The 72,089-nt window shown below is 43.4% G+C and overlaps 3 protein-coding genes and 1 non-coding gene across 5 annotated transcripts; 3 read left to right on the plus strand and 1 right to left on the minus strand.

The window, feature by feature from the left end:
• Nucleotides 1–9,911: 9,911 nt before the first annotated feature.
• LOC127332562 (probable esterase D14L) lies at nt 9,912–12,846 on the plus strand. Its single transcript, XM_051358873.2, has 2 exons — nt 9,912–10,376; nt 12,197–12,846. Exons 1-2 carry the CDS (start codon nt 10,006–10,008, stop codon nt 12,639–12,641), a joined length of 816 nt encoding a protein of 271 aa, XP_051214833.1. The 5' UTR covers nt 9,912–10,005; the 3' UTR covers nt 12,642–12,846.
• Nucleotides 12,847–35,743: 22,897 nt separating this feature from the next.
• LOC127332561 (phosphatidylinositol N-acetylglucosaminyltransferase subunit A) lies at nt 35,744–40,589 on the plus strand. 2 transcript variants are annotated; one of them, XM_051358870.2, is made up of 9 exons: nt 35,744–36,040; nt 36,844–36,978; nt 37,273–37,845; nt 38,322–38,476; nt 39,172–39,262; nt 39,359–39,475; nt 39,612–39,715; nt 39,967–40,057; nt 40,136–40,589. In XM_051358870.2, exons 2-9 carry the CDS (start codon nt 36,856–36,858, stop codon nt 40,226–40,228), a joined length of 1,347 nt encoding a protein of 448 aa, XP_051214830.1. In that variant the 5' UTR covers nt 35,744–36,040; nt 36,844–36,855; the 3' UTR covers nt 40,229–40,589. The 2 variants fall into 2 exon arrangements, with proteins under 2 accessions (XP_051214830.1, XP_051214831.1); XM_051358871.2 differs by lacking the exon at nt 36,844–36,978 and having other exon boundaries at nt 35,745–36,040.
• Nucleotides 40,590–42,074: 1,485 nt separating this feature from the next.
• Nucleotides 42,075–44,758, minus strand: LOC127332560 (uncharacterized). Its single transcript, XM_051358868.2, has 4 exons — nt 44,592–44,758; nt 44,446–44,499; nt 44,293–44,344; nt 42,075–42,420 (listed from the first exon to the last, which is right to left on the minus strand). Exons 1-4 carry the CDS (start codon nt 44,693–44,695, stop codon nt 42,202–42,204), a joined length of 429 nt encoding a protein of 142 aa, XP_051214828.1. The 5' UTR covers nt 44,696–44,758; the 3' UTR covers nt 42,075–42,201.
• A 44-nt stretch (nt 44,759–44,802) lies between these two features.
• Nucleotides 44,803–44,884, plus strand: TRNAS-AGA (transfer RNA serine (anticodon AGA)). Its single transcript has one exon. It is a non-coding gene; the product is annotated as a tRNA-Ser (tRNA).
• The last annotated feature ends 27,205 nt before the right edge of the window (nt 44,885–72,089 follow it).

A 72,089-nucleotide genomic window follows, 5' to 3' on the forward strand; every position in this document is an offset into this window, starting at 1 on the left:
ATAATTTTTGAGACTTGGGCGAGAAAAGTTGGGTGTTACTCCCTCCTTGCCAAAAGGTGGTGCACGTGATTTTTTTTTAAAGTCAAACGTTTTAAAGTTGAAATAAGTATATAGGAAAAAAAATATCAACATTTAGAATACCAAATTAATACCATTAGATTCCTCACGATGTATATTTTTATATAGTATATACTTGGTTGGTAGATGTAGATAATTTTCTCAAAACATTTGGTCACCCTAACATTGTTTGACTTCATAAAAATCGTATATGCACTATATTTTTGCAAGGAGGGAGGTCATCATAACTCTTATATCCAGCCATATGATGCACCTCTGTTAATAAAAAAATGTCATTTATGTTCCGAAAGCGGTTCGTCAAATCGCTAGTAACCTAGAAAATGAAATAATCATATAACCTAGTCAACAACGTAGTCAACATGCTATAAGGAATTAAATGTTATATTTTCTTAGAGCAAGGAGAATAAGTTATAATCAGCTAGCTATAAGGATTAAAATAATATTTTTTTTACTAGTTGGAGGAGAGATAATATGGGAGAGAATGTAAGTGGGCATTAATGCAAGAGTTAGCTCTAGCACGTGCTTCTAAGCACTTTATGAGAGTAAAAGGTGAGACATATATTGATAAAATAGTACCCCTCCGTTTCTAGATGTAAGGTGTGTAGTTTTTTGACAAAAATCTTCAAAATATAAGGTATATTGTTGTGACCAACCCGTGTGGACATTTTAGGGATTTTCTTGGGTTTTCTTATCTTTTGAAAACTCCTCTTTTTTATCATGTCAATTGTCCAGGATCAATTCCGCCAAAACATTGTGTAGTTGTCTCTCCACGTGCGTTTCTTAATTTTCGTGCCATAAACTATACACCTTATATCTAGGAACAGAGGGAGTATATTTTTATAGCCAACTGTTGTACTTGTTGGCTAGGTTGGCTATATATGATATGGTAGCTTCTTATAGCCAGTAGTTGTCTATACTACTGAACTTGCTTTTAGTTGGAGGAAAGAGAAAAGAAAAGAGAAGGTAAGTGAGCTCTCATGCAAGAGCAAGCTATAGTAGTGCTGCTAGGAATTTTGTGAGAGCGAAAGGTATGTCATATATTGATAAACTAGTACTCCTTCCATTCCAATGAATAAGGTGTCCTTGTTTTTCGTGTTTTTCTTTAACAAAAAAATACTTCAATATATAAAGATTGTGGTATAAAATTACTTCAATATATATATATATATATTGGTATATTTATATGAAATATGTTGTAATATTATGTCTAGTGTAGACTTGTGGTGTATTTCAATAATATTTAAATTATGATATTTTTGTCATTTTACCACGTAGGTATTACAAAGTTGCTTATTTTTATGTGTAAAACATGTAAGATCACAAAATTACGAGAAGATAATTTATTTTTAGCTTCTTCATGGGGAACCAGATCCCCACCTTGAACCTAATGGGGATGGGGATGCAAAAAAATCTCCTCAATTATTTCATTTGGATGGGGATGAGAAGGTACTCCCCGGTGGAAGGCACATCCTTTGACATCCCTATTTTCGATATTGTTGCTAGCTTTTCAACAATCCCAAGTTCATTGAAAACAGAATTTCTATGCATCCTCTATTGTTTTTTCGAGTTGGAGGTTACCGGTTCTTCGTGTAGAGAGGTTTTACCTCTAAGTGGTAAAATATCCTTTGATGGTTCCTAATACTACCAATTTTTGTTGGGTTCTACATATCATTATCTTTTTAACAAAATTGGTTTCAACATAATCGGAGTTCCGGAGCATAGTTCAAAGGAGATAATGCATTTTGGGAAGCCTCGGCGAAACCGGTGTACAAACCAGCACCGTCGGGCTCACGGCCAGACCGTTCCTTGGCCCATGGGCGGACCCAGACCAAATGTTCAGTGGGGGCAATTCAGCCGAGTGGGGGCAGTTCTAGTGCAAATTCCACTTTTTTGCAACTTTTCCTTAAAATGCAAATAAATAACATTGAAATTTCAAAAATTGAGTGGGGGCCACTGCCCCCACTCAGCTACACATGGGTCCGCCCCTGCCTTGGCCTACACAGTTTTGTTTCGGTATATGAAGAAATGGTATATTGAGCGGCCTTTTGTAAGGGTACATTGCCTCTATGTATAGTTTTGATAATTAATGTCAATCTCTATGGACTAATGTTTCCATTGAGTTTATGTTAAGGAATATTCCATATGTAATTATTGTAGTCCATGTATAGTACTCAAGTGTGGATTTCATGAATATTAGGATATACCTTGGATATTGGCATCAAGGTCATCGATTTCATGAGAAGAATATTATATGATCAAGATCTTGAGAGTTTGATTGCAAGGATGAATTCAAGATATGGCTCTAAGCCGGTGTCATGATATATAGTCTCATGAGGTGAGCTATGGTTGACCAAAGTCTGGAGCATGCAATCAAATGAAGAGTTCTCTATGTACCTCAAGATATTATGATAGAGCAGGAGATAAAAGCTGGACCAAGATTAAGAGTGAAGATTAAATGCAAGTTGGTCAACACATGAATCATAAAGATTCTACCACATTGGATCAGGTGTTATTATGGTAGGGTAGGTTTTATCAATTATCTTTTGTGAACTAACCAATCATATATGTGTGTTTGTGTTTTCTATGTAGGTTAGGTATCTTGTCATGGGCATTCATCAAAATAAGATCTCATATTTCCCATGAGAAGATCTATGAAATCAAGTGGTGATCGCCATCAAGGTTGAGAAGGATAAGTTCAAGATGAGCATCTCGAGATAATCATATGCTTGAAACTTGTCGTCCATTTGATAATAATGGACATGTGAAGATGTTCCTTAATGAAGCTATCCAATAGTGGTGTATGGGGGAGAAAATTGTGAGTCGTCATGAAGCAGAAATGATAAAGTGAAGTATTCCATCTTGAATGAAGGATTGCGCTTCCAAGTTTGGAAGTTTTTACCGGTTCTTCATGTGGAGAGGTCTTACCTCTAAAATGTTGTAAAAATATACTTTGATATGGTTCATAATATTCCACTTTTTTTGAGGTTCTATTTGCCAGTATATTTCTAACATATTGGTTTATCTCAATTGGAGTTAGGGAACTATGTGGAGAGCTTAGTTCTTTCGAGAAAATTGCAGTTTCAGGGTTACTGCGAAACCGGCTGTGCTGGGCTCACTTCCGAAATCAATTGGCAGCCGTCGGAATTATTTTGTATATGTCGAATGGCTATACAAAGAACGATTATAACGTCCGCTGAATTGGTTCCGGCTCCAGTTCAAACCGGTCCAGTCTTGTGTACTGGCAGCCATTCCAGCGAGGATTCTGGCGTGCCGGTTCGTATGCCGGTCCAATCCGGCAGGAGGATCAGCATCGCCAATTTTACCGCCAATTTGGGCCGCATGAGTTTTCCCAAACGGCTAGTTTTCTCTCTTGGACTATAAATAGCCCTCCTTGCTCCTAGCGGAGTTAAGGTCAACCATTACACTTTCTCTCTATCTCATACTCCATTATTCAACCTCAAAAGCTTGCTTCATCTCTTTCCCTCCTATGACTCTTGCACTTATTGTCAGATTTAGATGGGACCTATGTGTGTGTGTTTCGGGAGAAATTGGCGACATAAGGGGCAGCCTGGGTAGTTGGAATCATTTGCTGATTTTTTCCTTTGTTCCTCCTCTTCACTTGCTCGATAGCATTTATTGCTTTGGTGGGATTTATGTGTGAAGGATTTAAACATCATTGGTGTTCGTGCTTTTTCATTCTTGCATAAGTGTTGATCTCTTCATTGCGATTAGTTCGAGTGAGAGACTATGAGCTTATTACTGTTGAAGAGCTCTCCTATTATTTAGGTTTTATGCTTTCAAAATAAACATTAATTTAATTCTGCATTCTTACAAGCTAAATCAATATATTTTTAAAACACCTATTCAACTCCCCTCTACTCTAGTCAGCATCATGTCCTTTCACCCAACACATGCATCAACTGATGCACACAACCTCTTTATTACAAAGTTGCATAATTTGGAATTCAAAGTTTACATCTCAAGGGTCACACAAGGTGTTCATAAAAATCAACATCGGAAAAAAATAAAAAGTTTGCATCATGTAATCTTGTAGAAATCCGCCATCCACCTCGATTATAGATATCTGAGCCACCCTCGTTGTAGATAACTAGCCCTTCTAAACTTAGGTTTCTTGTTATGCGGTCGATCGCGCCATGCGGTCACATTCGCACGTGTGCAGAGAATCCTTCCGGGGTCCCACCTCCTTATACCCTCCAACTACCCAGGCCGCCCCTTATCTCACCAATTTCTCCTGAAACACACACACAGGGAGAGAGAGAGATAGAGAGAGAGAGAGAGCAACACCCCACCGCTCAAATCCTCACCGAAGCCGACGAGGATTAGGGGAAACCTATGTCAAAGGCGTGATGACCCACAAGTATAGGGGTGTATCGTACTACTTTCGTGATGACCCACAAGGTTCAGGAAAAACATGATCAGCTGTACGAACTACAATATTTCTAGCAGGAACACAATTAACAATATCCTTATAAGGTGCATTATACTTGCTCCACTCCTTTTGGGGAACATCAATATAAGAGGAAAAAGGCTTAAAACAATTTGCAAGAATTTGAGAAAACCCAGAATAAAAGTAGTTTTCTCTTGATGTGAGAAAACCCAGAATAACCATCAAGAAAACAAAAATGAGTTGAGACAATCTTTCTAACATTTGATAAATAAAAGGTAAAGGATAATGATCTTTCTTAGTAACTTTATTAACTTTTCTATAATATATGCACATCCTATAACCAACTACTACTCTTTGAGGAATAAGTTTATTTTTCTCAATATGCACAACAGTAATTCCTCCTATCTTAGGGACACAATGCACATGACTAACCCACTATCAGCAATAGGATAAATAATACCAGCATCAAGAAGTTTCAATACCTCATTTCTTACCACATCCTTCATCTTCGGAATTAAACGGTGTTGATGTTCAAAAACTTGCTTTGCATCTGTTTCCATGTTACTAGCATGCTGACATATAGTAGGAGAAATCCCCTTCAAATCATCAAGAGTATATCCCATAGCTCCTCGGTGCTTCTTTAATATTCCCAATAATTTTTCCTCTTCCTGTCCTGAAATTTTAGAATTAATAATAATATGATATATTTTCTTATCATCAATATAAGCATATTTAAGATCATCGGGTAAAGGTTTAAATCAAACACAGGATCCTCCTTGGGTGGTAGCCTGGTCAAGTCTTCCACAGGTAAATCGTGCTTAAGCATCTCCGGTTGACGAAGAAAAATCTCATCAATTTCCTTTCTTTCCTCCATAAATACCTCACTTTCGTGTTCCTCCATATATTGCTGCAAGGTATTGTTAGGAGCAACAACAATAGAAACAAGTTGTTCAACTCTAAAATCTTCATTAGGCAATTCAGTTCTATAAGGAGCTTTAGCAAACTTAGAAAAATTAAATTTATAAGACTCTCCATCAAATTTAGTAAGAATTTTCTCCTTCTTGCAATCTATAATAGCACCACAAGTATTCAAGAAAGGTCTACCAAAAATTATAAGACAAGTCTTACTAGCAGCTGAACCAAGAACTAGAAAATCAGGAGGATATTTAATCTTACCACATAGAACTTCCACATCTCTAACAATACCAATTGGAGAGATGGTCTCTCTATTAGCAAGCTAAATAACCACATCAATTTCTTCAAGTTCACAAGAACCAATTTCATGCATAATTTCCCTGTAAATCTCATAAGGAATAGCACTAGAACTTGTACCAATATCACATGAACCATAATAGCAATGATCACCTACGGGAACACTAGTTTTCTTCGATTTACTAGGATGTGAAACAATATTAGAAGCATCTTCACAAAATATAATATGTACATCTTCTACATTTTCAGTAACCAAGTCCTTTACTATTGCTCTTTTTACTTTTATTAACCAGACTAGTTACAATAGAATGTTCCTTTACCTTGGCAGGGAAAGGTACTTTCTCAATATAAGGTTCAGGAAAAACACGATCAGTAGTACAAACTTCAATATTTCTAGCAGTAACACAATTAACAATATCCTTATATGGTGCACAATACCTTTTCCGCTCCTTTTTGGGAACATAAAGATAAGAGGCAAAAGCCTTAAAACAATTTGCAAGAATTTGAGAATCAAGACCATAAACAACACTAGTATTAGGAAAGTCGTCAGTTTGCATAAAAGATTCAATGCATTCATAATCATAATTAATACATGACATTCTTCCTTTATCATTCTTCCATCCTTCAGTATTTTCTTGAATACGGTCAAGAAGATCCCATTTAGCTTCTTCCTTCATACGTGTAAAGGATCCAGAACAAGAAGCATCCAATAAATCTTTATCATGAAGAGAAAGCCTTGCATAGAAGTTATTAATAACAGTATTATTGGGGAGCTCATGAATGGGGCATTTGAGCATTAGTGACTTCAATCTCCCCCACGCTTGGGCAATACTCTCTCCATCTTGAGGCCAAAAATTATATATTTGATTCCGATCTTTATGAATCTCACTTGGAGGATAGAATTTGGAATAAAAGAGAGCTATAATTTCCTCCCATCCAATAGATCGGCCATTCTTCAGCATCTTATACCCTTCCGCAGCTCTTCCTTTAAGTGATAAAGAGAATAATATCCTCTTAACTTGGTCCATTGAGATACATGCACACTTGAAAAACTCGCATAATTCATGTATAAAGAGAAAATGATCACCCGGATGGACAGTTCCATCTTCATAATAGCAGTTATTCATAACACGTTCAATAATTTTCATAGGTATTTTAAAAGGATCCAATTGAGCACGCGGTGGTTCATCTACTACCGCAACAGTGCTAGTAGTAATTCCAAAAAGAGAGTCAAACAGAGACGCCTCCATAATGAAATAAAGCAGTAGCAGACAGAAATAAAAATATAACTTACAGTAAAAGTTACCTTTACCAATTGCGCTCTTCAATAGCGCTTCACTCCCCGTCAACGGCGCCAGAAAATAGTCTTTATGAACCACAAGTATAGGGGTGTATCGTAGTACTTTCGATAAATAAGAGTGGTGAACCCAACGAGGAGCAGAAGATGTTGACGCGCAGTTTTGATCGAGGATTCACTGTAAACACTAGCAAACAGGTTTGCAGGGGTATTTGGTATTGCAGATAAATAAAGTACGAGTAAATAAAATGCAGTAGTAGTAATTGCAGCGAGTGGCTCAATCCTTTTTATAGCAAAGGACAAGCCAATTGTTGTACTTATGACGACCAAACGTTCCTGAGGACACACGGAAATTACGTCAAGTGGTTTCACTTCACATAGCTAAATAATATTCAATGGTTGGGTAAGTGTTCTGTGGATGAATCTATGCTAATGCACTACCCCATACTTGGACTAATACATACTTGTGATTATACCTCTTGCAAGCATCCGCAACTACAAGAAAGTAATTAAGATAAATGTAACCACAACCTTAAACTCTGAGATCCTACACTCCCTCGTGCACCGGTTTCCTAACGGGGGTTTGGGTTTCTGTCGCTCCCGCAACCCCACAATTAGTAGCCGAATACACGATGCATTCCCCTAGGCTCATAAAGGTGAAGTATCATGTAGTCGACGTTCACATGACACCACTAGGAGAATAGCACCAGAACTTAAATATCAGATCATTGCATATTATTCAACACAGTTCCACTACTAACAACATGAGTTCTCTCATATCCTCAAGAACTAAATGAACTACTCACGAGACATCCTATGGATCATAATCATAGGTGATATAATGATGAATAACAATCTGGACATAAACCTTAATTCAATGGTTTCACTCAATAGCATCAACTACAAGGAGTAATCAACACCGGGAAAGTTTTCCCTATGAACTAGACAAGTATCAAACCCAAGATGTTACAGCGGAACGGCTTGGAAACGACGGTGATGATGGTACTGGTAGTGGAGATGATGGTGATGATGATCCCGATGAAGTCCAGCTCGATGGCGGTGGCGATGGCGATGATCTACCCTCTATGGGAAGGAATTTCCCCGGCAGATTTCAGCCTGCCGGAGAGCTTTTCTCTCTCTGGTTCTTCGCCCCGTAGTGGCGGCAGAATATTTCTCTAGTCACACCCCCGATCGTAGGTTTCCCCGGGGGTTGAAATACGCGAGGGGGCATCGTCAGAAGTGGGCCAGGGCGGCCACACCATGCCTAGGCGCGGCCTGGGGTGGGCCCGCGCCTAGGGGTGGTTTGGAGCCCCCCTGGCCCATCTCGGCCTTCCCTCCTGGCTTTCTCCGTCATCTGGAAAAATATGATTTTACGTATCTTTGTTGGGAATTGTTGGTCTTCAGAAATATGGTGCCTTAACGGTCCTTTTTCCAGCAGACTCCTGGCTCCGGTGGTTAATTCTCCAATAATCATCAAACATGCAAAATAGATGGAATGACATAAGTATCACCTCTAAATATGAAATATATCAATGAATAACAGTAAATTATGATATAAAATAGTGATGCAAATTGGACGTATCAAGGCGCGGATGAAAAAAAAAATACTTGGTGGAGAGGGTGGGGGCGCGATGGCCGGCTCTGGAGAAGAAAGAGTGTGGAGGGAGGGGGTTTAGAGGGATTGCCGACTGGGGGGCGGTGGTCAAGTGATGAGATGCTCGACGCAAGGTGGGGCGGTGGGGGCAGGTGGTTAGGTCGTTGGTGGAAGGCGGTTCACAAGAATTGAGGAAGAATAAGGTGGCGGCAATTTTATCATTGTTGATGTCTGAATCTGACTGCCCAAAAGAAATGGGTGGTCGACCGCCTGCTAGGGATGCCTCTTTGCAACTATGATCTTTGATGGTTCAAATCAAGGTTTAAAATAGCGCGCTATTTCTTCTCTAATAGCATGATATAACATATTTGTAGGGTCCACACTAAATTTTAGTAATTTTGCTCGCTATGGCGCTATTTGTGAAATAGCATGGTATAACGCACTAAAACTTCATAGCGTTATCGCGCTAATTTTCAAGCTAAGTTGCTTTCACTTTTTCGTGGTGATGAACTGCAATCTGTTGGTTCCTCTTCTAGATTAGAACATAATATCGCTAATGTTGATGATTCTTAATAAATAATTTATACTATGTTGTTGCCTTGTGGAAAGCTGATGTTAGCCTTCTAAAAAATTGGAGATCTATTTGTTATGTGTGGTTATGTATGTATGATTCAGTCATTTTTTGGACTAAATATTCAACCTTTTTAGCGAACTCTTTTATTTTAGGCTATATTTGGTTATTTTTTAAACGCTATTTAAAATATAGCACGCAATTAGCACGATATAGCGGACGTAGTGTTTGAACCTCGGTTCAAATTAGCACGCTATTTCATTTAGCACGCTATTTTAAACCTTGGTTCAAATTACAACCCACTCCCCTCGTGTACATACATGAAATGTCCAGTCAGTTGACTTGTTTTGATCTCTTTGGCCCTGATTTTGTGCTAGACTCCAAATCAAGTTAGTTATTTCTTGTCTCCTCTCTACCATGTGAGTTGTTTCCTCTCTCCTCCATGTTCAAACCTAAGTACTAACATGTTTCTCTCGAACCGTATCTGAATTTTAGCTGATAGTTTAGTAGAGTGGCCAATGAATTATGCCCGATTCACTGGATTTTACTAAAAATATGTGCAAGTTGAATTAAAATTTGAGGTTGAAACTTAAATAACAGGCCTCCCTCGAACCGCAAGTCACGATCGAAGTTGAAGCCAGTTGTCGCTAGAAGTACAAAGCCTCTGTGGTCCCGTTCCGCGAGTGGCAGAATCAGGTCCACACCCCCTGAGCCGCCTGCCCTGCGCCGCCCGCCTTAAAACCCCCGCCACCCATCCTGTTCCCACTGCCGCCCTCGCTTTGCTTGCTCCCTCGCACCCCGTCAAAGCAGAGCAGAGCAGAAAAGAAACCAAATCAATCAAATCCATGGGGATCGTGGAGGAGGCTCACAACCTGCGGGTGGTCGGGGAGGGCAAGCGCGGGGTGATCGTCCTGGCGCACGGCTTCGGCACCGACCAGTCCGTCTGGAAGCACCTCGTGCCGCACCTCGTCGCCGACTACCGCGTCGTCCTCTTCGACACCATGGGCGCCGGCCCAACCAACCCGGACTACTTCGACTTCACACGATACGCCACGCTCGAGGGCTACGCGCTCGACCTCCTCGCCATCCTCGAGGAGCTCGGGGTCGCATCCTGCATCTACGTCGGACACTCCGTCTCTGCCGTCATCGGGGTGCTCGCCTCCATCTCCAGGCCCGACCTCTTCTCCAAGCTAGTGCTCCTTTCCGCCTCTCCCAGGTAATAGGCAAGATCCTTCTCTCCCACGTCCACAATTGCTTAATTCGTTTAACAATTTCCCCAACTTTGACCAATTACACACTTGCTTGATTTACAACCTATGCTTTCGTTTTGATCGATTTGGGATAATAGATTCTTCTGGTCGTCTACCACACGAGGGAAGTTTTTGATTTGGGGGACTTCCTGAAATTTGCTCGCTAGGGACATATATATACCATGGCTTAGGCGTCACTAATTCAACTAAGCGTCACTAATTCAACTAACTACATATTTTTATTACATGACCGTACCTGTATTGAGATGCCGACATCTTGAGGTCTTGGCTCAAAGGATTAGCTCTCCCAGTTGTACTCCAAAAACATTGATGGGCGATGGTGACCTGGATAGTATCAAAAAATCTGTTTACATGTCACAGCTTAATTTAGTACTTACATTTTAGTGGGGCGTTGGGTGTTGAACTGTTGGATCTTATATTAATAAATAGCTTAGTTGAGAAGAAATCAAGATAATGCTACCTGCTAACTGGCATACAAGGTTGCGCTTTGGATGTGGATAATTGTTATTATTCGGAGAATCTAAGTAGCCTGCTTGCTCACATTTGTCTCCCACGCAGAAGCTTCCCAGATGATATTCCCCCAAAACCGTTAACCCATTAGCAATCCGTTGAATTTGTCTCGATGAGGGCTTGAAAAAAAGATCGATGTTGTTATGTTTGGACAGAATTCTTTTTGTCTCCGCAATTTGGTAGGTTATATTATCATCGCCATTAGTTGCTAAATCTGAAAGTTCAAATGATTTATCTCTAAAACCGGCAATCCATTAGTGAACCGTTGAATTCGTCTTATGACTTGAAAATAAAATCCCACGTCGTTAGCAAGTTCAGATTTAGATCATAGTTAAGCATTTTGTTTGGTCAAACAAAAATACAATCAACTGTGTTTGTAAACCTTTAGTGGCATCCTATATAAGCTGAATTTACTTTTCTTTATGAGAACCATCATTCTTGTATCGAATATATTGATTACAAGGAACAAGAACACCTTTCAGAGTAGGCAATCCTCCTTAAAAAATGGAAGCCAATACATTTGGAAAAAAATGGAAGCAAATTTGTTGTCATCAACTGACCATGGTTGGCCATCATGCTAGGAAGAAATATGTGTTCAAACTCCCAATATTGGATTTTCCTTTGCTCTAGCCTCTGTATCAAAGTTAATTAGGGTATAGTGACTCTTAATGGCGGTTCAGAACTTTATCAGAACCTTCCATCATATAGACGAAATGTCTTCTTGGTATGTCTCAGTCTTTGGCAACAAGGAATACAAAAATGTTAGGAAGTGTTCTACCGTTGTACAAATTTATATACCACGCTTGGGTAAATGATATTATGAGATAATATTACTTACTAGATAGGCCTATGACATAATGTTTGAGGATGTGTGTGTGCTCTGTATGACTCAATCCAACAAAACCACTCAGATTATCGAATCACGATAATCAAATTGGCGAAACAAGCGATAAAGGAAGAACACCTCAGCGTAGGCTCCGAGTATGATCAGAACTACCTGAGATGTTGACCCCTAACAGAAGCCTCCCTATCAAATAAATCTCGTTGGTTGGTTGGTCTACTGCCAAACTAATATAGATTTAGATCATAGTTAATGGTTTTGTTTGGCCAAACAGAAATACAAACAATTCTGTTCATAGACCTTCAGTGACATCATATATAAACTGAATTTGCCTTTCTTTATGAGAATCATCATTCTTGCATCATGGAGCATATACTTTTTTGTCACATAACCTGTCCTGTCTTGACGAAATAGGTACCTCAATGATGCAGACTACTATGGGGGATTCGAGCAGGAAGAGCTTGATCAGCTGTTTGAAGCAATGGGGTCAAACTACAAGGCCTGGTGCTCAGGTTTTGCACCACTCTGTGTTGGAGGGGACATGGAGTCGGTGGCAGTTCAGGAGTTCAGCCGAACTCTCTTCAACATCCGTCCAGACATTGCCCTGAGCGTTGCCCAGACGATATTCCAGAGCGATGTGCGCAGCCTCCTCCCCCTCGTCACAGTCCCTTGCCATATTGTTCAGAGCACCAAGGACCTGGCAGTGCCAGTTGCGGTGTCAGAGTACCTGCACAAGAATCTCGGTGGTGACTCCATCGTTGAGGTGATGCCTTCCGAGGGCCATCTCCCCCAGCTTAGCTCGCCGGACATCGTCACCCCAGTCTTGCTCCGACATATCCAGCATGATATTGCATTCTAGGTCGTGCCACCATCCCTCCTAGAAGATATATTGATCGGAAGCCAGTATCTGTATTTCACTTTTATTCAGTGTAGGATCCCCCCACCTGTTGTTGCCATAATAAGTTTCATATTCACCACGCGTTGTAAATCGTTTCAAAATTGTAGTGTACATTGTAAACCATTGTCCGTTTCTAAATGTGTATAATAATCATGTTGGTATCCAAGGTATCCGATTCATCCTTTGTACAAGCTCTTGCATGAATGACGGGTCGGTCTCAACCAGGTTTTCGATTCAGACCGTTCGAGTCCATCCATAAATTCCAAGTGTCATTGTGAGGAAAAATCCTTCGCGTGAAGCTTCTTCCATTCCTAGAGAGAACACATGATGACTGTAACTAGTAAGCAAAAGTCACAATGGAAATGATGGAAATTGAGAGAACACGTGATGTTTGTAACTAGATAAAGTAATGCTCTGCTATTAAGCCATGTATGTGCTGTTTAGTTTGACAGAATTTTAGTGTTGGCCTGTTGCCTTGCTGAGTGTATGTGCAATGGGAGAAATGATGCTAACAGTTCACTTTTGCTTGTGTATGTCGTCCAGATTTCAGTTATTAAGATTTTGCACGGTCGGGTTTTCCTTTCTCAATTTCCTTTTGAACTAAAATCACGAAACTTATTATGGAGCGGAGGCAGTAGTAAGTATTGTGTTCAATTTTCAGCTACGAAGTTAACTGAATGTCCATGTTCAATTTTGTGCTACCGAAGGTCGGTGCAGTTGTGTACCTGAAGAAATCGGACTTGGAATTGTTGCTGGGGTCTTTGCTTCCAGCGGCAAGGATGCCCGCTGTTGTGAGGGGTCGGAGGAAGCCACCCCGTAGCTCACCCTGGAGGAGCAGCCGGCGCGGCTCCCCTCCCTTTCCGGCAGCTCGGTGACGCCCGTCTTGATGGTTTGGCTGCGACGGGAGGACGAAGCCAAGTCGTTTGGCATTGAAATAACGCTGACCGTAGGATGCGGATGGAGAGTGGATGGGGTAAGACAAACCGTGCCCTGCAAACGTGTCAGGATCCGAGCTCACTCACTAGAGTTTTGGGAAGGAGGAGGAAGAAGTTGGCGCTCCGGCGGCGCAGCCATGTGGAAGAAGATAACAGGGTTTATTCATAGCGTGCCTCCCATCCTCCCACTCCCGCCCTTTATAACATAGAGCAGGACCACCCTTAGTTTAAAGTACAGCCATTACAAAGCTTAAACAAGATTAACGCGGGAATTAACACAGTTTAAACTCGGACGCTCTCAACCGTTGGATCCTTCGCCTGGCGATCTGAACCGTTGGATAACTTAAGAAGTGGTCGTCTGTCACCTGGCGTCAGGAGGCGATCCTGACAATGTCCCCCTTGAGACAAGGCCTCAGGGCTTGAACTCTGGAAACGTCTTGGTGATGAATTCCGCGTCCTCCCAGGTTGCTTCGGCTTCTGTCATGCCTTCCCATTGGATTAACCATTGAGGTACAGCTACATCATAGTCTCCTGCACTTCTTGGGACCTGTCGACGCTGTAGGATGGATACCGGTGAATATTTGATCATACCTGATGGAGTTACCAGTGGTAGATTGGCTGACGGTATTGCCTCAGGACCGATGTGCTTCTTGAGATGACTCACATGAAATACATCATGGAACAGGGTGCCTTCTGGCAGCTGTAACTTGTAAGCACGCTTTCCCACTGTCTGCATTATTTTGAACGGTCCATACCATTTTGATGCTAGTTTCAATGGATTTCCCTATCCCAAAGCAGTTTCCCTCTGAGGTATAATCTTGAGATACACCATATCTCCCAGCTGGAATGATCTTGGAGTCCTGTTTTGGTCAGCATATTTCTTCATTGTTTTCTATGCTTTAGCTAGGTTGTGTTGCAGAGTGAGTATCTTCTTTTCCTTGTCATGCAGTGTTTCCTAGGCTACTGGCAACAATGTAGAGGTTGTTGGTAATTCAGTTAGGAGAGGAGGAGCATACTCATACAATGCCTCAAAGGGAGACATCTTGATGGCAGTGTGATAGCTGCAATTGTACCAGAATTCAGCAGCAGGCAAATACTCACTCCATTTCCTTGGTTGCTGGAATGCCATGCACATCAGATATTATTCCATACATTGGTTAACTCTCTCTGTCTGGCCATCAGATTCTAGGTGATAAGCTGTGGAGAAATACAGAGAAATTTTCAAGGCAGAGAAGATTTTCTTCCACAGTTTGCTGAGAAAAATATTGTCCTCCCTATATGTGGTGATGACTGTTGGTGGTCCATGTAGTTTGATAATATTGTTGATGAAAAAATCTGCCACAGTTTGTACAATGTATGGATGAGACAGTGGAAGGAAGTGGGCATATTTAGTGAGCCTGTCAACCACCACTAGAATCACATTTTTTTCCTTTAGAGGCAGGAAGCCCTTCAACAAAGTTCATACTAATTTGAGAGCATTTCTTCTTGGGAATATTGAGAGGATCCAGGGTCCTGGGTATTGGATTTTTTCAGTTTTTGATATCTGGCATATTGGACAAGCTGCAATTTGATCAGTAACATATTGTTTCATCTTGGGCCAGTAGAAAATGTGCTTGAGCTTGTGGTATGTAACTCTTGTACCAGAATGTCCCCCAAATACTGAAGAGTGGAAAGAATCAAACACTTTCTGTCTGAGATCAGTGGAGGCACCAATATATAGTCTTTCTTTGTATCTGAGAATACCAGATTGTACTGAATAATGTGCATGGCTGTTGGGGTCAATTGTTACCTCCTGGAGCAGTTTGGTGCTAGTCTCATCTCCCAGGTAAGAAGTGATGATGTCATTGGTCCATGATGGAATTGCCACAGCTAGGGCTTGACAGTTTTCCTGTTGCTCATCCATGTCCACTGGTTGGTATTTTCTGGATAAGGCATCAACAGCAGAATTTTTAGTTCCCCTCTTGTACTGGATAGAGTAGTCAAAAATTCCAAGAGTTTCAACATAAGCTTGTGTTGGATTCCTTCCAATAACCTTTGGCTTGCCACGTACTTGAGGCTGCATTGGTCAGTTTTAATTACTAGTTTATTGCCAAGGAAATAATGTCTCCATTTCTTCAAGGCTTCTAGTATAGCTAGAGCTTCCTTCTCATATACTGACATAGCTGCATTTTTTGGACCCAAGGCACGGCTGAAGTAAGCTAATGGCTTTGCCTCTTGCATTAACATAGCTCCTAGGCCAGTGTCACAAGCATCAGTTTCCAAAATGAATGGAAGTGTGAAATTGGGCAATGCCAGCAATGGGGGTTGGGACATGACTTTTTTCAGTCTGTCAAAAGCAGCTTGTGTAGGGATTCGTTGCATAGAAAACAAAAAAAATTCCTACCGCGAGAACGCAATCCAAGCCAAGATGCAATCTAGAAGACGGGAGCAACGAGGGGATGATCGAGACTCACCCTTGAAGATTTCCAAAGCCTATAAGAGTAGGCTCTTATTGGTGCGGTAGACGATCACTTGCCGCTTGCAAAAGCGCGTAGAAGATCTTGATCATGGTGCCACGATCGGGCAGCACCTCCGTACTCGGTCACACGCTCGGTGTTGATGAAGACGATGTCCTTCTCCCCGTTCCAGCGGGCAGCGGAAGTAGTAGCTCCTCCTTGAATCTGGCAGCACGACGGCGTGGTGGCGGTGGTGATGGAGAACTCCGGCGGAACTTCGCTAAGCGTTGCGGGAGAGGTGGAGGAGAGGGGGGCGGCTAGGGTTTGGGAGAGGGGGAGGTGGGCGGCCACTATGAGGGGTGCGGCCACAATGGCTTTGGTGTGGCCGGCCCCCTCCCCTTGCTCCTCATTATATAGGTGGAACCCCCAAGTGTTGGACTACAAGTCTTCGAATAAGACCCCAACCCAAAACCTTCCATGTGTAGGGAAACCTACCTAAGGTGGGACTCCCACCCAAGTGGGACTCCCACCCTTCCATGAGGGGGGGGGGTGTCCGGCCACCTAGGTGGAGTCCACCTTGGACTCCCCCCTCTAGGGTTGGCCGGCCATGGGAGGTGGAGTCCCTTCGGGACTCTGCCTTTCAATTTGATTTCTTCCGGACTTTTCTAGAACCTTCTAGAACCTTCCATAAAATCTTCCGGATCATTTTAAATCTTATAAAATGACTTCCTTTATATGAATCTTATTCTCCGGACCATTCCGGAACTCCTCGTGATGTCCGGGATCCCATCCGGGACTTCGAACAATACTTCGAACTCCATTCCATATTCAAGTTCTACCATTTCAACATCAAACCTTAAGTGTGTCACCCTACGGTTCGCGAACTATGTGGACATGGTTGAGTACTCTCTCCGACCAATAACCAATAGCGGGATCTGGAGATCCATAATGGCTCCCACATGTTCAACGATGACTTTAGTGATCGAGTGAACCATTCACATACGATACCAATTCCCTTTGTCACGCGATATTTTACTTGTCCGAGGTTTGATCATCGGTATCACTCTATACCTTGTTCAACCTCGTCAACTGACAAGTACTCTTTACTCGTACCGTGGTATGTGGTCTCTTATGAACTTATTCATATGCTTGCAAGACATTAGACGATATTCCACCGAGAGGGCCCAGAGTATATCTATCTGTCATCGGGGTGGACAAATCCCACTGTTGATCCATATGCCTCAACTCATACTTTCCGGATACTTAATCCCACCTTTATAACCACCCATTTACGCAGTGGCGTTTGATGTAATCAAAGTACCTTTCCGGTATAAGTGATTTACATGATCTCATGGTCATAAGGACTAGGTAACTATGTATCGAATGCTTATAGCAAATAACTTAATGACGTGATCTTATGCTACGCTTGATTTGGGTGTGTCCATTACATCATTCATACAATGATATAACCTTGTTATTAATAACATCCAATGTTCATGATTATGAAACTAATCATCCATTAATCAACAAGCTAGTTAAGAGGCATACTAGGGACTCTTTGTTGTTTACATATCACACATGTATCAATGTTTCGGTTAATACAATTATAGCATGGTATATAAACATTTATCATAAACATAAAGATATATAATAACCACTTTTATTATTGCCTCTTGGGCATATCTCCAACAGTCTCCCACTTGCACTAGAGTCAATAATCTAGATTACATTGTAATGTACCTAACACCCATGGCATTCTGGTGTTGGTCATGTTTTGCCCTAGGGAGAGCTTTAGTCAACGGATCTGCTACATTCAGATCAGTGTGTACTTTGCAAATCTTTACTTCTCCATCTTCGATGTACTCGCGAATCGAGTGATAACGCAGCTTGATATGCTTCAGCATCTTGTGTGACCTTGGTTCTTGTGCATTGGCGATGGCACCCATGTTGTCACAGTAGATGACTAGTGGGTCCAATGCACTAGGAACCACACCGAGCTCTACAATGAACCTTGATGCGTGTAGTTGACACGTCCGTTGGGAACCCAAGAGGGAGGTGTGATGCGCACAGCGGCAAGTTTCCCTCAGTAAGAAACCAAGGTTTAATCGAACCAGTAGGAGTCAAGAAGCACGTTGAAGGTTGATGGCGGCGGGATGTAGTGCGGCGCAACACCAGAGATTCCGGCGCCAACGTGGAACCTGCACAACACAACCAAAGTACTTTGCCCCAACGAAACAGTGAGGTTGTCAATCTCACCGGCTTGCTGTAACAAAGGATTAACCGTATTGTGTGGAAGATGATTGTTTGCAGAAAACAGTAGAACAGTATTGCAGTAGATTGTATTTTAGTATAGAAAATTGGACCGGGGTCCACAGTTCACTAGAGGTGTCTCTCCCATAAGATAAACATCATGTTGGGTGAACAAATTACAGTTGGGCAATTGACAAATAGAGAGGGCATGACCATGCACATACATATTATGATGAGTATAGTGAGATTTAATTGGGCATTATGACAAAGTACATAGACCGCTATCCAGCATGCATCTATGCCTAAAAAGTCCACCTTCAGGTTATCATCCGAACCCCCTCCAGTATTAAGTTGCTAACAACAGACAATTGCATTAAGTATTGCGCGTAATGTAATCAGTGACTACATCCTCGAACATAGCACCAATGTTTTATCCCTAGTGGCAACAGCACATCCATAATCTTAGAGGTTCTTGTCACTCCTCCAGATTCACGGAGACATGAACCCACTATCGAGCATAAATACTCCCTCTTGGAGTTACTAGCATCAACTTGGCCAGAGCATCTACTAATAACGGAGAGCATGCAAGATCATAAACAACACATAGACATAACTTTGATAATCAACATAACAAGTATTCTCTATTCATCGGATCCCAACAAACGCAACATATAGAATTACAGATAGATGATCTTGATCATGTTCGGCAGCTCACAAGACCCGACAATTAAGCACAATGGGGAGAAGACAACCATCTAGCTACTGCTATGGACCCATAGTCCAGGGGTAGACTACTCACTCATCACTCCGGAGGCGACCATGGCGGCGTACAGTCCTCCGGGAGATGATTCCCCTCTCCGGCAGGGTGCCGGAGGCGATCTCCTGAATCCCCCAAGATGGGATTGGCGGCGGCGGCGTCTCTGGAAGGTTTTCCGTATCGTGGCTCTCGGTACTGGGGGTTTCGCGACGGAGGCTTTAAGTAGGCGGAAGGGCAGGTCAGGGGGCCACACGAGGGGCCCACACTATAGGTCGGCGCGGCCAGGGCTTGGGCCGCGCCGCCCTATAGTCTGGCCACCTCGTGGCCCCACTTCGTGTCCTCTTCGGTCTTCTGGAAGCTTCGTGGCAAAATAGGACCCTGGGCGTTGATTTCGTCCAATTCCGAGAATATTTCGTTACTAGGATTTCTGAAACCAAAAACAGCAGAAAACAGCAACTGGCTCTTCGGCATCTTGTTAATAGGTTAGTTCTAGAAAATGCACGAATATGACATAAAGTGTGCATAAAACATGTAGATATTATCAATAATGTGGCATGGAACACAAGAAATTATCGATACGTCGGAAACGTATCAGCATCCCTAAGCTTAGTTCTGCTCGTCCCGAGCAGGTAAAACGATAACAAAGATAATTTCTGGAGTGACATGCCATCATAACCTTGATCATACTATTTGTAAAGCATATGTAGTGAATGCAGCGATCAAAACAATGTATATGACATGAGTAAACAAGTGAATCATATAGCAAAGACTTTTCATGAATAGTACTTCAAGACAAGCATCAATAAGTCTTGCATAAAAGTTAACTCATAAAGCAATAAATCAAAGTAAAAGCATTGAAGCAACACAAAGGAAGATGAAGTTTCAGCGGTTCCTTTCAACTTATAACATGTATATCTCATGGATATTGTCAATGTAAAGTAATATAGTAAGTGCAATATGCAAGTATGTAGGAATCAATGCACAGTTCACACAAGTGTTTGCTTCTTGAGGTGGAGAGAAATAGGTGAATTGACTCAACAATAAAAGTAAAAGAAAGGTCCTTCAAAGAGGAAAGCATCGATTGCTATATTTGTGCTAGAGCTTTGGTTTTAAAAACAAGAAACAATTTTGTCAACGGTAGTAATAAAGCATATGTGTTATGTAAATTATATCTTACAAGTTGCAAGCCTCATGCATAGTATACTAATAGTGCCCGCACCTTGTCCTAATTAGCTTGGATTACCGGGATTATCGCAATGCACATGTTTTAACCAAGTGTCACAAAGGGGTACCTCTATGCCGCCTGTACAAAGGTCTAAGGAGAAAGCTCGCATCGGATTTCTCGCTATTGATTATTCTCAACTTAGACATCCATACCGGGACAACATAGACAACAGATAATGGACTCCTCTTTAATGCATAAGCATGTAGCAACAATTAATTTTCTCATATGAGATTGAGGATATATGTCCAAAACTGAAACTTCCACCATGGATCATGGCTTTAGTTAGCGGCCCAATGTTCTTCTCTAACAACATGCATGCTCTAACCATTAGGTGGTAAATCGCCCTTACTTCAAACAAGACGAACATGCATAGCAACTCACATGATATTCAACAAAGAGTAGTTGATGGCGTCCCCAGGAACATGGTTATCGCACAACAAGCAACTTAATAAGAGATAAAGTGCATAAGTACATATTCAATACCACAATAGTTTTTAGGCTATTTGTCCCATGAGCTATATATTGTAAAGGTAGAGGATAGAAATTTAAAGGTAGCACTCAAGCAATTTACTTTGGAATGGCGGAGAAATACCATGTAGTAGGTAGGTATGGTGGACACAAATGGCATAGTAGTTGGCTCAAGTATTTTGGATGCATGAGAAGTATTCCCTCTCGATACAAGGTTTAGGCTAGCAAGGCTATTTGAAACAAACACAAGGATGAAGCGGTGCAGCAAAAATCACATAAAAGATATATTGTAAACATTATAAGACTCTACACCGTCTTCCTTGTTGTTCAAACTCAATACTAGAAATTATCTAGACCTTAGAGAGACCAAATATGCAAACCAAATTTTAGCATGCTCTATGTATTTCTTCATTAATAGGTGCAAAGTATATGATGCAAGAGCTTAATCATGAGCACAACAATTGCCAAGTATCACATTATCCAAGACATTATAGCAAATTACTACATGTATCATTTTCCAATTCCAACCATATAACAATTTAACGAAGAAGAAACTTCGCCATGAATACTATGAGTAAAGCCTAAGGACATACTTGTCCATATGCTACAGTGGAGCGTGTCTCTCTCCCACACAATGAATGCTAGGATCCATTTTATTCAAACAAAACAAAAACAAACCGACGCTCCAAGCAAAGTACATAAGATGTGATGGAATAAAAATATAGTTTCAGGGGAGGAACCTGATAATGTTGTCGATGAAGAAGGGGATGCCTTGGGCATCCCCAAGCTTAGACGCTTGAGTCTTCTTGATATATGCAGGGGTGAAGCACCGGGGCATCCCCAAGCTTAGAGCTTTCACTCTCCTTGATCATGTTGTATCATCTCCCTCTCTTGATCCTTGAAAACTTCCTCCACACCAAACTCAAAACAACTCATTAGAGGGTTAGTGCACAATCAAAATATACATGTTCAGAGGTGACATAATCATTCTTAACACTTCTGGACATTGCACAAAGCTACTGAAAGTCAATGGAATAGAAAAATCCATCGAACATAACAAAACAGGCAATGCGAAATAAAAGGCAGAATCTGTCAAAATAGAACAGTTCGTAATGACGAATTTTATTGAGGCACCAGAGTTGCTCAAATGAAAATGCTCAAATTGAATGAAAGTTGCGTACATATCTGAGGATCACTCACGTAAATTGGCATAATTTTCTGAGTTACCTACAGAGAATTTGGCCCAGATTCGTGACAGCAAAGAAATCTGTTTCTGCGCAGTAATCCAAATCTAGTATGAACCTTACTATCAACGACTTTACTTGGCACAACAATACACAAAACTAAGATAAGGAGAGGTTGCTACAGTAGTAAACAACTTCCAAGACTCAAAATAAAAACAAAGGTACTGTAGTAAAAACATGGATTGTCTCCCATAAGCGCTTTTCTTTTACGCCTTTCAGCTAGGCGCAGAAAGTGTGTATCAAGTATTGTCAAGAGACGAAGTGTCAACATCATAATTTGTTCTAATGATAGAATCAAAAGGTAACTTCATTCTCTTTCTAGGGAAGTGTTCCATACCTTTCTTGAGAGGAAATTGATATTTAATATTACCTTCCTTCATATCAATGATAGCACCAACAGTTCGAAGAAAAGGTCTTCCCAATATGATGGGACAAGATGCATTGCATTCAATATCCAAGACAACAAAATCAACGGGGACAAGGTTATTGTTAACGGTAATGCGAACATTATCAACTTTCCCCAAAGGTTTCTTTGTAGAATGATCAGCAAGATTAACATCCAAATAACAATTTTTCAGTGGTGGCAAGTCAAGCATATTATAGATTTTCTTAGGCATAACAGAAATACTTGCACCAAGATCACATAAAGCATTACAATCAAAGTCATTGACCTTCATCTTAATGATGGGCTCCCAACCATCCTCTAGCTTCCTAGGAATAGAAGTTTCGCGTTCTAGTTTCTCTTCTCTAGCTTTTATGAGAGCATTTGTAATATGTTTCGTGAAAGCCAAATTTATAGCACTAGCATTACGACTTTTAGCAAGTTTTTGTAAGAACTTTATAACTTCAGAGACGTGGCAATCATCAAAATTCAAACCATTATAATCTAAAGCAATGGGATCATCATCCCCAATGTTGGAAAAAATTTCAGCAGTTTTATCACATGCAGTTTCAGCAGTTTTAGCAGTTTCAGGTAGTTTTTCGCGCTTTGCATTAGAAGTGGAAACATTGCTAACACCAATTATTTTATTATTATTAGTAGGAGGTGCAGCAACTTGTGTAGAATTAGCATTACTAGTGGTGGTAATAGTCCAATCTTTAGCTATATTATCTTCTTTTTCATTTTCTTCTCTTTCCCACCTAGCACGCAATTCGGCCATCAATCTTATATTCTCATTAATTCTAACTTGGATGGCATTTGCTGTAGTAACAATTTTATTATTAAGATTTTCATGAGGCATAACTTTCGATTTCAAAAGATCAACATCAGCAGCAAGACTATCGACTTTAGAAGCAAGTATATCAATTTTTCCAAGCTTTTCTTCAACAGATTTGTTAAAAGCAGTTTGTGTACTAATAAATTCTTTAAGCATAGCTTCAAGTCCAGGGGGTGTGTTCCTATTATTGTTGTAAGAATTCCCATAAGAATTACCATAGCCGTTGCCATTATTATAAGGATATGGCCTATAGTTGTTACTAGCATTGTTCCGGTAAGCATTGTTGTTGAAATTATTATTTTTAATGAAGTTTACATCAACATGTTCTTCTTGAGCAACCAATGAAGCTAACGGAACATTATTAGGATCAACATTAGTCCTATCATTCACAAGCATAGACATAATAGCATCAATCTTATCACTCAAGGAGGAGGTTTCTTCGACATAATTTACCTTCTTACCTTGTGGAGCTCTTTCTGTGTGCCATTCAGAGTAATTGATCATCATATTATCAAGAAGCTTTGTTGCCTCGCCAAGAGTGATGGACATAAAGGTACCTCCAGCAGCTGAATCCAATAGGTTCCGCGAAGAAAAATTCAGTCCTGCATAAAAGGTTTGGATGATCATCCAAGTAGTCAGTCCATGGGTTGGGCAATTTTTAACCAAAGATTTCATTCTTTCCCATGCTTGTGCAACATGCTCAGTATCCAATTGTTTAAAATTCATTATGCTACTCCTCAAAGATATAATTTTAGCAGGGGGATAATATCTACCAATAAAAGCATCCTTGCATTTAGTCCATGAATCAATACTATTCTTAGGCAGAGATAGCAACCAATCTTTAGCTCTTCCTCTTAATGAGAAAGGGAACAATTTTAATTTTATAATGTCACCATCTACATCTTTATACTTTTGCATTTCACAAAGTTCAACAAAATTATTAAGATGGGCAGCAGCATCATCAGAACTAACACCAGAAAATTGCTCTCGCATAACAAGATTCAGTAAAGCAGGTTTAATTTCAAAGAATTCTGCTGTAGTAGCAGGTGGAGCAATAGGTGTGCATAAGAAATCATTATTATTTGTGGTTGTGAAGTCACACAACTTAGTATTTTCAGGAGTACCCATTTTAGCAACAGTAAATAAAGCAAACTAGATAAAGTAAATGCAAGTAACTAATTTTTTTTGTGTTTTCGATATAGCAAACAAGATAGTAAAGCTAGCAACTAATTTTTTTTGTGTTTTGTTTTAGTGCAGCAAACAAAGTAGTAAATAAAACTAAGCAAGACAAAAACAAAGTAAAGAGATTGGGATGTGGAGACTCCCCTTGCAGCGTGTCTTGATCTCCCCGGCAACGGCGCCAGAAAAAGAGCTGCTGGCGTGCAGTTGACGTGTGAGTTAGAATTCTCTGTGGTGTAATTTTCCTTCACGTCCCCGGTAACGGCGCCAGAAAAAGAGCTTGATACGCGTACAGCACGCGTCCATTGGGGACCCCAAGAGGAAGGTGTGATGCGTACAGCGGCAAGTTTTCCCTCAGTATGAAACCAAGGTTTATCGAACCAGTAGGAGCCAAGAAGCACGTTGAAGGTTGATGGCGGCGAGATGTAGTACGGCGCAACACCAGGGATTCCGGCGCCAACGTGGAACCTGCACAACACAAACCAAGTACTTTGCCCCAACGAAACAGTGAGGTTGTCAATCTCACCGGCTTGCTGTAACAAAGGATTAGATGTATAGTGTGGATGATGATTGTTTGCAGAAAACAGTAGAACAGTATTGCGATGAGATTGTATTTCAGTATAGAGAATTGGACCGGGGTCCACAGTTCACTAGAGGTGTCTCTCCCATAAGATAAACAGCATGTTGGGTGAACAAATTACAGTTGGGCAATTGACAAATAGAGAGGGCATGACCATGCACATACATATTATGATGAGTATAGTGAGATTTAATTGGGCATTACGACAAATTACATAGACCGCTATCCAGCATGCATCTATGCCTAAAAAGTCCACCTTCAGGTTATCATCCGAACCCCTTCCAGTATTAAGTTGCTAACAACAGACAATTGCATTAAGTATTGCGCGTAATGTAATCGATAACTACATCCTCGGACATAGCATCAATGTTTTATCCCTAGTGGCAACAACACATCCATAACCTTAGAGGTTCTTGTCACTCCTCCAGATTCACGGAGACATGAACCCACTATCGAGCATAAATACTCCCTCTTGGAGTTACTAGCATCAACTTGGCCAGAGCATCTACTAATAACGGAGAGCATGCAAGATCATAAACAACACATAGATATAAATTGATAATCAACATAACATGGTATTCTCTATTCATCGGATCCCAACAAACACAACATATAGAATTACAGATAGATGATCTTGATCATGTTTGGCAGCTCACAAGACCCGACAATTAAGCACAATGAGGAGAAGACAACCATCTAGCTACTGCTATGGACCCATAGTCCAGGGGTAGACTACTCACACATCACTCCGGAGGCGACCATGGCGGCGTAGAGTCCTCCGGGAGATGAATCCCCTCTCCGGCAGGGTGCCGGAGGCGATCTCCTGAATCCCCCGAGATGGGATTGGCGGCGGCGGCGTCTCTGGAAGGTTTTCCGTATCGTGGCTCTCGGTACTGGGGGTTTCGCGACGAAGGCTATTTGTAGGCGGAAGGGTAGGTCAGGGGGTGTCGCGAGGGGCCCAGGAGACAGGTCGGCACAGCCAAGGGTGGGGCCGCGCCGCCCTACCTCCTGGCCACCTCGTAGCCCCACTTCGTTGACTCTTCGGTCTTCTGGAAGCTTCGTGGCAAAATAGGCCCCTGGGCGTTGATTTCGTCCAATTCCGAGAATATTTCCTTACTAGGATTTCTGAAACCAAAAGCAGCAGAAAACAGCAACTGGCTCTTCGGCATCTCGTTAATAGGTTAGTTCCAGAAAATGCATAAATATGATATAAAGTATGCATAAAACATGTAGATATCATCAATAATGTGGCATGAAACATAAGAAATTATCGATACGTCGGAGACGTATCAAACCTGCACAACACAACCAAATTACTTTGCCCCAACATGGCAGTGAGGTTGTTAATCTCACCGGCTTGCTGTAACAAAGGATTAGATGTATAGTGTGGATGATGATGTTTGGAGAGAACAGTAGAACGAGTATTGCAGTAGATTGTATTCGATGTAAAAGAATGGACCGGGGTCCACAGTTCACTAGTGGTGTCTCTCCCATAAGATAAATAGCATGTTGGGTGAACAAATTACAGTTGGGCAATTGACAAATAAAGAGAGCATGACCATGCACATACATGTTATGATGAGTATTGTGAAATTCAATTGGGCATTACGACAAAGTACATAGACCGCTATCCAGCATGCATCTATGCCTAAAAAGTCCACCTTCAGGTTATCATCCGAACCCCCTCCAGTATTAAGTTGCAAACAACAGACAATTGCATTAAGCATGGTGCGTAATGTAATCAACAAATACATCCTTAGACATAGCATTGATGTTTTATCCCTAGTGGCAGCAGCACATCCACAACCTTAGGGGTTGCTGTCACTCCCCCAGATTTAATGGAGATATGAACCCACTATCGAGCATAAATACTCCCTCTTGGAGTTACAAGTATCAACTTGGCCAGAGCCTCTACTAGCAACGGAGAGCATGCAAGATCATAAACAACACATAGATAGATTGATAATCAACATAGCATAGTATTCCATATTCATCGGATCCCAACAAACGCAACATGTAGCATTACAAATAGATGATCTTGATCATGTTAGGCAGCTCACAAGATCCAACAATGATAGCACAATTAGGAGAAGACGACCATCTAGCTACTGCTATGGACCCATAGTCCAGGGGTGAACTACTCACACATCACTCCGGAGGCGACCATGGCGGTGAAGAGTCCTCCGGGAGATGATTCCCCTCTCCGGCAGGGTGCCGGAGGCGATCTCCTGAATCCCCCGAGATGGGATTGGCGGCGGCGGCGTCTCTGGAAGGTTTTCCGTATCGTGGCTCTCGGTACTGGAACTATTATCGACGAAGGCTTATGTAGGCGGAAGGGTAGGTCAGGGGGCGCCACGAGGGCCCCACACGCCAGGGCCGCGCGGCCAGCACCTGGGCCACGCCGCCCTGTTGTGTGGGCGCCTCATCGCCCGACTTCGTTTCCCTTTCAGACTTCTGGAAGCTTCATGGAAAAATAAGATCCTGAGCGTTGATTTCGTCCAATTCCGAGAATATTTTCTTACTAGGATTTCTGAAACCAAAAACAGCAGAAAACAGCAACTGGCTCTTCGGCATCTCGTTAATAGGTTAGTGCCAGAAAATGCATAAATATGACATAAAGTATGTATAAAACATGTGTGTATCATCATAAAACAAGCATGGAACATAAGAAATTATCGATACGTTGGAGATGTATCAATCATCTGTGAAGGTTAGAACATAACGATAACCACCGCGCGATGCTACACTCATTGGTCCGCACACATCGGTATGTATGATTTCCAATAAGTCAGTAGCTCGCTCCATCATACCAGAAAATGGAGTCTTAGTCATTTTTTCCATCAGACATGCTTCGCATCTATCAAGTGACTCAAAGTCAAGTGATTCAAGTAATCCATCGGTATGGAGTTTCTTCATGCGTTTCACTCCAATATGACCAAGACGACAGTGCCACATATAAGTAGAATTATCATTCAATTTAATTCGCTTAGCATCAATGTTATGTATATGCGTATCACTACTATCGAGATCTAATAGAAATAAGCCATTCTTTTTAGGTGCTCGACCATAAAAGATATTATTCATAAAAATAGAACAACCATTATTCTCAGACTTGAATGAATAACCTTCTTGCATTAAACAAGATCCAGATATATTGTTCATGCTCAACGCGGGTACAAAATAACAATTATATAGGCTTAAAACTAATCCCGAAGGTAGATGTAGAGGAAGTGTGCCGACAGCGATCACATCGACTTTGGATCCATTTCCAACGCGCATCGTCACGTCATCCTTCAGTAGTTTTCGTTTATTCTTTAGTTCCTGTTTCGAGTTACAAATATGAGCAACCGAACCAGTATCAAATACCCAGGTACTAGTACGAGAACCAGTGAAATAAACATCTATAACATGTATATCAGATATACCTTCTTTCTTCTTCTTGACAAGGCCGCTCTTCAGATCAGCCTGATACTTGGAGCAATTACGCTTCCAGTGTCCCTTCTCCTTGCAGTAATAGCACTCAGCATCAGGCTTAGGGCCGTTCTTAGGTTTCATAGGAGGCATGGCAGCTTTCTTGCCACCCTTCTTGAATTTTCCCTTAGACTTGCCCTGTTTCTTGAAACTCGTGGTCTTGTTAACCATCAACACTTGGTGCTCTTTCTTGATCTTAATCTCAGCAGCTTTTAGCATGCCAAAGAGTTCAGGTAACTCTTTGTTCATGTTCTGCATATTGTAGTTCATCACAAAGTTCTTGTAACTTGGTGGCAGTGATTGAAGGACACGATTAATCCCCAGTCTGTTAGGAATCACTATTCCCAAGTCACTGAGTTTCTTCTCATGCCCGGTCATGGCGAGCATGTGCTCACTAACGGAGCTGCCTTCTTCCATCATGCAGCTGAAGAAGTGTTTCGATGCTTCATAGCATTCCACGGCCGCATGAGTTTCAAATATAGCTTTCAGCTCATTGACCAACTCATGAGGATCGTGGTGCTCAAAACGTTTTTGAAGATCGGCTTCCAGACTGCACAGGATGGCACACTGAAATTGAGAGTACCGAGCTTTCCGAGTCGCGTAAACATTCTTTACTTCATCGGTTTCAGTTTCTGCAGGAGGGTCACCTAGCGGTGCATCAAGCACATATTGCAGATTTCCGCCAGAGAGGAAGATCCTCACATGACGGAACCAGTCGGTGAAGTTGCTACCGTTGCTCTTAAGCTTTTCTTTCTCTAGGAACTGGTTAAAATTGATTGGGGACGCCATCTCTACAACATATATTTGCAATAGTTTAGACTAAGTTTATGACAAATTGAGTTCAAATTTTAATTCAACATAATTAAAAATCTAGGTGAACTCCCACTCAAAACAATATCCCTCGCATTGTCTTAGTGATCACACGAACCAAATCCACCACACCTAAGTCCAATCATCACGAGACAAGGTGTAATTTCAATGGCGAACACTCAAAGTATTCATCATATCAATCATATGATTCATGCTCTACCTTTCGGTATCACGTGTTCCGAGACCATGTCTGTACATGCTAGGCTCGTCAAGGCCAACTTAGTATCCGCATGTGCAAAACTGGCTTGCACCCGTTGTATGCACTTGTTGATTCAATCACACCCGATCATCACGAAATGCTTCGAAACGACAAGTCTTGGCAACGGTGCTACTAAGGATGAACACTTTATTATCTTGAAATTTTAGTGAGGGATCATCTTATAATGCTACCGTCGTGATCTAAGCAAAATAAGATGCATAAAAGGATTAACATCACATGCAGTTCATATGTGATATGATATGGCCCTTTTGTCTTTGCGCCTTTGATCTTCATCTCCAAAGCACGAACATGATCTCCATCATCAACGGGCATGATCTCCATCATCGTTGGCGTAGCGTCAAGGTCAATGGCGCCGTCTTCATGATTGTCCTCCATGTAGCAACTATTACAACTACTTTCAAATACTACTCAACATGAAATTTAAAGACAACCATATGGCTCCTGCCGGTTGCCACAATACAATAATGATCATCTCATACATATTCATCATCACATTATGGCCATATCACATCACCAAACCCTACAAAAACAAGTTAGACGTCTCTAATTTGGTTTGCATATTTTACGTGGTTTAGGGTTTTCGAGAGAGATCTAATCTACCTACGAACATGAACCACAACGGTGATACTAGTGTTGTCAATAGAAGAGTAAATTGAATCTTCACTATAGTAGGAGAGACAAACACCCGCAAAGCCTCTTATGCAATACAAGTTGCATGTCGAACGAGGAACAAGTCTCATGAACGCGGTCATGTAAAGTTAGTCCGAGCCGCTTCATCCCACTATGCCACAAAGATGCAAAGTACTCAAACTAAATACAACAAGAGCATCAACGCCCACAAAACCATTGTGTTCTACTCGTGCAACCATCTATGCATAGACACGGCTCTGATACCACTGTAGGGATTCGTTGCATAGAAAACAAAAAATTTCCTACCGCGAGAACGCAATCCAAGCCAAGATGCAATCTAGAAGACGGGAGCAACGAGGGGATGATCGAGACTCACCCTTGAAGATTTCCAAAGCCTATAAGAGTAGGCTCTTATTGCTACGGTAGACGATCACTTGCCGCTTGCAAAAGCGCGTAGAAGATCTTGATCACGGTGCCACGATCGGGCAGCACCTCCGTACTCGGTCACACGTTTGGTGTTGATGAAGACGACGTCCTTCTCCCCATTCCAGCGGGCAGCGGAAGTAGTAGCTCCTGCTTGAATCCGGCAGCACGACGGCGTGGTGGCGGTGGCGATGGAGAACTCCGGCGGAGCTTCGCTAAGCGTTGCGGGAGAGGTGGAGGAGAGGGGGCGGCTAGGGTTTGGGAGAGGGGGAGGTGGCCGGCCACTATGAGGGGTGCGGCCACAATGGCTTTGGTGTGGCCGGCCCCCTCCCCTTGCTCCTCATTATATAGGTGGAACCCCCAAGTGTTGGACTACAAGTCTTCGAACAAGACCCCAACCCAAAACATTCCATGTGTAGGGAAACCTACCCAAGGTGGGACTCCCACCCAAGTGGGATTCCCACCCTTCCATGAGGGGGGGGGGGGGGTGGCCGGCCACCTAGGTGGAGTCCACCTTGGACTCCCCCCTCTAGGGTTGGCCGGCCATGGGAGGTGGAGTCCCTTCGGGACTCCGCCTTCCAATTTGATTTCTTCCGGACTTTTCTAGAACCTTCTAGAACCTTCCATAAAATCTTCCGGATCATTTTAAATCTTATAAAATGACTTCCTATATATGAATCTTATTCTCCGGACCATTCCGGAACTCCTCGTGATGTCCGGGATCCCATCCGGGACTTCGAACAATACTTCGAACTCCATTCCATATTCAAGTTCTACCATTTCAACATCAAACCTTAAGTGTGTCACCCTACGGTTCGCGAACTATGTGGACATGGTTGAGTACTCTCTCCGACCAATAACCAATAGCAGGATCTGGAGATCCATAATGGCTCCCACATATTCAACGATGACTTTAGTGATCGAATGAACCATTCACATACGATACCAATTCCCTTTGTCACGCGATATTTTACTTGTCCGAGGTTTGATCATCGGTATCACTCTATACCTTGTTCAACCTCGTCTCCTGACAAGTACTCTTTACTCGTACCGTGGTATGTGGTCTCTTATGAACTTATTCATATGCTTGCAAGACATTAGACGACATTCCACCGAGAGGGCCCAGAGTATATCTATCCGTCATCGGGATGGACAAATCCCACTGTTGATCCATATGCCTCAACTCATACTTTCCGGATACTTAATCCACCTTTATAACCACCCATTTATGCAGTGGCGTTTGATGTAATCAAAGTACCTTTCCGGTATAAGTGATTTACATGATCTCATGGTCATAAGGACTAGGTAACTATGTATCGAAAGCTTATAGCAAATAACTTAATGACGTGATCTTATGCTACGCTTAATTTGGGTGTGTCCATTACATCATTCATACAATGATATAACCTTGTTATTAATAACATCCAATGTTCATGATTATGAAACTAATCATCCATTAATCAACAAGCTAGTTAAGAGGCATACTAGGGACTCTTTGTTGTTTACATATCACACATGTATCAATGTTTCGGTTAATACAATTATAGCATGGTATATAAACATTTATCATAAACATAAAGATATATAATAACCACTTTTATTATTGCCTCTTGGGCATATCTCCAACAGCTTGTTGCTCTTCTCCCCATTTGAATGAATTCTTTTTCAATGCATGATGCAGGGGTTGGAAGATCAAGGCATAATGAGGAATAAAGCATCTGTAGTATCCAGCCAAACCCAAAAATCCTCTTAGCTGTTTGATTGTCTGGAGAGTTTTCCAGTTAATAATATCTTGGATTTTTGATGGATTAGTGGCAACCCCATTACCAGAAATTATGTGCCCTAGGTATTCCACTTGAGGCTGCTCAAAATTACATTTTGCTAGCTTTGCCTTGAGCTTGTGTTCCCTGAATACTTGTAGAAAAATCTGCAAGTGCTGGATATGTTCTTCCTTGTTCTTGTTGTATATCAATACATCATCAAAGAAAACCAATACAAATTTTCTAAGGTATGGAGAGAAAATAGTGTTCATCAGTTGTTGGAATGTGGCAGGGGCATCGCACAATCCAAATGGCATGATTAAGTACTCATAATGTCCCACGTGTGTGGAAAAAGCAGTTTTCTGAATGTCAGCCTCGTGCATTCTAATTTGATGATATCCAGATCTGAGGTCAAACTTTGAGAATAGTTGTGCTCCATTTAATTCATCCAATAAATCTTCAATTACAGGGATTAGGAACTTGTTCTTGATTGTTTGTTCATTAAGACCCCTGAAATTAGTGCATAGTCTCCAGGATTTATCCTTCTTCTTGACCAATAGAATAGGAGAGGAATAAGGACTAGTACTTAGTCGAATTTCCTTACTTTTCAACATTTCCTGAATGATTTGCTCCACAACAGTTTTTTGACTGTGAGACATTCTATATGGTTTGATATTTGGTGGTTTCTTCCCAAGTAGCAAGGGAATGTGGTGATCATGTTCTCTAGGAGGTGGTAATCCTTTTGGTGCCTCAAATATATCTTTGAATTGCAATAGCAATTCCTTGACAGCATCAGACGTACATCAGTTGTGTTGTCCTCCTGAACTTCCCCCACTTGTGTATAGCACAATAAGTATCCTGTTGCCCCCTGTGCTAGCAACTTACTACATTGGTCAGAGGAAATGAGCAGTTTATCAGCAGGGAGGAGGTGATCTTTGAATGTCAATAATTTCCCATGAACACCAATGGTGAGTTCTCTCCCAACAAAATCAAATGTGACTGGATTGTGCTGTTTAAACCAATTGACTCCTAGTATTACATCAGCTCCTTGTAACTCAAGAATTCGAAAGTTTGTCACAAACTTGGTGCCTTGGAGAGTGAATGGGCAATTGTATGCTATAAAAACAGAAGCTAGAGTGCCACCACCTGCCACTTTGACTGTCCTTTCTTCAGTAGATGTTAAAGGAATCTTGTGCTTCTGAGCAAAAGCTAGGTCCATGAACGTACTTGTACTTCCAGTATCAGCTAAGGCGACAACATGTGCTTTACTAAAATTGAGGAGGAGGGAAATTGTAGAATCACTGGGACTGCCACTATAAGCTGCTGCAGAAATGCACATTGCCACTTCATCAGGTGGAACTGCTTGTGGTGGTAACACTTGCTGTGGGGCTGGAGCTGGCTCAGGAATCACCATTACTTGTTGTATGGTTGGTGGGGGTGGGTCAATCAGTAGGGTCCCTGTTGATCCTCTTCTTCCTCATAGCCCTGCAACTCTATCATATTCAGAGTTCTTTGCATTTGTGGGCATCTATGTCCAAGGAAGAAATTCTCATTGCAGTACCAACATAATCTGGGACCTCTATTGTTGTTAGGTGGCCTGTTGCGGTTGTCTCTTGGCAGCTGAGGGCGCTGGTTGCTATTGTGGATATACTCGAGGAGCATGTGCAACATGTGCTGTTTTCTTCACATTCAGTAGGTATGCCTGCTCATATTTTCTTGCATACCAATAGGCTGAAAGCAATGTCTCAAGTTTCTGGCACTGCACCAAGTTTTTGATAATGTCCTTTAGTCCACTAGTGAATCTATCCACAAAGAAATCCTGCGGCGAGTAGCTGTGTTCTCATTTCATTTGTATCATCCACTGCTCATACTGATCAATGTATGCATTGACAGTTGTATTCTGCTTGAGCAACTGAAGTTGGTCCATAGGATCATGAGATGTTGCATCAGGGAAACGATCAATCAACATTTGGCTGAGTTCCTGCCATGACAGTGTCTGCAAGGGCAAGCCGGAGCTACTGATCCATGTTTTGGCTTGTCCCCTGATATGAGCCAACCCCCATTTTACTCGACTTGTCAGAGGGATTTCCACCAGGTTGAAGACATCTTCACACTCCAATAACCATGCACGTCGTGAGTCTCATGTGAATATTGGCAGCTCCACATGTGGTGTTCGTAAATGCAAATCACTATTGTTGTGTTGCTGAAACGCCTATGATCCATTCATTCCTTGCTGCACCGAGAAACGATTTTGTGGAAAGTTCTGCACTTGGTGTGGAGGCTGATGGTAGTTCAGGTGTTGGGATTTGTTGTGGTTGTTGGTTTGGGTGATGTGGGTGGTGGTGGGGTTTAGTGGTCGTGTAGGGTTTTGTGTGGAGCTTCGGTGTTGGTTTTGTGGTAGGTAGTGGTGAGGGTGGGTTGTAGGATTTGTGCGTTGCACCACGGTCAAACACGACGACGATGCCGTAGTGGTGGACACCAAGGGCTCTGTTTCGGTGACCACAGCCTTCTGTCGAGTATCGTCCGTGCTATGTGGAATCGGTAGTTGAGCTGGCGTTAGGCGTCCTAAGTTGGGTGGGAAGGGTGGTGGGTTTGGTATCGGCGGTGTGGCTTGAGGCGTGGACACCTCTAGGATGGGTGAAAGGTGGGAGCTTGCTCGTGGTGAAGGCGTCACAAGGTGGGTGCTCGGTCTGCATCCGTTCCATCAGTGCCACCATGCTCCCCATCTGGTTTGTGAGCATGTTGATGGAAGAGGGTGATTCCGCTTGGTAGTTGCGGAGGCGCCATCCCACAGAGCGTGCATCGTGCTCTTGACGCTGCTGTGCTCGGAGCGCAGCGAGCTCAGCATCCTTTGTGGAAGCCGATCCGATGACCGGTGGATCGTCGTTGCTTCGCTCCTGCGACGAGTTGCGAGATCGGGAGGAGGTCCTGGATCTGGGCCAGCCAGCCATGGCCACGAAGAAGATGCCGCCGGTGGTGTTTGAGGGTGGGAGGGAGGGCTTCGCCGCTGCTAGCCCATGGTCCGAGAGCCGTACGCTCTGATACCACCTTGTCAGGATCCGAGCTCACTCACTAGAGTTTGGGGAAGGGAGGAGGAAGAAGCTAGCGCTCCAGCGGCGCAGCCATGCGAAAGAAGATAACAGCGAATACGAAATTTAGGGTTCATTCATATCGTGCCTCCCATCCTCCCACTCCTGCTCTTTATAACATAGATCAGGACCACGCTTAGTTTAAAGTACAGCCCTTACAAAGCTTAAACAAGATTAATGCGGGAATTAACACAGTTTAAACTCGGACGCTCTCAACCGTTGGATCCTTCGCCTGGCCACCTGAACCGTTGGATAACTGAAGAAGGGGTCGTCTGTCACCTGGCGTCAGGAGGCGATCCTGACAAAACGGCGGCCAAGGCACACGATCTCGGTTCGTCTCACTGTCTCTCTCTCGCGTACGAGAGCTCCGGCGAACTCTGCAGGCGGCTGCCGCAGAGCCTGGCATGTGTCCAGGGTGCAAGTACGGTAGATTCGCCCAACTCCGACGCCCTCCCTCCCTCGCGCTCCTCGATCTCACGTCCCACCGCTACCTGCCCTCCCTCCGCGGGCCACCTCCCGTTGCGCCGGAACTCCTCACCTAGATCCTCCCCGACGCTCTCCACTCGCCGGCTCAGTACCCAGATAGCGGGCTCCGCTATCCCACAAGGTAAGACCATCTCACCTTCAGTTTGGCAGCCTCCGGAATTCTCAAAATTGCTTATTTTATGTATGCACGAATGTATATGAAAAATCTTTTGTTTGAACCTTATTCTGTTTGTATCACTTATTTTCATGTATAGATTAGTAGTAGTGATAATGGGAATTTATCCTAGGATGCTTTCTTATGAGTCTATGAACTGAAAAAAATGAACCCAGGTCTGCGGCTTGCTTGTTTTTCAGGTCTGAATTCTTATAGCCAGATTTACATACTTGTTATGGATTGGAGCCTTGTAGGTAGTAAACGAATTTTCCTAGCACAGATGGTCAGGCAGAGGAAGAAATTGTGCAGTGATAGCATACCCTTCCGTGCTAAACTAGTATTTTGTTGCTTATTCTATCTGCCATTATATGGTAGTAGTTAAAATAGAACCAGACAGGTTTTTTTTCTTACTGATACAGATTTATCTCGACGGACGGAGATATGTTCTGGCAGGCATGAGTCAACTTACTCTTCTTGTTTAGCACATTCCATTCCCATGTGAAATAATACATCCATGTATGTATAGATTTGTTGGTGTATATATGTATTCTGGAGCATGTTTACGGATGATAGATTCACATGATTCGTCTCCTTATTTGACGTGGCTCTTCCAAATTAATACATTTCAACTCTTTCTTATGAGCACCAATTATCAATTTCGATAATGCGAGTTTGATTTGAAGTTTACTAGCTTGCTTTGTTTGGAGTCTCTTTTTCATTATTTAATCGGTTATATTACATCATATGATATCTGGTTTTTGTTATTTCAGATTTCGCCCACCATGAATGGGCAAAGCAGAAAGCACAGGATTTTGATGGTGTCTGACTTTTTCTTCCCAAACTTTGGTGGTGTGGAAAGCCACATCTATTATCTATCGCAATGCCTGCTTAAGCTTGGCCATAAGGTTTTTTCCGAATAAACTTTTTACTATCATGCTCTGTTCACTTACAGTTCAAAGCTAGTGGATATGCCTTTGATTCGTCCACTCTCTTCAGTTTGCGGTCTACCCATAAACGCATTATTTGTAGTGGATTTGTGGAATATGCGCGTATACTGAGTTTCTGTTTGAGGATGTACTCCTTTCATGATCTTACCTTCTAATGAACACAGCGAGCATAAGTTTGCACAAACTGCAAATTAACTTATGATACTAATTTCTGTGTAAACATTTGAACAAATTCATTGTGTCATTCTATAGGTTGTTGTCATGACACATGCATATGGAAGCCGTTCTGGAGTACGATATGTTACTGGCGGCTTGAAGGTTTATTATGTGCCATGGAGGCCATTCCTGATGCAGAATACACTGCCTACACTATTCATGACATTTCCAATTATAAGGACCATTCTTATCCGTGAGAAGATTTCTGTTGTGCATGGACATCAGGCCTTTTCAACACTGTGCCATGAAGCATTGATGCATGCTAGAACGATGGGGTACAAAGTTGTCTTCACAGACCACTCGCTTTATGGTTTTGCTGATGTTGGAAGCATTCACATGAATAAGGTGCTGCAGTTTACTCTTGCAGATATTGATCAGGCCATATGTGTGTCTCACACAAGCAAAGAGAACACTGTCTTGAGGTCTGGGATATCTCCAGAAAAGGTTTTCATGGTTCCCAACGCAGTGGATACTGCAATGTTTACTCCCTCCCCCAACCGCTTATGCTGTGATGAAATCATTATTGTCGTGATAAGTAGATTAGTATATCGAAAAGGTGCTGACCTTCTTGTTGAAGTCATTCCAGAAGTATGCCGTCTATTTCCGAAGGTAGGTTTTAACTATGGGACTCTTTGTATGAGCTGTACATGAAATAAGAGAGGCTTACCTACATATATGCACTAAGGCCAAAGAAATTCTTAGTCTAGAACATAAACATACTGTTTTTATCGCTGTCATCCTTTCTGGTTTGATCCGCACAATAAATTGCCTTACAGTTCAGCTTCATAGATGTTTTGGTTCTTATGCTGTCATCTTGCATCATTGTTCAGGAATTCGTTAACTGGTAACGGCTCGCTCGGCCACTGAATAGCGATTAATCGGTCAATTCGCCAGTTAATCGGTTGATTAATCGGGTAATCAGCATTTATCGGCTACTCAGTGAGCCACTGGGTAGCGATTAACTGGCCATTTAATCGGTGATTCGGCCGAATTCTTGAACAATGCTTGCTTTCTTACTCTATATTATTTTGCATTTAGTAAAGCCGATTGAGTTCCATCAGTTAATGAATCTATGGATTTGTCAGGTTCGATTTATCGTCGGAGGTGATGGTCCAAAACGTGTGCGACTTGAAGAGATGAGGGAGAAGTTTTCTCTTCAGGACAGAGTTGAGATGTTAGGGGCTGTACCTCATGCTCAAGTACGATCTGTTCTGATATCTGGTCATATATTTCTAAACAGGTAGCTTTTTGATTTTTGATCTTTTGTGTTTCAATAGTTTCTGTTATTGTAGATGTGCCTTTTTCTGTTCTTACTGTATTTATACTTTGCCCTTGAATATTGTATGATACTGTGGTGTGTTGCAGCAGTCTTGTCAGGTAGGTTCCAACTGTCAGTTTTTATAGCGAACAATGGAAATTTCTTTTACTAAACTGGTCCATTAAATTATGAAAAAACAGGGCTTGTGCAGCAATGATCACTGCCATTTAAAGCGGTAGCTAAAATTACTGCATTTGAATGTTTCAAATGCTTAGCATTCATGATACAGATATTTTGAGCTACTTTGGAACCGGTGGATCTTTTCTACACTTGGTCATTCTTGTACCAGACTATTGAATCCTTTGAACAAACGAATGTTGTGGGAATATTTCTTGTGGAATTATGAAGTACTCCCTCCATCCCATAATATAAAATGTTATTACAACGAATATACTCCTAATATTGGTATGTTTTATAGATGGATAGAGAGAGTATATTTTATAGATAGATTTAGTGCAAACAGAAAGAAAAGAGAATTTTGGTTTCTTTTACTTTTACTTAAATTGATCCTAAATTTAATGGGAAACTATAAGGTGGATAAGTTAACCTTGTTTATGGCAGTTGTGCAGAGTGTAATTTACCGTACCAATACTGAAACTTAACCTTCGCTATTGTAGTTCGCTTACAGAAGCATTTTGCATAGCCATTCTTGAAGCAGCAAGCTGTGGACTGCTGACAGTAAGCACTAGAGTCGGAGGGGTTCCAGAGGTATGTCCTTTACAAGTTAAAAGTTTTTCTTTCGCAGATAACAAGTTTTAGCTAGTTGGACAATTTGCAGTTCCCTACAAATGACTCTTTTTTCAGGTTCTACCAGATGACATGATAGTACTTGCAGAACCAGATCCAGAAGATATGGTACGCGCTGTCAGGAAAGCTATCAACATACTTCCTGGCATAGATCCCCAAATTATGCATCTTCGGGTGAGTTTCATTCTATACACTGACCTTAGTCTGCATTGGACCCCTGTCAGAAATGGGAATTCTGTATCAGCTTCTCCTTTAGTAGAAACTTTATATGCAAGTTCTTGCGTGCTTATTCATATCTAATGTGCGGCAGATGAAAAAACTATATAGTTGGGATGATGTGGCCAAAAGAACCGAGATTGTGTATGATCGTGCAATGCAGTCCTCAAACACAGATTTGCTAGACCGTCTTCCCCGGTGAGTATAAGGCAGAACACGGACTGTAAACTCATCTTCTGTCATTTCAGAAAAGTAGCTGTAACTGAAACAGTGTATTTCCTTTTGATAATAACATGTTGTTAAATATATTGTCGTTGTTTGCTGTCAAAGTGCTAATTCTTCATTTTCTGTATTTCATAGAATGGTTGGTTCTACTAGTCAAAGTGTGCGTTTTTGCAACTCCAAACTTGAAAGGAAGTCACAAATGTTGTGTTTCTGTAATGGTGCAGGTACCTCACATGTGGAGCTTGGGCAGGCAAACTGTTTTGCCTTGTTATGGTCATAAATTACCTTGTGTGGTGCCTCCTAGAATTCATGCAGGTAATTTTTCTACCCATACTTTTTTTTTTCATTTTGTGGATATTGACAAAACGATAACAGGGTTTCTCTCCATCTCAGCCTGCTGAAGGTATTGAAGCAGTCCCAGATATAGGGCCACTAGACATTCATCTAGATTCAGTAGATGACAAGTGTGAAGCGCAAGGGAATTGAAGTTAGACTGCGATTTTGGAACCATTCAGTAGATGGCATTTATGGCTTGGATCATATAGGTCGAACCATCATTTTAGGCCGGCTTCCACTCTGGAATTTCTTTGAATGTTTCCTGGTCCTGTAGTGACTGAAAGAGAATAGGTCTTTGACGTAAGAGAGTGCTGAGAGCAAAGTTGTCTGAAATATGAAATCACTTCGTCACACCAAATGTTTTGCATAAAGCTAGTGGCGATTGTACTAGTGGCACCGAATGTGATGCCTGTATGGTCCAGATTAATTATAGTATCAATCTAAACACATGTACTTGCTGGAATGCGGGTGCGCAAGATTTTTTATCTCAGATTGCATTATTCATTTTTCACTTCCTTAATCTTTACAGCTATTACATTATTGTTATTTACCGGGTTGCTAGATCTTGATTGGCAAGCCAGCGCAACAACAAAAAAAACATTGCAATTAGATATATACGATCACTGTGCTGTTTTATGAATTAGGACATTATGGTCGCTGTCATGTTTGATAGTGTGAGGCACATCTGACTGACGTATCTGTATCTTGATGACATTCCTGTATAAGCTATGTAAAATGCAAATATGGGATCATAGGTGGTGGAAAATGCAAATCCAGGATGGCAGGATCACGGATGGTGGCGCCACGCCGTCACCCTCCATGTCCAGCAGTAATTCATCTAACTGTTTCTTGTGTTGTGCCTCAGAGGCCAGCTGCTTCTAGAGACGAATTTTGATATTGGATTGGTGGCTCAACAGACAACAAATATTGGATTTCAAAATTTGTAGAGATTTACCAGAAAATTGTAAAGATTGCTTTGCTCTGAATTTTGGCTGACAGGGGCGGCCAACATATCTAGGAACCGTCAGGTTATTGGAAATCTCATTCTGTTCCAAAACCCGGAAATCTCTGTGTAATTCTGTTTGTTATTGATCATTTTGCGTCTTGTTGTCCGTAGCTTGTATCTTCTGTTTTTCTTGATAGATGTAAGATGTGAGATGCCCTTTGGGTGTCTTTTCACAAACAAACAAAAAACCTCAACCAAAGGTGGATAACTGGATATCAGGATTATGTGTGGACCTTGAGCTTTCGTGGTTGTGACCATGCTAGAGATATGCTAGTGGCCTACGGTTGCAAGCGGATGTTCCGCATAAGCCCGCGAAAGTATGTGCTAGTTCAACCTAAATTAATTTGCTTAAAGATGCTACAACTAATTTAACCGATTTTGACTGTGAAGCAGGGCAGATTGGGTGCCCTCTGCATCCCTAATGTTAGATATTGGACCCTTATATCTTTGGTCTCGCCAGGCTTGTTTATATGGCTAGTTAAGGAAACAGGAGCAGCCAGGTTCTTCTCAAAGTCAGCTGGCCATTAGCCAATAATATTCAGATGCTGAAACGCAAGTAATTGCACAAAATCCAGAAATTCGAAGCTGATCATCTCACATGTATGACAACACTTGCAAACAGCAGCCAGTCCCACATGCATTCTAGTAAGTAAAGCACATGCTCACATGTACAACAAGTAAATACTAACCTGTATACCGAGAATTATACCAAACTAAATACATAGACCAGGTAAATACGGATAAAGCGAGCAGGACCCTTCATGCCCTATCGTGAGTTAGGGAACCCCATGTGGGATTTATTTTAAAATCAACTAAACAAAGTAGCTCGACATATCAATAGTTTAGAGGCACATGTGTAGCCTCTTGAAAAAAATTATGTGTGCATCCCTGTAGCTCAACAAAAGCAACTTATAACGAGAATGGCGAGAAGATCAATATGAGAGAAGATGTACAAAAGTAATAAAAATCAACTACAGAAGGCCAGACCCATTCGAGCTAACAATTCAAGATTTTACCAAAAGCAAGATATCTTTCGGATATTGTTAGGAAGCCACTAATGTTTCGTCAAGAGAACTGGCTTGTGCATTTTTCCATACTTTGCTTACATAATATTATACTACCTTGTCAACAAATCGCAATCGGTGCTGATACATTCAAAGGCACAAAGAGTTCTACGTGGAACTAACTTGGCATCAGCTATGACTCCAGAATGTTCAAGCTCGTGGAACCAAGTCCGTCGGTCCCTTTGCGATTTTAGGTGAGGGAGATATGCTAGTGGGGAAAAACATTCAGGGCGTTTAAGAGCTGTGCTAATTGCATCTGCTGCATGGTCAACCTGTGGAAGAAACATAAACTGCAGTAATTAGATACTGGGTGCTGTGGGTGGTAAGTTTCAGTACAGGGGTATTTGAAAAACTGACAAGAAGGCCTTGCTGCGGATAACCTTAAGAAATGGCATATTAAATTGAACTATTATTGGCTACACATGTGAAAGTTATGTGCTTCAGTGTTATCATATGTGACAAAAATACTGTTGATAATTATTCTGAAGCAATGACAAGATGTGCTCTACACAGGTGATGGCATTAATGGTCTTATCAAACTTCAACAGTCATAGAAATATGAGTACAACTTTACATAAGAATGATATAAAGTACAAACATGTACCATAATCTGACAACAAAAGTGTCATTCAGATATCAACAGGGCAACGTATACAGTCAGTTGATTAAAGACATGAGTACTAGAAGTTCTACTGATACAAAATTCTATGATTAACTAGAAACATTCAATGAAAGTAACAGATGCCCATTTTGTTTTTTCATCAACAAATTGTGTCTGTTAAAAACAAAAGGCTTGAAAAGCATGTGCTGACTAAGGAGCAACCAAACAAGCTGTACTTTTCGTCTAGGGTAGGATAGTTCAAAATATATGTACATGGTAATAATTGATCCAAGAAATACAAGATTAATGAGAAGGGTCTACTTTTCGTCGGTCAACCATTAACACGAATTATTTGCACCCTGAATTTGAACAGCATTTAGTATCCACCTTATACTCCCAATACCTTTGCAATGTGTGGCCATAACACAATGAGCAGGGAGACAGATAGAAAAGAGATGCTGAGAAGTGGACCCGAATACCCAATTTGCTTACTACATAATGCTCGTTTACTGATTCACCACATATATGCTGACTAACAGACAAATAGCATGCCACAACACAAAAACCATGAATGAACTAGCATGGAGACCTAATATGGATGGTTTTGATAGATGGGGGTGCAAATAAAATGGTGTTCGGACAGGGGTGAAAACTAAACCATGACAAGAGTTAAGTTCAAGATTACACTTCCCCAAGATGAAAACAGATCATGTAATCTTGAGCATTTCAGAACAACCACCAAAGTAACAGTACTTTTAACCTCAGAAGAAACTGAACTGAAATTATCGAGTCCTTTGGTGTTTTTGTTATGAAAAAACGAGGGTAAAGACTAGTATCTTATTTCAAATAGTACTGATAGAATTTATAAAATTCTTAAATATGTATGTTCACCAATTATCTCCTAATATCATCAAATGCTGACTACCCAGCCCTACATAACATTGACCTTCTTTTAATGCCACCATCCATTAGTCTGCCGCATCAGAACAATATGAGGAGCAAAAGAGTATGGAAACTACATTGATGACTATTACATCTTTTGAGGGATTGGTAGATACAACATTACCTATGAAGCAAGTTATTTTACTACGGAGTAGCAGATATAGTTAGCTTACTTTACGTATATGTGCAATATAACTGGACAACCTGCTTTTGTCCCAAACAATAGGAAAGACAATAGTTAATTCGGCATATCACTAGAATGTTCATGAGGGTACATAGGTTCATCTCTTGTGCATATAGTATATGCTAAATCTAACATTGTGAGTTTCAAATGGTATACAAAATATTCTGGCAGCAACACACATGCATAAAATCTTGAAACCCAAATCAAAAGTCGAGTGTAAATACCAAACAAGAAACTGCTAATAACCACAGTTACAAACACGTACGAACTATCAAGTCAAGTAAATAATTACAGACAAGATCCATGATCCATCCGAAAACAATTCAATCAGGTGATCACATGGTAAATCTTATGAAAGCCCAACTTGAGCAAGCAACTAAACAAACTTATAATTCAAACTCGACAAAAGTTGCTTACCGAAGATGCAGCCGCGTTCATCAGCGCTTGCGCCATGGGGAGTATGCAGAACCTGAAACACATGAGTGGGCAGAGAATCAGCACACGTGGGGAACCGAAACATTGCGGAACAAATTTCAGAACTCCGAAATAAGGCCAGCGTAGTGTGCTAACATTCCCCTGCCACCGGAGAGGGCGGAAACAGCGGGGTCCGTCCACTCATCGAAGCTGCGGTGGTGAAGAAAGCAAACGAGCGGGTGAGACAAAGGGCCGAGGGAGCAGAACCAGGCGAGAGACGGAGAAATTCTGTGTACACGTACATCCATCCGTAGCGGCGGTCGAAGACTAGGCGGCGCTTGCGCCGGTGGAGGTCAGAACGCGGCGGACTGGAGTTGGAGGAGGAGGCCTCTGCCGCCGCCGCCATGTCCTCAGATGCGGAGATGTTTTCCGCAGTGAATGGCTTTGCCTTCTTAGCAGACTGCAAGATTGAAGGTGCGTACTAAAAGAACAAAACAGCGTAAAATACACATCGTGGTCGTGCCGGAGTGGTTATCGGGCATGACTAGAAATCATGTGGGCTTTGCCCGCGCAGGTTCGAATCCTGCCGACCACGCTTTTTGATATTTTTATTCGTTGTAACTGATGATTGAAGAGCCTTCGGCTGTGAAATCTTTTTCGCTCAACAAACTTGTGTACCTCTATTTCTTCTTTTTTTGACCTGCCATTCGTATTTTTTAGGTGGTTTTCTTTTACAACCAATACCACTTTCTCTTTATTATCTTTAGAATAAATCTTGTTGTTGCCTATCCACTTTCTTGTAATAGCCGGTGTTCGCTTATCTCTCCCATCGGACCGACAAGGAGTGGTGTGGGGCTTGTGATCTTGCCACTTGGTGTTGTATAAGGGAAGATCTCCATTCTCGTATTTAATCCTATCTTGCAAATCTTTATTTTCTTTATAGCAAAGGTCAACTTTCTTCCCTGAGTGCCTAGTTCTTCGTAAGAATGCATTCACTATGTTCTTGTCCTTCTCCATGGCGAGATCTTGCTAGAATTAAACAGCGACGCACTGACTCCCGTGGGAGCCGCCTTTCCTTCTTGAAGGGCGCCGGATGTACCCTTCCCCACACCCCTTTGCGTACCAGGGAAATCCTAGGACTAGTCTAGGCGGCAGCGTCGTAGTCGCATCCCTTCCTAAAGATATTCTTTGGTATGTGGTCCTTCGAAGTGCGAAAATCGTGGTGGGAATTCTCTGGAGGGCGCAACGGTGGTGGGTCATCGTCGTTTTCATCGATTTGATGTTGTTGACATTCATTTTTTTTCTATTCGGTTTTGTTTGGGCGTGCTTGAGCCGAGGCCCTAGCAGTTGTACCGTGTGGTTGGTATATCAATATAGCAGGGCGAAAGCCTATTTCAAGAAGGAATTAAATACGACATGTAGCAAGTAAAAATTGCATACATACACTCATCAGCATCATAGTAGTCACCTCTGTAGTAAATGTATCATAGCACGATCCATTATTTTCAAAACAAATTAGAGGGGTGAAGGAGTTACATACGGAGGAGCAATCTCTCCAAAGAAAATCAAAGAATGGATGGACAAATTTGTAGAACGGTCTAGGGTAGGTGGATGGCCAAAGAGACACGATATTTTCTCACAAAAAATACTTTGTCGGGTTTGAGAGGAGGACAGAGCAAATAGGCACTAGCCCAATCCTTGGAGCCTCATATGGGCCCCACAAGGGTTGGTGGTGCGGTTGGCTTGTGTACATGCCCGCACCACACCCTCTTGCATGGCCCCTAGTGGGTCCCCTAAGCACCCCTTTTTTTTGTTGGCCCCTTTTTATGTAAAAAATGACATGCGAAAATATTCAGGCTATTTTCTCTATAGGATTTCCAGAATTCAATTTCAGTAGTTTTGAAGATGGAATAAAATAATTATTAACACTTTATTATTTTTATTGTTATTTAGATTAAGACCTAAATGATGGCTAAAACAATGATGAACAAAAGTAAACATCATCTCCAATCTATTTTCATCAAATTACTAATAAGGTCGATCAAATCTCATTATACCTTTGATAATAATGGGTGAATGATTTATTGATTATGATAGAAAGGAAATAGTTTGTATTACCTCTACCCTGATTGAAATAGAACAATCATCGCTATATCATATTCAGGCTTTGGAGAGGAAGTGGTATCACAAAATTTCCAATAGTGAGAGTCATAACACTTATAGTGTTGATGTTACCTTTTCCATAGGGTTTGTAATTAATTACCAAAACTACACGTGGAGACTCTTTCAGCCTTGAGGTGAAGTAGTTTATTTTATAGCTTTGAGTCACATGAACAACTTTGCTATCATGAGGAAATTTCTCGTTCTTTGAAATCATCATCCTTATCCTATTGTGAAGTGCTCATGTAAACCTATACACCAAATATACATAACATATTCAAAAACCCCTGAAATCTCATGAAGTGTGAGAATAAGCTTAATATCTTGAAGCACTATTTTGCACACATGGTTGAAGCACGAGTGCATGATAGATCTAACCTATGTTGGGATCAATGCTTCATGTCTATCTGCTGATGCTTGAAGCGCAGTTGTGTCTTCATGACCTAGAGAGGACAACCTCCACATTGAGGATAACCTCAAAATATCAGGACTAACCACTAAGGTTACTGTTCCACTAACCATAGCTCCAAAGCACTTTGCATCTTGTGATCGTTACTCCACATCGTGTTACCGTTGCGATGCCTTGTGTCTACCAAGAAATTTTGTAATGGCTATGCACACACTTTATGTAAAGGCTATGCACACATGATGTCTACGCACGCTTCTATTCTTGTAGACAGTGTTGGGCCTCCAAGTGCAGAGATTTGTAGAACAGCAACAAGTTTCCCTTAAGTGGATCACCCAAGGTTTATCGAACTCAGGGAGGTAGAGGTCAAAGATAACCCTCTCAAGCAACCCTGCAATTACGATACAAGAAGTCTCTTCTGTCCCCAACACATCCAATACACTTGTCAGATGTATAGGTGCACTAGTTTGGCGAAGAGATAGTAAAATGCAAGTGATATGGATGAATATGAGTGGTAATAACAATCTGAAATAAATATGGCAGTAAGTAAACATCCAGTAAAACAGTAAATAAACGGTGATTCGATGCTTGGAAACAAGGTCTAGGTACCATACTTTCACTAGTGGTCACTCTCAACAATGATATCATAAAGGAATATAAATATAAGCACTTCACTATGCTACTCTGAACTACTCTCATGTTGGATAATGAACACTAATTCACCGTGTAGAGCTGCAAAAGCAAACCTTAAAGATGTATTTCCAAGTACTAATGAACACCCCACTCCGTCACTTTGAGCATTCATAGGAGGTACTAACACACCACAATTTCATAGAGACACCCAACTCAAATCATAATTCAGTGAACAAGTATTCTATGAAATATAGCCTAAGAGAGCCACATGGTGCACACGCCATCACGTTTACACACGTGGGACAAGAAGTCTCCGGAGATCACTGATACGCGTACAGCACGCGTCCGTTGGGAACCCCAAGAGGAAGGTGTGATGCGTACAGCGGCAAGTTTTCCCTCAGTATGAAACCAAGGTTTATCGAACCAGTAGGAGCCAAGAAGCACGTTGAAGGTTGATGGCGGCGAGATGTAGTGCGGCGCAACACCATGGATTCCGGCGCCAACATGGAACCTGCACAACACAACCAAAGTACTTTGCCCCAACGAAACAGTGAGGTTGTCAATCTCACCGGCTTGCTGTAACAAAGGATTAGATGTATAGTGTGGATGATGATTGTTTGCAGAAAACAGTAGAACAATTGCAGTAGATTGTATTCGATGTACAAGAATAGGACCGGGGTCCACAGTTCACTAGAGGTGTCTCTCCCATAAGATAAATAGCATGTTGGGTGAACAAATTACAGTTGGGCAATTGACAAATAGAGAGGGCATGACCATGCACATACATGATATGATGAGTATTGTGAGATTTAATTGGGCATTACGACAAAGTACATAGACCGCTATCCAGCATGCATCTATGCCTAAAAAGTCCACCTTCAGGTTATCATCCGAACCCCTTCCAGTATTAAGTTGAAAACAACAGACAATTGCATTAAGTATGGTGCGTAATGTAATCAATAACTACATCCTCGGACATAGCATCAATGTTTTATCCCTAGTGGCAACAGTACATCCATAACCTTAGAGGTTTCTGTCACTCCCCCAGATTCACGGAGACATGAACCCACTATCGAGCATAAATACCCCCTCTTGGAGTTACTAGCAAAAACTTGGCCAGAGCCTATACTAATAACGGAGAGCATGCAAGATCATAAACAACACATAGATATAAATTGATAATCAACATAACATAGTATTCTCTATCCATCGGATCCCAACAAACACAACATATAGCATTACAGATAGATGATCTTGATCATGTTCGGCAGCTCACAAGATCCGACAATGAAGCACATAAGGAGAAGACAACCATCTAGCTACTGCTATGGACCCATAGTCCAGGGGTGAACTACTCACTCATCACTCCGGAGGCGACCATGGCAGTGTAGAGTCCTCCGGGAGATGAATCCCCTCTCCGGCAGGGTGCCGAAGGCGATCTCCTGAATCCCCCGAGATGGGATTGGCGGCGGCGGCGTCTCTGGAAGGTTTTCCGTATTGTGGCTCTCGGTACTGGGGGTTTCGCGACGAAGGCTATTTGTAGGCGGAAGGGCAGAGTCGGGAGAGTCACGAGGGGCCCACACGCTAGGGTGGCGCGGCCAGGGCTTGAGCCGCGCCGCCCTACTGTGGCGCCGCCTCGTGGCCCCACTTCGTTAGCTCTCCGGTCTTCTGGAAGCTTCGTGTGAAAATAGGCCACTGGGCGTTGATTTCGTCCAATTCCGAGAATATTTCCTTACTAGGATTTCTGAAACCAAAAACAGCAAACACAAGAATCGGCTCTTCGGCATCTCGTTAATAGGTTAGTGCCGGAAAATGCATAAATATGACATAAAGTATGCATAAAACATGTAGATATCATCAATAATGTGGCATGGAACATAAGAAATTATCGATACGTCGGAGACGTATCAGCATCCCCAAGCTTAGTTTCTGCTCGTCCCGAGCAGGTAAACGATAACAAAGATAATTTCTGGAGTGACATGCCATCATAACCTTGATCATACTATTGTAAGCATATGTAATGAATGCAGCGATCAAAACAATGTAAATGACATGAGTAAACAAATGAATCATAAAGCAAAAACTTTTCATGAATAGTACTTCAAAACAAGCATCAATAAGTCTTGCATAAGAGTTAACTCATAAAGCAATAATTCATAGTAGAGGTATTGAAGCAACACAAAGGAAGATTAAGTTTCAGCGGTTGCTTTCAACTTGTAACATGTATATCTCATGGATAATTGTCAATGCAAAGTAATATAACAAGTGCAATATGCAAGTATGTAGGAATCAATGCACAGTTCACACAAGTGTTTGCTTCTTGAGGTGGAGAGAGATAGGTGAACCGACTCAACAATAAAAGTAAAAGAAAGGTCTTTCAAAGAGGAAAGCATCGATTGCTATATTTGTGCTAGAGCTTTGATTTTGAAAACAAGAAACAATTTTGTCAACGGTAGTAATAAAGCATATGTGTTATGTAAATTATATCTTACAAGTTGCAAGCCTCATGCATAGTATACTAATAGTGCCCGCACCTTGTCCTAATTAGCTCGGATTACCTGGATTATCATCGCAATGCACATGTTTTAACCAAGTGTCACAAAGGGTGATGTAGCCCCGCTCACCGACGTCGCTACACCAAGACCAACAAGTCCCCCAAGTGGACCGATGACACGAGCCCGAGTCAAAGCTCTACGTGATGAGGTGAACTCGCTCCTCACCACCCTTGATCTTGGTACCCCTTTGGATGGATTGCTACCTCATGCCGACGTGCTATGTGTCATTAGGTACAAGGCGCATCAAGACCCCGGAGAGGAGGAGACGCCAAGGTCAAGGGAGGGAGAGAAGCAGCTGGACATGGAGATGATCATGAAGCCGAAGCCGTCGTCGCTCGAAGCGCTCCAAGGAAGAGACGGACGCTAGCCGGTCCAGGGCCCGGTCAGACCGGACCCACAACCGGACGCCCCGGTCACAGGCCCGGTCAACCGGGCGCAAACCGGCCCAGCTCCCTCGTACCGGACGACGACCGGACCCCGGACCGGATTCTTCGCAGATTTCCAGTTTTCGCCCGGTCGACCGGACCCATGACCGGACAGCCCGGTCACAGGCCCGGTCAGACCGGACCCAAACCGGATCTGACGGGAATGACCCACCAAACTGCCTTAACTTATCCATTCGCGTACCTGTTCGCCCTTGCTGGCCATGTGTGCCTATATAAGTAGCCTGGACCCCTCCTTTACCCTTTAGACTTGTTTTGAACTCAAACCTACCTTTGAGCTTAGTCTCCCTTGGGTATCATCCCTCTGTAATCAAGGCACCTTGGTTGTTGACTTTGATCTTGTTGAGTGAGATTCTAGTACAAGTTACTCTTTCTCCCTCACCAAGCTCTTCCTCTCCAACCCCAATCTCTCTCCGGGAATTCTGCCATGTGCCTCTTCCTCGGAGATTCTATTGGCGTGGTCCATCGAGCCACGGAGGTAAGCATCGGGTGTATCGGGTTGGTGTGCGTGCGTGAGTCTCGGAGTTCCTCGTGTTCGTCGTGTTCTTCGTGTTCCTCGCGTTCTCCCATCTCTCCCCTTGGTTTCGAAGTCAATCCGCGAGATCGGGCCACACACGGGGTCTTAGACCTCATCATATGGTATCAGCAGCTCTTGGTTACCGCGGATTTTGTAACACCCCAAATTTCAATAAAAAGAAAGTTAGAGAATTCCAGAGAGCAAAATTTCAAACCAACAAAAACTTTTCAAAGTGCATATAGTACCATGCATAGGACTTGTGCATTTGATTGATATGCCATGATGATTGTTATTACTTGTATGTGATATGCTCTAAAACCCTAATGTGATCATATTAAGATCACCAACCAAATAAATCAAAGAGGAAGAAATTCCACTAAATGAAAAACCCTAAAAACCCTAACATATGCCCTATGTCATTTTTATAAATTTTGACCCTAGACCTATATGGTCTTCACCATTAGTTGAATAATGTTTTTAAACACTTATTACAACTTTTGGAATCAAAGAATCACAATTCAAATGAATTTCAAACACAAAACTAGCTCACATATGATAATGGTCAAAATTGACAATTACAGTCTGATCACTACTTTGAGCCCTTGCCATTCAATTTTCCCAAACCAATTCTTGCTAACTCTTTGCACCATTTCAAAGTCAACATCAAGGTGAACAACTTTGGTAAAGATCACCATGCCAAAATCATCTTTGATCATGAGCAATGCTCATCCAAAGTCACAACTTTTTCACATATGCAACATTCTCCACTTAGCCATTTTTGCCAATTCTTGAATCCTAAAAATTCCACCACCACCTCAAATCCTCTCTGGTCAAATACAACTTATCTAAACACTTACATTTCAAATACTTTCACCATTTGAATATTTTCAAATTTGGATATTTTTGCAATTTACAAAATCGGGCACTATTTGCAACTATTGCAAATAGTGATCTACACAACCTAATCTACTCCAAATCAAAGCTACATGGTCCCCTGGTCCCCTTAAACCAAATTAATGTCAAATAGCATGCTAGGGAGAGAGAGGGAAAGCTAGGGCATGGCCATGCCGGCCATGCCACACACGTCGAGCTCTCCCCTCCCTTTCTTCTTCCCTGGCCGTGGCCACCTTGCCAAACCGCACCAGCACACCACCCTAGCGCCGCCTACACCCACCGTTGTCGAGGAGAACGACGACACACGCCGGACGACGCGCGCCCTGGACGCGCTCACCATGCCGATGACGTCGCGCATGGACATGCGCGCGGACGTCACAGTACACGCGCCGCGCCACCACCTCGCTCTCGCCCTGGACTCGCTCTCGACGCCTTGAGCATCACCATGACAACTGGACGCCGCCAGACAACGCCTCAACCACGACCCGCACCCACCGCCGCCGGAGAAGGAGACCCTGCTCCGCCGCGGGCGCGACAGACCTGGAAGCAATGCGACACAACCAGGCCCTCCCCGACCAAGCTGTCGCCGCCATTCGCCTCGCCTGGACACGTAGAACACCGCTACACCCTCGCCTAGCTCGACCAGCCACCGGAAGCGCCGCGCCATGGTCGACCGCCACCCTGCCCCGCAGCACTCAAGCAACGCTATAAAAGGAGAGCTCCCCTGAGCAATCCAAGCACACCACCAGACTCCCCACCTCTCACTGCTTCTCAACCACCACTCCACCCATCGAATCCTCGCCGGAGCAAGCTCAATCGCAAGATCGCCGCCGCGGAAGCCCTGCAGCAATCGCTGGTGAACCAGACCACCTCGAGCTCCGCCACTGCTACCAGCCGCTTCGCCGTTGTCCACATCTACTCCAAGCACACTGCCATCCCTCGCTGGAGCACTGGTTAGCCCGCCGACCCCCTACCTGAGCCGCCGGTGAACTCCCCTCTCGCCGGCGGGACGATGAACCACGGCCGTTAGATCTCGATCTAATCCTACGCCCCAGCTTCGCCCATACCGTTTCGGGTTTAAACACCCACTGACGGGTGGCCCCCGCTGTCAGGCAGCCCGCGCGGCACTGGACCGTGGCTGGGCTGGCCTTGGGCCGTTTTTAAACCTTTGGGCCCAGTTAGCTTTTCCCGCCGGCCTTTTAATTCAAACTAGGTTTAATTAATTCCAAATAATTTGAATACTGCCTCCACTTTGAAATTCAATAGATTCAAATTGGCTAAACCAAATTCAATGAACGTTATATTGTTGGAAAGCTAGAGAAATTATCTACAACATGCCACTGGTCCCATGACCAGATGCTTTGTAGAATTAATGTGATAAAAATAACAAGGCAGGGACTTTTCCCTATTCAAATAATTATTAAAAATCAACCAAAATAGATATTAAGTTATTTCCAACTCTAATAGCTCACATTTGACTTACACTAATTGTTTATACAATAAAATGGTGTGGTCACTTTGCATGATCATGCCATAGTTTAATTAATGGACCATTTGACTAGTTTAATTAGTTGATATTGTCCAAAACTATTAAAGTAAATTATGTGGAGTCTTATACTTCATTTAAACTTGTCTCACATGAATTCATGGGATGTTTGGACCCCTGGTCCCAAACTCTCTTATATGAATTACTTGAGATTTAAATCATATGTAGTGATATTAAATGATATGAGGTGATCTACCTCATTTAAATCATTTCTCCAAATGATGATGGTGAACATTTGACTTAGGTCAATATGAGTTCATGTATGATTGTTGGAGAAATTAAATCTTAAGAAGATTTCAATGAGAGGAAATTATTTCTCAAGAACCCTATGGAAACTACCATTTACATATTAATAGCAAAGAAGTGAATTCTATTCAAATAACACCACCCATGCACCCTAAGTAGATTATTTGTGTGCATAGAATAGTTTGTGTGTTTATATGTGATGTGTGGAATAGCCATTGAATTAGTGAGTAATTATACTCGTATTCAAATTTAGACAGTAGCACCGGAGAGTACGCCGAAGAAGAAGGTTGCTACCAAGAGGAGGAGGAGGAACAGTTTGAGAACTACCAAGGCAAGCTAATATTTTTGCAAAGTGCAAAGCCCCCTTGGGGCAAGGCACCATGATTCTTCTCTTTTCTTACATAAGCCTATCCCAAGCTTTTACTTTATAAGTTTTACTTGTTTTCTAAATGAGTTACTTCTATTGTTAACTTTGGTCAAAGTACAAGTTGGTTACTAGAGTAGTGAAGTTAGTCTCTTCCAAGCAAAGCAAGATAGCACCCCTCATGATTTAGAGCTAGTGCTAATGGAATAAAACCTGACTACTCTAGATGGGAACAATGTGACTTTGGAATGAATTTGAAACCTTGGAATGAAGATACATTCCATTGAATGATTTTTGAAGGTGAATATGACCAAGAGAAGATGGTGATTTTTTGATAAACAATGATGTTGGTTTGAATGCGATACCTTTCCAATTATTAAGTACCCCCACAATACCTGATTATGGGTAGGGCTTAACTGGAAGTTTATGCGTCTTAGTATGGGTTCCCTCTGAACACACGTCATAGGGGTTACGCTTGAGGCTGCCTCCGTTGTTGAGAAATGATGTGAAGTTGAGGTGAATTGTACGGCCAAGCCCTGTGCAGTTCCCAGGTTGACAGTTGGTCTTCACTGGGAGGCCAAGCTCATGGGGAGAGGTGCTCATACTAGGATTTGTAAGTGAAAGGTTATGGTTGATGATCCGCGTACTGTGTTACGATGATTCGGGGTAATCCCGACGGATGAAATCAAATGTTGTGGCACAAGTGTGCAACCTCTGCAGAGTGTAAACCTATTCGAATAGCCGCATCCACGGTTACGGACGATTGGAAAGGCCATACAGTTTTCGATGTCATATCTTTGAAAATGATGTTGAAAGAGGATGGTGAAATGACTTGTAGTGAATTGAATTGAAATCACCTCTTGAATGGTGGGAATGACACTAATGTTCCCACTTGAGGTAGTTAGCACTTGAATAAGCTTTTTCTCAAACTTTGTGAACTAAAACTAGCTTTATGCAAATAAACTAGAGCTTAGCAAACCATACTAGAATGTCCAGCACTTACATTAGTATTAGTTTGCGAGTACTTAAAGTACTCACGGCTTTGTCCCTGGCTATTCAAATGGCCAGAGTATGAAGATGAACTAGGAGATGACCAGCAGGACGCCTACGACAACTAAGCGCCTTCCGACGTCAAGCGTTGGCCTGTGGACTAGAGAGTCCTTGTATCTTACGCTTCCGCTATGTTGAACTATGAACTTGTGTTTGTTCGTTGATCGATAGATCAACTATTCATGTAATATGGATCAAGTGATTCCAAGTTTGTAAGACTTATGGTTTGTAATGAATGATCACTGTGATACATAACTATTATGCCTCGCAACAACAATATTCCTGGGATTGCGATGTATGACATAATAGGCATTCGGACTTAAAAATCCGGGTGTTGACAAGTTGGTATCAGAGCCAGTGTTTGACCTTAGAAGACCTTAGTTAGAATGGGCGTTCTGAAAAACTTAACTTTGAAATCAAATGAAGAAGATATTTGTGAAAACCTACTTACACTCTTGTCTTTGAGACTTTGCCAAAATGTGGTGAATCATGTTCTATCTTATTTGAATCAACTTAAAATTTGGCCACACTTTGCACTCTCTAACTTACTCATCCAACTCTCTTTCAGATGGAGCCGAATGAACCCATCAACACCAAGTTTTACCAGCTTGGAAACGGAGGGAGCTTGATCTTCGAGCACGACCTCAACGCCGTCTCTGACTTCCTTGGGCGCCCACACCCCGAGTTCCACGGGGTTCAGCTGGACGACACGCCTGGAGGAGAGTTGCAGTGGGTGATCACTGCCGACTTGAGGGGCAAGATGGAGCCTCCCACCTCGGAGAGGATCCTCTTCTCCTTCCGCGAGAGCAACTGGCTCGACGGACTCACACGTGGCCTTCAGGAGGCAGTTGCGCGCCTCTGTGGACAGAACGTGGTGCGCATCCTCACCTCTCGCTACGCCCACCTTGTGAGGCGTGATGCCGCAGGAGTGCCCATGGAGCTGCAGCCGCACCCGGAGTTGAGGCACCATGCTGAGCACCTGGACTTCATGCTCTACCAGACTCAGAGGGACCTCGACGCCACTCGCGCTTACGCGAACCAGACCCATGCTCACATCACCGAGCAGGGTGAGGCAATCAAGCTACTCACAAACGACCGCAAGAGCCTTCGCCAGCAGCGTGCCAAGAAGGACGCTATGATTCGTCGCCTTCGCGCCCGGATCGCGTCACTTGAGGCCACTGTCAAGGCCCAGGAGGATCAGATTCGTCAGCTGGAGGATGACGATGGAGGCATCGACATTCAGGGAGGAGACGCCTTCCTGAGCGACGACAACGACTTTGAGGAGGACGAGAACACCGAGGAGGAGGACTACGAGTTCCTGGAGGCAGGACCCGACGACTACGTCCCGATCGATGTCGAGGATGAGGAGTAGTTGCACTAGTCTCACTTATGTAGGTGTGAGTTGTATCCCGTCCCTTGTATCGTAGCATGAGAATGGTTCTTAAAACCATCGGAGTATGTGTGTGCTAGTTTGTACTATGTGTTGAATGAATGAATGAATGTTATGTTTGTCATGAAAAGATTACAAGTTTTCAAACTGTTTTCAAACTGTTTTCAAACTTAACCAAAATGAACCATAGAATGTTCCCTCTTATCTCATGATCTTCTATATCTTCAGATGGCCCCTCCAAATCGCACCAACGACGCGATGTTGCAACTGCTGCAGACCATGCTTGCCGACAGGGAAACCGAAAGAGCCGAACGCCAAGCCAACCTTGTCGCCTTGCAGAACATCGCCAACCAAGGCCATGGAAATCATGACCACCCCGGATCCAAGCTCAAGAACTTCCAAAACACCAATCCCCCGGTGTTTAGCAAGACCGAGGAGCCCCTCTACGCCAACGATTGGCTCCAGACTATGGAGAACAATCTGGAGGTAGCCGGAGTGGAGGCCAACGAGAAAGTTTTGTTCGCCACTCACTATCTCGCTGGACCAGCCCGCGCTTGGTGGACAAGCACCCGTGCCATGAACGGAGGACAGTTCATGACTTGGGAGGATTTCAAACTCAAGTTCAGCAAGTACCATGTACCCCCGGGTCTTATCAAGAAGATGAGGGATGAATTCCGTGAGCTGAAACAAGGTCGCATGACGGTGGTTGAATACCGCGACAAGTTTCTCACACTGTCGAGGTATGCCCCTGATGAGACCGACACCGTTGAGAAGAGGAAGGAGAGATTCCTGAACGGACTGCATGATGAGATGCAGACTGTCCTCGTCAACATCCCCTTCGCCGACCTTGAAGCCCTTGTCGACTCCGCCATCCAGATGGAGGGCAAGTTAAACCAAGCCAATGAGAACCGCAAGCGCCGCATGGCGAATCAGAGTGGATCAAGCCACCCCCAGAAGTTTCGCCCTAGCTCAAGCGGAGGTTTTATTCCGAGAAACAACAAACCCCAGATGCAGAACTCTCGCCCCGGTTATCAGAACCGGAGTGGAGGAAACTCCAAGCTAGGAGGCTACAACAACAACTACAACAACAACAACTACAACCGCGCTCCACCCCGAGCCCCTAACAACCACAACAACAACACCAACACCGCTCCCAGAACCGGAAGCAATGCCGTGCCCGTTGCGAACAAGCAGGACAAGACCACTATCACTTGTTATGAGTGTGGTGTAGTGGGGCGCTACTCCAACGAGTGTCCCAAGCGTCTTGCCAAGCTCGCCGGCAACACCACTGCACCTGCTCAGCAGCAACGCCGTGTCTCCACCGGCAAGAAGTTCGCCCCCAACAACCCCAATAACCGCAACGGCCGCCTCTACCACATGAACACTGAAGAAGCCCAGGAAGCACCAGATGTTGTACTGGGTATGTTTTCTGTCAACCACATCCCTGCCAGAGTGTTGTTTGATTCCGGAGCATCTCATTCTTTTGTCACCGAAGACTTTGCATCAACAAGTAAAATTCAACCCCTCAGCTTGAAGCATGTTATGATAGTTCAAATCCCCGGATCAACCACCAAAGCTAGAAAATTTTGCAAAAATGTACCAATCAAAATCCATGATGTAGATTTCTTTGCAAATCTAATCATACTTGGAACCAAAGGTTTGGAAGTTGTCCTAGGAATGGACTGGATGTCAAAACACAATGGATTGATAGACTGTGCCAAGAAGGCCATAACCATGACTAGCAGCACCGGTATCGTAGTAGAGCACGTCTCTGAAAAACTACCCAGAAAATTCACCTGCAACCAAAGTGTATCCAAGCCAACTCTGGATCAAATCAGGGTCGTTTGTCGCTACCCTGATGTGTTTCCGGATGATCTACCCGGTATGCCCCCAGATAGGGATATCGAGTTTATCATCGAGTTAATCCCCGGAACTGGACCCATAGCCCAGAGAGCTTACAGCATGAACGCAACCGAGCTTGTGGAGCTGAAGAAGCAAATAGATGACATGTTGGCCAAAGGTCTGATTAGACCGAGTGCATCCCCCTGGAGATCACCCGTCTTGTTTGTGGACAAGAAGGATGGTGCAAATCGTTTATGTACGGACTATCGTAAGCTTAACGATGTCACCATCAAAAACAAATACCCCCTACCCAAGATAGAAGACTTGTTTGATCAACTCACAGGATCCAGAGTTTTCTCCAAGATAGATCTTAGAACTGGATATCATCAGCTGAAGATCCGAGCCACCGACATTCCGAAAACTGCCTTTACCACCAGATATGGGTTGTATGAGTACAACGTCATGTCGTTTGGACTGACCAATGCCCCTGCTTATTTCATGAATCTCATGAATAAGATCTTCATGAACTTTTTGGACAAGTTTGTCATTGTTTTCATCGATGACATTCTCGTCTACTCCAAGTCCGAAGAGGAACATGAACAGCATTTGGAGATTGTCCTAGAAACCCTTAGACAGCACAAGTTGTATGCCAAGTTTAGCAAGTGTGAGTTTTGGCTGGAAGAAGTTGGATTCCTGGGACACATCTTGTCTGCAGGAGGAATTGCCGTAGATCCCGCCAAAATCAAAACTGTTATGGAATGGCAAGCCCCAACCACACAAACCGAGGTCCGCGCTTTTCTTGGATTAGCCGGATATTACCGCAGATTTGTAGAAGGTTTTTCGAGCGTCGCTCGACCAATGACCCAACTGCTGAAAAAGGACAGAAAGTTTGAGTGGACCGACAAATGCGAAGAAAGCTTTCAACAACTCAAGAGTAGACTGACAACAGCCCCAATCCTGATCATGCCAGATATCGCAAAGCCCTTTGACGTATATTGCGACGCCTCCAAGACTGGACTTGGATGCGTGCTTATGCAAGAAGGCAAGGTTGTATCTTACCTTTCAAGACAACTCAAGCAACATGAACAGAACTACCCAACCCATGACCTCGAGCTTGCATCCGTGGTCTTAGCCTTGAAAGTTTGGCGTCATTACCTCATGGGTAACCGATGCGAGATCTACTCCGACCACAAAAGCCTCAAATATATATTCACCCAGAAGGAGCTAAACATGAGACAACGCCGATGGATCGAACTGATCAAGGATTACGACATGGAGATTCACTACCACCCCGGCAAGGCCAATGTGGTAGCGGATGCTTTGAGTCGACTGCCATGTCAGTTGAACTCCATGCTCGCAACTGAACAGCCCAGCTTGCATCAAGAGTTTGAACAGTTCAGACTTGAACTTGTTAGTGAAGGATTCCTAGCCAGCATAGAACTACAACCCACCTTGGTTAGCCAGATCAAGGAAGCCCAGAAAGACAACGCTAGCATTGACGGAATCAAGAAACAGATCGCTGCAGGAAAAGCCCCCGGATTCACCGTAGACGAAGCCGGAGTTCTTTGGTACAAAGAACGTCTCTGCGTACCATCGGACTCTGACTTGAAACAAGTCATCCTGCAAGAAGCCCATGACACCCTATATTCAATCCACCCCGGAGGTACCAAGATGTACCAAGACTTGAAGGAACAATTCTAGTGGCACGGAATGAAGAGAGAGATCGGTAGCTATATCGCCAAGTGTGACATCTGTCAGAGAGTCAAGGCAGAACATCAACGACCCGCCGGACTGTTACAACCCCTCCAGATTCCGGAATGGAAATGGGACTCCGTAGGAATGGACTTTATCACCGGACTGCCCAAATCCAGCAAAGGCAATGATTCAATATGGGTAGTTGTCGATAGATTGACCAAAGTCGCCCATTTCATCGCCGTCAAAACCACCTATCAAGGCCAAAGTTAGCCGAACTTTACATCTCTAGAATAGTCGTCCTGCACGGAACCCTGAAATCGATAGTGTCAGATAGAGGATCATAGTTCACCTCAAGGTTCTGGCAGAAAGTGCACGAAGGACTAGGAACCCGTCTGAATTTCAGCACCGCCTATCACCCTCAGACCGACGGACAGACTGAGAGAGTAAACCAGATACTGGAGGACATGCTTAGAGCATGTGTACTGGAATACGGATCCAAGTGGGAAGACTGCCTACCTTACGCAGAATTCTCTTACAACAATAGCTATCAAGCCAGCCTACAGATGGCCCCCTTTGAAGCCTTGTACGGAAGGAAATGCCGTACCCCTCTGAACTGGTCGGAAGTCGGAGAGAGCCAAGTTTTTGGCCCAGATGTTCTTCGTGAAGCCGAAGAGAAAGTACACAAGATCCGCGAGTACCTCAAGATGGCGCAATCGAGACAGAAGAGCTACGCTGACAAGAGACGTCGGGAGATGACCTTTGAGATAGGAGACTTCGTCTATCTCAAGGTATCCCCCTTGAAAGGAATGCAAAGGTTTCAACTGAAAGGAAAGCTTGCACCCCGATATGTCGGAGCTTTCAAAGTCCTCAGCCGCCGAGGTGAAGTATCCTATCAACTGGAGCTACCGGAAGAAATGTCGGCTGTGCACGACGTGTTTCACATCTCACTCCTCCGGAAGTGCCTTGAAATCCCCGAGAAGACCGAAGTGTTCAAGAACATCGATCACCGATCGGTGGATATCAACAAGGATCTGACTTACCGTGAAGTGCCGATTCGCATTCTGGAAGAAGCTTACCGAACCACCCGCACCCGAAGCATCAAGTTTCTGAAGATACAATGGAGCAATCATACTGAGGATGAAGCCACATGGGAACGCGAAGACTTCATGAGGAAGGAGTACCCAGATCTCTTTAGTACCTAACTTTCTTTTCGATCTCGGGACGAGATCTTTTGTAAGGGGGAAGGGTTTGTAACACCCCAAATTTCAATAAAAAGAAAGTTAGAGAATTCCAGAGAGCAAAATTTCAAACCAACAAAAACTTTTCAAAGTGCATATAGTACCATGCATAGGACTTGTGCATTTGATTGATATGCCATGATGATTGTTATTACTTGTATGTGATATGCTCTAAAACCCTAATGTGATCATATTAAGATCACCAACCAAATAAATCAAAGAGGAAGAAATTCCACTAAATGAAAAACCCTAAAAACCCTAACATATGCCCTATGGCATTTTTATAAATTTTGACCCTAGACCTATATGGTCTTCACCATTAGTTGAATAATGTTTTTAAACACTTATTACAACTTTTGGAATCAAAGAATCACAATTCAAATGAATTTCAAACACAAAACTAGCTCACATATGATAATGGTCAAAATTGACAATTATAGTCTGATCACTACTTTGAGCCCTTGCCATTCAATTTTCCCAAACCAAATCTTGCTAACTCTTTGCACCATTTCAAAGTCAACATCAAGGTGAACAACTTTGGTAAAGATCACCATGCCAAAATCATCTTTGATCATGAGCAATGCTCATCCAAAGTCACAACTTTTTCACATATGCAACATTCTCCACTTAGCCATTTTTGCCAATTCTTGAATCCTAAAAATTCCACCACCACCTCAAATCCTCTCTGGTCAAATACAACTTATCTAAACACTTACATTTCAAATACTTTCACCATTTGAATATTTTCAAATTTGGATATTTTTGCAATTTACAAAATCGGGCACTATTTGCAACTATTGCAAATAGTGATCTACACAACCTAATCTACTCCAAATCAAAGCTACATGGTCCCCTGGTCCCCTTAAACCAAATTAATGTCAAATAGCATGCTAGGGAGAGAGAGGGAAAGCTAGGGCATGGCCATGCCGGCCATGCCACACACGTCGAGCTCTCCCCTCCCTTTCTTCTTCCCTGGCCGTGGCCACGTTGCCAAACCGCACCAGCACACCACCCTAGCGCCGCCTAAACCCGCCGTTGTCGAGGAGAATGACGACACATGCCGGACGACGCGCGCCCTGGACGCGCTCACCATGCCGATGACGTTGCGCATGGACATGCGCGCGGACGTCACAGTACACGCGCCGCGCCACCACCTCGCTCTCGCCCTGGACCCGCTCTCGACGCCTTGAGCATCACCATGACACCTGGACGCCGCCAGACAACGCCTCGACCACGACCCGCACCCACCGCCGCCGGAGAAGGAGACCCTGCTCCGCCGCGGGCGCGACAGACCTGGAAGCAATGCGACACAACCAGGCCCTCCCCGACCAAGCTGTCGCCGCCATTCGCCTCGCCTGGACACGTAGAACACCGCTACACCCTCGCCTAGCTCGACCAGCCACCGGAAGTGCCGCGCCATGGTCGACCGCCACCCTGCCCCGCAGCACTCAAGCAATGCTATAAAAGGAGAGCTCCTCTGAGCAATCCAAGCACACCACCAGACTCCCCACCTCTCACTGCTTCTCAACCACCACTCCACCCATCGAATCCTCGCCAGAGCAAGCTCAATCGCAAGATCGCCGCCGCGGAAGCCCTGCAGCAATTGCCGGTGAACCAGACCACCTCGAGCTCCGCCACTGCTACCAGCCGCTTCGCCGTCGTCCACATCTACTCCAAGCACACTGCCATCCCTTGCTGGAGCACTGGTTAGCCCGCCGACCCCCTACCTGAGCCGTCGGTGAACTCCCCTCTCGCCGGCGGGACGATGAACCACGGCCGTTAGATCTCGATCTAATCCTACGCCCCAGCTTCGCCCATACCGTTTCGGGTTTAAACACCCACTGACGGGTGGCCCCCGCTGTCAGGCAGCCCGCGCGGCACTGGACCGTGGCTGGGCTGGCCTTGGGCCGTTTTTAAACCTTTGGGCCCAGTTAGCTTTTCCCGCCGGCCTTTTAATTCAAACTGGTTTAATTAATTCCAAATAATTTGAATACAGCCTCCACTTTGAAATTCAATAGATTCAAATTGGCTAAACCAAATTCAATGAACCTTATATTGTTGGAAAGCTAGAGAAATTATCTACAACATGCCACTGGTCCCATGACCAGATGCTTTGTAGAATTAATGTGATAAAAATAACAAGGCAGGGACTTTTCCCTATTCAAATAATTATTAAAAATCAACCAAAATAGATATTAAGTTATTTCCAACTCTAATAGCTCACATTTGACTTACACTAATTGTTTATACAATAAAATGGTGTGGTCACTTTGCATGATCATGCCATAGTTTAATTAATGGATCATTTGACTAGTTTAACTAGTTGATATCGTCCAAAACTATTAAAGTAAATTATGTGGAGTCTTATACTTCATTTAAACTTGTCTCACATGAATTCATGGGATGTTTGGACCCCTGGTCCCAAACTCTCTTATATGAATTACTTGAGATTTAATCATATGTAGTGATATTAAATGATATGAGGTGATCTACCTCATTTAAATCATTTCTCCAAATGATGATGGTGAACATTTGACTTAGGTCAATATGAGTTCATGTATGATTGTTGGAGAAATTAAATCTTAAGAAGATTTCAATGAGAGGAAATTATTTCTCAAGAACCCTATGGAAACTACCATTTACATATTAATAGCAAAGAAGTGAATTCTATTCAAATAACACCACCCATGCACCCTAAGTAGATTATTTGTGTGCATAGAATAGTTTGTGTGTTTATATGTGATGTGTGGAATAGCCATTGAATTAGTGAGTAATTATACTCGTATTCAAATTTAGACGGTAGCACCGAAGAGTACGCCGAAGAAGAAGGTTTCTACCAAGAGGAGGAGGAGGAACAGTTTGAGAACTACCAAGGCAAGCTAATATTCTTGCAAAGTGCAAAGCCCCCTTGGGGAAAGGCACCATGATTCTTCTCTTTTCTTACATAAGCCTATCCCAAGCTTTTACTTTATAAGTTTTACTTGTTTTCTAAATGAGTTACTTCTATAGTTAACTTTGGTCAAAGTACAAGTTGGTTACTAGAGTAGTGAAGTTAGTCTCTTCCAAGCAAAGCAAGATAGCACCCCTCATGATTTAGAGCTAGTGCTAATGGAATAAAACCTGCCTACTCTAGATGGGAACAATGTGACTTTGGAATGAATTTGAAACCTTGGAATGAAGATACATTCCATTGAATGATTTTTGAAGGTGAATATGACCAAGAGAAGATGGTGATTTTTGATAAACAATGATGTTGGTTTGAATGCGATACCTTTCCAATTATTAAGTACCCCCACAATACCTGATTATGGGTAGGGCTTAACTGGAAGTTTATGCGTCTTAGTATGGGTTCCCTCTGAACACACGTCATAGGGGTTACGCTTGAGGCTGCCTCCATTGTTGAGAAATGATGTGAAGTTGAGGTGAATTGTACGGCCAAGCCCTGTGCAGTTCCTAGGTTGACAGTTGGTCTTCACTGGGAGGCCAAGCTCATGGGGAGAGGTGCTCATACTAGGATTTGTAAGTGAAAGGTTATGGTTGATGATCCGCGTACTGTGTTACGATGATTCGGGGTAATCCCGACGGATCAAATCAAATGTTGAGGCACAAGTGTGCAACCTCTGCAGAGTGTAAACCTATTCGAATAGCTGCGTCCACGGTTACGGACGATTGGAAAGGCCATACAGTTTCCGATGTCATATCTTTGAAAATGATGTTGAAAGAGGATGGTGAAATGACTTGTAGTGAATTGAATTGAAATCACCGCTTGAATGGTGGGAATGACACTAATGTTCCCACTTGAGGTAGTTAGCACTTGAATAAGCTTTTTCTCAAACTTTGTGAACTAAAACTAGCTTTATGCAAATAAACTAGAGCTTAGCAAACCATACTAGAATGTCCAGCACTTACATTAGTATTAGTTTGCGAGTACTTAAAGTACTCACGGCTTTGTCCCTGGCTATTCAAATGGCCAGAGTATGAAGATGAACGAGGAGATGACCAGCAGGACGCCTACGACAACTAAGCGCCTTCCGACGTCAAGCGTTGGCCTGTGGACTAGAGAGTCCTTGTATCTTACGCTTCCTCTATGTTGAACTATGAACTTGTGTTTGTTCGTTGATCGATAGATCAACTATTCGTGTAATATGGATCATGTGATTCCAAGTTTGTAAGACTTATGGTTTGTAATGAATGATGACTGTGATACTTAACTATTATGCCTGGCAACAACAATATTCCTGGGATTGCGATGTATGACATAATAGGCATTCGGACTTAAAAATCCGGGTGTTGACAGATTTGACCCTCCACCCACCCGATTTCGTTTCTAGAAAATTTTCCAAAAAATCCCCAAAAATAGCCCCAAATTGCCTCTTGACCGATCTGTGATTTGGTTGCGTTTTGAGTGGTTTTGGTCCGTGGATCTGGTGTTGTTGTGCTTGATCTACTATTTCCCCAACTTTGAGCCTTCAATTCCATCGTTTTCCCGTCGATTTGCTCTTTTGGTTTTGGTTTGGGGAAGAACAGGAGAGAGAAAGCTCCAAATCGTGAAACCCGGTTGCGAACCCGGTCAACCGGATCCACGACCGGCCGAGCCAGCCCAGAACCCGGTCGACTGGGCGGCAACCGGACAGGCCGGTCCAGGATCCGGTCCAATCGAGCCCCAGACCGGGCGCATCTTCGCGCCCTCCTTCGAGCTCGACTTCCGGCGATCTCCACCACCACCACCACCACCACCATTGCAGGTATAACTTGCAGCTTTCACCTTGTAACCCCTCTTCCTTTTGCGATCTATCCCATCGAGCATTGCTTGTCTAGTGTTGCGAGACATTGCACGTGGCCCCGCATTGTGAGGTGTGTGTCTCGTGTTGAGTACGGCATCCAAGCAAACACTCGTGTGGCAAGATAGCAAAAGCGAGGCTAACGCTAACATAATGCGCGAAAAAGCCCCAAAAACACAAAAAGAGTGCGAGTAGCACCATACATCCATACATCCATACATCCATACATCCATACATACAAAAGTGTCCAAGTGCCACCAAAGATACAAACGAGTGCAAGTGCCACCATATACAAAAGAGAAAAAGCTTTTAAGCAAAAGAGAGATACGAGAAGAGATGCCGCGTGTGAATCTTGTTGTCTCTTCCTTTGCAACCGAAGCTTTGGCTCTCCTTGTGTTAGTGTGACACCGAGCACTTATACATACACTTTTCCGCTCACTTTTGGTCGCACTAACCCCGCTTATCTCGTGTGTGTGTTCCACAACTTTTTCCGTGTTTATAGTGATCTTCACATTGACATTTGGATTTTTGGACCTTACCCACTTTTAACAACATACTCGATCTTGGATTTGTCTTTTGGCTTTCCACAACACTCGCCTAACACCATATTTGCTAGCTTTTGCGTGTGGTTTTGCGTGTGTCCCGATACACTTGATCTTGCTCTTGACTTGGTGGATTGCCTCAATACTATCTTACCTTGGTAAGAGTGCGAGGTAGTCTCCTTCCACTAACATACACAACATAGTTCTTGTCTTTCCATCATGGATAGGAATGGAGATACCCCAAGGGATGATGAAGTCCTTCGCAACACCGAGAGGTTGGTGACTCAACACAACCTATGGACGCATCGACAAGAGTTCAAGGAGAAACTAGCCCTCTTCGAGACGCGCATCGATGAGCAATACGATGAGGTGGCTCACAACTTCTCCGCCGTGAACCAAGACTTGGCTCTTCTTCGTGAAGCTACGGACAACTTGAATGGCCAAATGGCGGCTAATGATGCAAACATGGAGCGGCGCATGGATAGCCTCGAGCGCGCCATCACCAACTTGGGTCGCCATCGCCGACACCGCTCTACTTCCTCTTCATCAAGCTCGCCACAAGATTACTACTCTCATGGTGGCCTTTCGACCTCAAGCTCTTCCTCAAGGCATGAAGACAATCATCGACCTCATCGCCCACATGCTCGTCATGAAGACTCTCGCTCCAACTCGAGGCGTGGAGAAATACATCGCCATGCTCGTCCACATGAGCGTCCTCCACAAGACCAAGGCCTACAACAAGATCATCACCAAGCGGATCGCCATGCCCACCATGGGCGTGATGACCAACCCCAAGACCAAGGTCCACAACATCAACCTCGGCGAGATCTCCGCCGCCACCCTCGCCATGACCAACGTGGACGAGGAGAGCCACACCATGATCAAGATGAGAGACCCAACATTGAGCATCGTCCACAACCGCGACAAGATCTTCAACCACACCCTCACCGTGAACCAAGTGAAGCAAGTGTGCACCTCCAACGCCAACCCAATGCTATGGTTGGCCGTAGAAGACCTCCTATTCCTCCTCTAGCCGCAGGAGATGAAGGCGCCCCTCCTCGTAGAAGAAACTTGGAGGATGAAGAAAACATGTTTGGAAGGCTCAAATTCACAATGCCAAAGTTCAAGGGTGAAGAAGATGCCGAGGCCTACCTCTCATGGGCACTCAAGGTTGACAAGATATTCCGCATCCACAACTACTCCGGTGCCAAGAAAGTGGCTATGGCATCACTTGAGTTTGAAGATTACGCCAACACTTGGTGGGAGCAAGTCCTCACTCTTAGGGAAGAAAAGGGTGAACCGCCTATTGACACTTGGGAAGAGATGAAGAAAGAGATGCATGCTCGCTTTGTCCCAACGCACTACATGACCGACCTCTTCAACAAGCTCCAAAAGTTGAAGCAAGGCACCAAGACCGTTGAGGAGTTCTACAAGGAGATGGAGCTCACTATGATGCGAGCCAACATCCAAGAGTCCGAGGAACAAACCATTGCTCGTTTCTTCAATGGCCTCAATTACCCCATCAAGAGGATAGTCGAGTTCCAACCATACTCCAACATGGTTGAGTTGGTCCACCAAGCATCGAAGGCCGAGCGCCAAGTGATTGAGGACATCAAGTACTCCAAGGCCAAGACCTATTTCTCCTCCAAGCTCGCTACATCAACTCCTCCTACTACATCAACTCCTCATGCTACAAGTGCCAAGGCCGACGTGTCATCCACAACATCCAAGAAACCGACTATCCAAAGTCGCATGAAGCAAACGGTCTCCTCCACCGCCTCCTCTAAGGCATCCACGGGACCCTCTAGTGTCACTTGCTTCAAGTGTGGCACCCAAGGTCACAAATCATTTGAGTGCAAGAACACCAAGGTTATGATCACTATGGAGAATGGTGACATCAAGACGCTAGATGAAGATGAATACGAAGCCCTTGTGCAAGCCACCGTGGAAAGTGAAGAAGCTTATGAGCAAGAAAGTGGAGAAGATCCTCTCTTATGTGAGCATGACCCAAGTCCCTCACTTGTGGTCACAAGGGTGCTAACCACTCAACCTCAAGCTATGGAAGAACAACGGTGCAACATCTTCCAAACCCGTGCCGGAATTGGTGGCAAGTCGATCAAGGTCATCATAGATGGTGGAAGTTGCCATAACCTTGCAAGCACCGAGTTGTGTGAGAAGCTCAACCTCACTCTCCGCAAGCATCCTCACCCTTACCATATCCAATGGTTGAGTGACAAGGGCAATGTCAAGATACAACATACCGTCACCGTCAACTTCAAGATCGGACCTTATGAGGACACTATTGAGTGTGACGTGGTACCCATGACGGTGTGCCACATGTTGCTTGGCCGCCCTTGGCAATATGACAAGAAGGCTATACATGATGGACTCTCCAACACATACACCTTCAAGGTCAACGGCAAGAAGTTCGAGTTGCGCCCGATGACTCCTATCCAAATCATAGCGGATAATGCGAAGGCTTTAGCGAGGGCACAACTACGCACCCACCATAGTGAGATGAGAGGAGAGGGAGCGACCCACCACAAAGATAGTGAGCGCCACAAGCCATATATGAGTGAGCCCAAGAGTGTCCTTCTAGCCACCAAGAGTGAGTGGAGAGAGCTCTAAGGGAACCCATCCACCATATTGCACTATGTGCTCATATGCAAGGGACCCTCGTCGGCGACTAACGACTTAACCAACATTCCTCCGTCTTTGTTGTCTCTTTTGCAGGAATTTCAAGACGTCTTCCCCGACGAGCTCCCTCATGGACTACCACCACTCCGAGGCATAGAACACCGCATCGACCTCATACCCGGCGCTCCGCTTTCAAACCGTGCCGCCTACCGCACCAACCCCGAAGAGACAAAGGAGATCCAACGCCAAATTCAAGATCTCCTCGCCAAAGGGTATGTCCACGAAAGCCTTAGCCCTTGTGCGGTTCCCGTGATTCTTGTGCCTAAACCGGATGAGACGCAACGGATGTGTATGGATTGTCGCCCCATCAATGCCATTACCGTCCGTTACCGCCATCCCATTCCGCGTTTAGATGACATGCTTGATGAACTTAGTGGTGCCACGATTTTCTCTAAAGTCGATTTGCGTAGTGGTTACCATCAAATCCGCATGGCCATTGGTGATGAATGGAAAACGGCATTCAAGACCAAACTCGGTCTCTATGAATGGCTCGTTATGCCTTTCGGTCTTTCCAATGCTCCATCTACTTTCATGCGCCTCATGAATCACATCTTGCGTCCTCTCATTGGCAAGAGTGTGGTTGTCTATTTCGATGATATTCTCATTTATAGCAAAAACCTCGAGGACCATGTGCAACATGTGAGAGAGGTCTTGTGCATCTTGCGTCATGAAAAGCTTTACGCTAACCTCCCCAAGTGCACCTTTGCTCAAAACAAATTGGTTTTCCTTGGCTTTGTGGTTTCCGCTAATGGGATTGAAGTTGATTCTTCCAAGGTGGAGGCCATCCACAATTGGCCTACTCCTACAAATGTTGGTCAAGTCCGAAGTTTTCATGGACTTGCCGGGTTTTACCGCCGCTTTGTGAAAGATTTTAGCACCATTGCTTGCCCTTTGAATGAGCTTACCAAGAAGAATGTTCCGTTTGTATGGGGAAAGGCACAACAAAATGCTTTTGATGAGTTGAAGAAACGCCTTACCGAAGCTCCCCTTCTTGTTCTTCCAAATTTTTCCAAAACTTTTGAGATTGAGTGTGATGCAAGTGGGCTTGGTATTGGTGGTGTTCTTATGCAAGAGGGCAAACCCGTGGCATACTTTAGTGAGAAGTTAGATGGCGCACGCCTCAACTATCCTATATATGACAAGGATCTCTACGCTTTGGTTCGTGTTCTTGAAGTTTGGCAACACTATCTTTGGCCAAAAGAGTTTATCATTCATTCCGACCATGAGTCCTTGAAATATTTGAAAAGCCAACACAACTTGAACAAACGACATGCAAAATGGGTCGAGTTCATTGAGTCCTTCCCATATGTGATCAAATACAAGAAGGGCAAGGACAATGTTGTGGCGGATGCTCTTTCCCGCAAAAACACCCTTTTGCTAACTCGTTTGGATTTTCATGTTTTGGGACTTGAAAAGATCAAAGAACTCTATCCTTCCGATTCTTTCTTTGCTCCAATTTTTGAGAAGTGCTCCATTGAGCGAGGAGTGGATGATTTCTATTTGCATGATGGCTACTTGTTTAAAGCTAACAAGATTTGCATTCCCGAGTCTTCGCTTCGAAAATTGCTTTTGCAAGAGTCACATGGAGGAGGTCTTATGGGTCACTTTGGACGTGACAAGACACTCGCGATGCTATCCACTCACTACTATTGGCCAAAGATGAAGCGAGATGTGGAACGCCTTTGCCGCCGGTGCACAACATGCTTACAAGCTAAGTCCACTTCCAACCCTTATGGTCTTTACACCCCATTGCCTATTCCTTATGCACCATGGACCGATATTAGCATGGATTTCGTTCTAGGCTTGCCTCGCACTAAGCATGGTCATGATTCTATATTCGTGGTAGTGGATAGATTCTCTAAGATGGCTCATTTCATACCTTGCCATAAGAGCGACGATGCTTCACACATTGCTTCATTGTTTTTCAGGGAAATTGTTCGCCTACATGGAGTACCGCAAAGCATTGTGTCGGATCGAGACGTCAAGTTCATGAGTTATCTTTGGAAGTCGCTCATGGCAAAGTTTGGAGTGAATCTCCTATTCTCATCATCCTCGCACCCGCAAACGGACGGCCAAACGGAAGTGGTCAATCGAAGCCTCTCCACCCTCCTACGCATCCTCGTGAAGAAGAACTTGAAGTCATGGGAGGAGTGCCTTCCCCACGCGGAGTTCGCCTACAACCGCGCCAAGCACAAGACTACATCAAGGAGCCCCTTCATGGTCGTCTATGGCTTCGAACCTTACACGGCACTCGACATACTTCCGCTACCCCTCCACGAGCGCATCAACATGGACTTCGACAAGCGCACCGCCGCCGTCAAGAAACTACATGAAGAAACAAGAGCGACCATACAAGAACATGTGCTTCGTCAAGCAAACCGCATCAACGCCAAGAAGAAGGAAAGGATATTTCAAGAAGGAGACCTCGTTTGGATCCACCTCCGGAAGGAAAGGTTCCCTCATGAGTGCAACTCCAAGCTCAAGCCAAGAGGAGATGGCCCCTTCAAGGTCCTCAAACGCATCAACAACAACGCTTACGTCATCGACATACCGACATCAAAGTACTTGGTGAGCAACACGTTCAACGTCTCGGACTTGTCGCCCTATCATGGAAATGAAGAGGTGCAAGAGTTGAGGACGACTCTTTCCCAAGGGGGGGAGATGATGTAGCCCCGCTCACCGACGTCGCTACACCAAGACCAACAAGTCCCCCAAGTGGACCGATGACACGAGCCCGAGTCAAAGCTCTACGTGATGAGGTGAACTCGCTCCTCACCACCCTTGATCTTGGTACCCCTTTG

The sequence above is a fragment of the Lolium perenne genome, chromosome 4, assembly GCF_019359855.2.
Source record: "Lolium perenne isolate Kyuss_39 chromosome 4, Kyuss_2.0, whole genome shotgun sequence".
Classification (NCBI taxonomy): Eukaryota; Viridiplantae; Streptophyta; class Magnoliopsida; order Poales; family Poaceae; genus Lolium; species Lolium perenne.

Excerpts from the sequence above, each read along its gene's own strand:
- LOC127332562 (XM_051358873.2), top strand. The coding sequence starts at position 10,006 with ATGGGGATCGTGGAGGAGGCTCACAACCTGCGGGTGGTCGGGGAGGGC. Across the intron at positions 10,377-12,196 it reads CTCCTTTCCGCCTCTCCCAG|GTACCTCAATGATGCAGACT; the intron begins GTAATAGGCAAG and ends TTGACGAAATAG.
- LOC127332561 (XM_051358870.2), top strand. The coding sequence starts at position 36,856 with ATGAATGGGCAAAGCAGAAAGCACAGGATTTTGATGGTGTCTGACTTT. Across the intron at positions 38,477-39,171 it reads GGTCATATATTTCTAAACAG|TTCGCTTACAGAAGCATTTT; the intron begins GTAGCTTTTTGA and ends TCGCTATTGTAG. Across the intron at positions 40,058-40,135 it reads GCCTCCTAGAATTCATGCAG|CCTGCTGAAGGTATTGAAGC; the intron begins GTAATTTTTCTA and ends TCTCCATCTCAG.
- LOC127332560 (XM_051358868.2), bottom strand. The coding sequence starts at position 44,695 with ATGGCGGCGGCGGCAGAGGCCTCCTCCTCCAACTCCAGTCCGCCGCGT. Across the intron at positions 44,500-44,591 it reads GACCGCCGCTACGGATGGAT|CTTCGATGAGTGGACGGACC; the intron begins GTACGTGTACAC and ends TCACCACCGCAG. Across the intron at positions 44,345-44,445 it reads CTCTCCGGTGGCAGGGGAAT|GTTCTGCATACTCCCCATGG; the intron begins GTTAGCACACTA and ends CATGTGTTTCAG.